Source organism: Mesitornis unicolor, unplaced genomic scaffold, assembly GCF_000695765.1.
Source record: "Mesitornis unicolor isolate BGI_N332 unplaced genomic scaffold, ASM69576v1 scaffold227, whole genome shotgun sequence".
Classification (NCBI taxonomy): domain Eukaryota; kingdom Metazoa; phylum Chordata; class Aves; order Mesitornithiformes; family Mesitornithidae; genus Mesitornis; species Mesitornis unicolor.
This window is the reverse complement of record NW_010194079.1, coordinates 1-51,296: the sequence shown is the minus strand read 5'-3', so window position 1 is coordinate 51,296 and position 51,296 is coordinate 1. Positions and strand designations below refer to the sequence as shown.

Below are 51,296 nucleotides of genomic sequence, written 5' to 3'. Positions count from 1 at the left end.
TCCCTCAGTATGCAAGTAGCGTGATGGTAAGATGGATGATGGCAAGATGGATAAAGGGTGATGGCAAGAATGACTTACCTGGACTAAAAGCTTTTAAATAGTATTTTTTCTCAGACTTGGGATTGGAAGGCTAAAAGTAAAAGTGGGAATATTGACTATAACCCAAAGCTGAAGTGTCAGTTGGGGATAGCTCCCACAGTCTGCTAAGTGGTAGCCTAGGACTTCGGTATTACTGCTCTTTTGAACGCTCTGTTCTGCCCTGAAGTGCTACCTTTCAATGATAGGGTGAATAACGGTTATTATTTGTAAGTCACTTGGAAGTGAAAGTTGCAATTTTAAGAGTAATTGGGTTTGAATTACTCTTCTCATTTCTTTAAATATCTTGCTCACATGCCCCAACCTCCGAGCAACCAAAAGAGAAAAGATATGTATCGATCACCTTTTTTCAGCAACAAAAAGCAATTTGCCAGGTGAGGCGGGTGCTATGAGATTTATAGCACTCTCTTCTTGACTTATGCAAATTCTGAAAAGCAAGAATAATTACTAAATGTCAGGGTGTAAATCAATTTCAACTGTTGCCACTAAACATGGGCGTTTTTGCAGCATCAAAAAACATCACCAGCAGAATGAGGATAAATAGCAATTTAAATGCTAAAATGAAAACCCTGCGAATGTGTAAGACAAGCGGACAAGAGAGAGGGTTAAGAAGATGGTGTGAGTAGGATAAACAGGATATGACTGGGTAGGAAACATTAGCTTTAACCAGTCTTGGCATAATGTAATGAATTGTATGTTGCTGAATTTATTTTTTTGTGAGTAGTACATGAGTATTGCCAGCAGGTGGAAGTGTAGCTTAGAGTTCAATGTTACTTCATTTAATTTCCATCCTGCTAGGCTAGCAGTTGGACCTTTTCAGTTCAGTTGCCCTCTTTGTCCCATGTAGTTGTGGCAGACCAGTGGTCTGAATTTGTTTTCCTCTTGCTTTGTGTTCCTTGGAAGCTCTGACCAAACAGAGGAGTTTTGTAGCACCAGATCACAACCAGTAATGGTGAGAGCCGAGTGTGCAGCAGCAGTATTTACATTCCCAGAGGGCTAAAATTTGGCCTTTTGAAAGCAGTTCTGTACTTGCTGTGTCAGCTGTAATGGGCAGTCCAGCTTCAGCTAAACGTGTTTTGGTGGTTCCTGGGATTTTTGGCACTTTTCTGCTGGTCTTCACAAAGTTGAAAACCTAATGTCACAACAGTGGTCTTCAGGGTTTGATTAGAAGCAAACACAAATGTGTGTTTTGTGTAAAAATGGAGATTCTCAGCACAAGTATGTCTTTGTCTTCTGTGTCTTACTGGTAACATGAGAAACAGAAGAAATAAGCCAAACTGAAATACAAATGCAAGTTTAAAGTGACTTATGTCAGCCCTTTGGTAGACTTACATGTGTGGCTTCAAGGGCCTGTTGACTCCAACCAGGTAGAAGAGAGAAGGCTAAAGGGCAGAGTGATGGAAGTGTGCTCCTTCCTGGTATTGCCTTAAGGATTCTGTGGTAATCTGTGTGAACTAGGACTGTAGTAAAAATGGGTGGTAATATCTTTCAGAGATGAAACAATGTTTTGGAACTACTAAAAAATTAGAAATGAGAGATGTTCAGAAGTTAGTTCAGTGGGATCAGTTCCCTGGATCCATTCAAGACTGGTGCTATACTGTTCTATCAGGACATTTCAGTCAGCAGCTGTAGCACTTGTATCTCAGTTTTATAATCTGGTATCTCCCAAATCAGAATATATGTGTATTTATACATCAAATCAGTTTAACCTTAAGAGTTTTTGCTTAGAAAGTAAAGCCTTTGTTTCATTCCACAGCCCTGCCCTTTCCCTGTTTGTGCTCGACTGATGATCTAGCTATGTCTCTTTTCATTTTTGTGCATACAGTGAAATTGCTGTGCTCCTTTGGGTGAGGCTGAGAATGCTGTCAGACTTGTCTCTAGTTATTCTCAGTAGTTAGTCTTAAAAATTCTTGCAGCAGATCCAAAAAAAACCAATAAAACATGGAAAACTGTCTTCATCTCAGGTCAAGATACTTGAGGCTTTTTGAGGGAGTAAAAATAACATTCCTTAATGGGTTTGCAAACCTGAAAAGGGGAGAGGCAGAGACTGTAGAGTTCTGCTGAACATAAACAAGTAAGCATCTTTTTAGACAGTTTTTTTTAATTCACTTAGACAATTGCGAATTTGTTGCAGCAAAATTCATCTTAGGCTGTTACATGACATGGAAGTGGTATAACAGTGCTGATACACTTCAATCTCTCATTCAGTTGCTAAGGTTGAGTTTTGTTTCTGGGCAGTTTTCTCTTGCTGAATCAGTAAGAGTCTCACGATCCTCATGTTGTTACCTTCTCAGTCACCTGAATGGAAGCTGAGTTTGGTTTTGGGTACGCTGTTTAATTGGGTACATGATATACCAGTCCATTATGCAGAGATCAGGCTTCAACTTGCTTTTTTAAAGTTGTTTTCCAACTTTGTTTTGGGGCCTGCTGCCCCAAAAGCTGCTTCATTTTTTTGACAAAAATCCTGTGACAGCAGAAAAGCACTTGGTCAGTCCTGCTACTGAAATAGAGGGTTACTTTTAAAAATGCTTCAAACAAGCAAATTATTGCCACTGTGCGCATTACTAGAGTGGGAGTGTAGAGAAGATAATCATCTGTACGTTCTTACTGCATGAGAAAAGTTAAATCAGCATAATAAGCGTGTTCTGCATTGGCAGTTTGCCGGTTCAGTAATGCTCAGCTCTTCTGTTGCTGGGCCTTTCCCACAGTGCCGTCCAAGCTCAGCTCTTCCTGGAGCACTGTGCTATCCTGGAAGGGAAGGGAGTTGCTGAGAAGGTATCTGTTGCAGGGATGAGACGGTCAACCTGCGTGTGCTAGGCCTTCAGTGCAGAAAATTCTCGGCACTGAGAACATTCCCTGCAATTTCTGGCAGTTTGCCCCTTAGAACATATTGCAGACTGGTACAGACTGGAGTTCTGGTTACCTATGGATCTTAAATCTCTAATTTGGGAAGAACTTTGTTTACTCTTCTCAGTTAATTCTTCCATCATGGGATGCAAAATACAAAATTTCTAATAGATACCTGTCCTAACTTTCATTTGCTCTTAGGCAGAAAATGAGGAGACAAAGGAACGTTTGTTTGAATCTTTGCTCAGTGAGTGTAGAGATGCCATTCAGGCTGTTCGGGAAGATCTGAAACCAGACCAGGTAAGCAGCAGACCTTAGTGTTTCTCCTTTCAGCAGTGTAGTGTTTCTTTGGGATGGATTTGTTATTCCTAAACTTGTGTAACAGTAAAAGTGGTTGGGATTTCTTTAACGTAAACTTGCAAAAGAGTCTATCACCTTTGATTTTATTCTCTTCAGAACTGGAGAGGATGAATAGCAGTGCAGAAACCTTCATTCTTTGGCCCAGAAGTCTGTTATAACTTCCCTGGTTTACCCAAACCTCACGTTGTTTCTGATGTTTTCCTCCCTCAGTTGCCAGTTTTAAGTAAATCATGCAATATTTTGTTCAATTTCCGCAGAAGCAGCGGGAACACTCTTTGGAAAATGATTCTGGGAAGGTGTCCAACATCCAGTACTTACACAGGTAATAGGCAGACATTGCTGCTTGTACTAGTGTGAGGAAGTCATGCTCTTATGTCAAGATTTTATTTTTGTTTGGTTTTGGTTTATGGAATTTTTGTTCTGGGCCTCTCAGATCATGACTATGGGTCTGATTTATGCAGCTTTGAAAACATTTTACTTAAGACTCTCATGTTGACCTTTCGGATGTTTTTTCCTCTACTAGTGTCAGCTTAGGCTGGAAGGGAGGAGTTCTTTTCAGAACAAAGAGTAATGTCTGAGTAGTTCTGACAGTCTGCTAATGGTATTTTATCTTTTATCTTTTTAGTTATTTAACTTACATCAAGCTGTCAACAGCCATCAAGCGCAATGAGAGCATGGCAAAGTCTCTGCAGAAGGCACTGCTGCAGCAGCAACGGTCAGAAGAGGATGGCAAGCGGACACCACGGCCTCAAGACCTGATCCGTCTTTACGATATCATTTTGCAGGTACAGCTGGGAAAACAAATGTCAGTTCTTGATGCTAACTGGAGAGCTTTGTTACAAAAAGTTACTGTGGAAAATACAGCAGTGCTAGTGAACTGCTGGTGAAGTCTGAAGAACAACTGAGTACCTACAGTTGCTCTTGCTGAAAATGTTCAACATCTGCATGAAACCAAAAAACCTTTATAACTGTGAACAGAAAATACTGCTGGAATGGATGCCCTTAGTTGTACACTCCAATGCAGTTTTAAAATAATTTTCTGACTATTTATACAGCACTCTGATAGCTGCCTTAGTTTCTGCTCACCAGAGAAAGTAGCAGCTAAAAATACTTAAAATGTACTTGTTCTTCATAAGCAGTTTCTCAATTTCTCACATAAATTTTCAGTGAACTGTGGGAGTCTGTGGCTGAAGCAGTTGTGACTGGGAAAGGAAAATGCCTTATGAAAGAATTCTCTCATGTCAAATCTGAGGATTCTTTGTCCCAATCCCTGCTTGTGTTGGGAAATCTGTCCTGAGGGCAAACTTGCACAAGTTTCAGTGAGTGTCCTTCTCAAGGTTAGCATACTGATTAGAAAACTGGAAACTATTTCCATGGGAGTGTACTGTTGACTTGTTAAAAGGGGCAGCTTTCTCTTACTCCAGCAGATTCCAGAGGAAAACAACACTTGCATTTGTTACTCTTGACTCTTTTTGCACAGAACCTTGTGGAACTGACACAGCTTCCTGGCCTGGAAGAGGACAAGAACTTCCAAAAAGAGATTGGATTGAAGACGCTTGTGTACAAAGCATACAGGTGACTGAGAAACAGCCAGGTTTTCTTTAGCATGTATTATATCTTCAGAGGTGGTTATTCCAAAGCTCTGTGTGCTGTACAGGGCTTTGATGCAGTTTCCTCTGCCCTTTCGTGAAATGACTGGATGCTAAGGGGAAACTGGCCATTGCTACCTAGTAATTATTTCCTGTTATCAGTCATTTGATTTGGGATAGGGTATGGATAACACATGTCAAGGATCCACTCTTTACTGTTGCAGGTGTTTCTTCATTGCACAGTCCTATGTCCTGGTAAAGAAATGGAGTGAAGCACTTGTTTTGTATGAAAGAGTGCTGAAATATGCTCGCGAAGTTCAGTCAGGAGCTGGAGGTTATACAAACAGCTTGAAGGTAGGAGCCCAGTCCTGTGTGTAGAAGGGAGATGAAGTTTATGAAAATGCTCCGTCCCTGTATTTTGTCACTTAGATGCCAGACCTTTACAACTTAAGACTGATCTTTAAGTAGGGAGAAGAGTAATACGAATGTGACTTCTTGACACATTACAGTAGATGCTTTCTAGTGATGTGGAAATGCTTCAGCTGGCCACTTGCTTTGAAGGAAAGTCAGACTTGCTGTAGCGACTCCTAACAATTTACCATGTTTTCTCACATCTACTGTTATGCTACTCCTATAGTGCCTGAAGGACTGTACTGTAGCTTTTCCTCTTCTGGGAAGGCTTATCAGCACTAGGAGCTGATTTCTTAGTTCTTACTTTGTTAGATTTTACCTTTGCCCTAACTCTTAAACTCTGGCAGATTTGAGGCTTTCATAATTTTCTTTAATGACCTAGGAGCTGCCTGATGTTCAGGATCTGATCACTCAAGTCAATGCAGAGAAATACTCCTTACAAGCAGCAGCGATATTGGGTGAGTTACACAATTATTCTACAGTTTGAACGTCTCTTGAGTAATGCCCCTGCAGCTATTTAATTCCTTTTATTTCATTTCTGAAGTTCCAAATGTTTTTCCACTTCACTCTGATATATGTAGGCTCTGGAAAATGTCTGTCCCGTCCCCCTCCCCCTTAGTTCTAGCTGCTTCTAGCTGTGTGTAGTGCAGCTAGGCAACCAGTGACTAGACATTTGGCATCTTGCTCCTCACCCAGAGATGTGAAACCTCTTTGTGAGGATGTGCACCTATTTTGGTAACCTGCACAGACATTCTGGTTAGTTTTTTTTTAATTGCAACCAAGTTGGCCTTATTCATCCCAATTTCACCTACCTGGGAGAACTACTGAGAACTGGGAGAGCAGGGATGTTCTGCTTTTTGTTGGTGTTGACCAGGTTAGGGGAATTCTGAGGGAATGGATGAACTTTGTGATTTCTTTGTGAACATCGTCTCCTGCTTTGTGCTTAGCTCAAAATCTCTGCTTCATTCAGGAGCTTCTTGTGACAACGTGATGAAGAAACTCTCCATCACTGGAGAGCTGTGTTGGCTGTAGATTAGTATGTGTGATCCTCTTAGTCTAGAAAGCAGGTTGATTCTACCGAAAATACTGTCTTGCATATCCCAGCAAGAAAGGTTCATAGCTAAGCTTAGAGCACAGCTGACTCCTGAGACAGTCTTAATTTATGCCAAGTTCTAGCCTGTTATTCGTACCGCTGTTTCTTAATTTTGCAGATGCGAATGATACTCATGAGACTGAGTCTCCATCTCAGGTCAAGGATGGCAAGGTAAGAGCTGAGAGCTCAGGCAAATTCCAGTAATGTTCTTAATGAATATTACTTTTAACGTGTTAGCTGAGTGTTGCTTACAACTGCATAGATGTCACGCTGACTGGAGTCTGGTCATGACTAGTGGATTTAGGATATTTTTATTAGGCTTGCTTTCCTTCTGCAAGTCTAAAGGTGGCTGACACCGTGGTGTTCCTTGGGTGGAAACTAGGCTGCTGCTTGCAGCTTCTAGTGTGGCATCTTGATTTATTTTTTTTTTCAATTTAGCTTTCTCCTTGCACTGGGGAAGGTTTTCCAGAGATTCTGCAGCAATGCTTTGACAGGGGTTCAAAAAATTTTCAAGGGCTCAAGATGTCACATAAGGGAACTTCAGCTTCTGTTGTCTCTGCTGCTGCTTAATCCTCTTTGCTTGTTTGACCCTTGACAGCTTTGGTTTGATGTGTGTTTAATTTTTGTTTCTACATTGGTCTCTTTCAGCCACTCTCGGAACGGTTTGAGACTTTTTGTCTGGATCCTTCTCTTGTCAGCAAGCAAGTCAGCCTTGTGCACTTCCCTCCGGGCTTCCAGCCCATTCCATGCAAACCCTTGTTCTTTGACCTGGCCCTTAATCATGTTGCTTTCCCACCTCTGGAGGACAAGGTGGAGCAGAAGGCCAAGAGTGGCCTCACAGGATATATAAAGGGCATCTTTGGATTCAAAAGTTAACCAGGACCCCCTGAGGAACACAGGTTTTATTCTGTATTGAAGGAGGAACTCCAAGAGGTTCTAGGACACAAATATCTGCACCTGAAAGCAACAGAGGGAGGTTTCACCATCTTCCCTTGTGTCCTGTGTATGTGTCTGTGCACTTACATTCTCTCCCTCTGTATTAAACGATCTGTTCAGAAACGTATGTACACACTATAAATAGCTGAAAATAATCTGAAGCACAGAGAATTTCCATTCTGCTTGGAGAAGTTGGAGCTTGCTTTTTGACCAGTGGCCTGTTCAGTGCCGGTACACATTTACTTGCCATGGACCTGGGCATAGGTATAACTTGATTCCTCCCTCTGCCCCCTTATTTGACACTATAATTTGGTATTTTGGTCTAGAAATCTGGGTGTGATGGGGAAACAGAGGCAAAAGTAGATGCAGAACTAAACCAGCAAGGTGAGGCTGCCTACACGAAAGCTATGAAACAGCAGCCAAGGGGCCTAACTTCTCCTTCCCTTTTGACTCCCAGAAGTGTCTGTATTTTTTAAAAATGTGACATTCAGAAGTGACAAAATGGAGCCTCTGTCCTTATTGGTAAGGATGGCACATACTTTTCCAAATGTTGATGGTTAGCCGTTACAGTGGAGTATAACCTGAATTTGTACTCTGGGCTGATAGGATCCTTCTTTATTGCTACACGTTTTAATACTTAAATACAGCATAGAACCTATTCATATGAGGCTTTTCCTGGCAATGAGCTTCATGGGTGGCTTTAGAAGCAGCTGCTTGCTCTTAATGGGAAGTTGGGTCTCTCAGTGTTCATTTTGTTTCTGATCTAAACCTTGCCTGAAAACAAGGGGATAATCTGTTGCTTTTTCCTCATCCTTGGTCACTAGATACACCTGAAATGAGAAATAAGCAACAGGAGACCAGCAGGTTCCCGACTGATAGATCCTCTCTGTCATACCAGACAGCTTTTTTTTTTTTTTTTTTTATAAAATGCCCAGGTGCTATGGTGATAGGCACTGCCAAAATTCAGGTAGTTTCATTATAGTGATAATTAAAGAGGGGGGAAAAAACCACAGCACATGGGCAAAACTGTTTCTAAATAAAGCATTTGGAAGTTTCCACCAGCAGTGTGTGGGTTTTTGCACAGTCTGTAGCTGGAAGGTGACAGTGGTTTGTTCTGGCTGCCTTAACTTCTGCACTGGCTGTCCTTGAGTTGTTTGTCCATTTTTAGGCATTGGAGTTAATAGGAGTGGAAACCAGAACTGTTTTAAATGATCCGATTGTTGTCGTGGGAATTTTCCATGCAAGGTGGGGGAGAATTAACAATTCCCATTATTTTAATATGAATGTTTACTTCTTTGTTCCAAGTTTATCCGATTCGTGAGTTCTGAAAGTACAAAGCATCTTTCAAGAGGAGTCTGTACTCAGAAAGAGGTAGGAGAAGGAAAGGGAACTTGTTTGTGTTTGATTTTTGCAATGTGGAAACAAAATGGGAATTTCTGGTGATTCCATTTGCCTCTGCATGCCCAGGGGATTTTGCAAGAGAAAGGGGAAGTGCAGAGCTGAAAGAAACATCCAACACTATTTATTTATCAGGCGACAATTTCTAGAAAAGAGAGTCTTGAATGGCAGATTTCCCCATAAAGCCTGTTCCTTTTAGACAAGGAAAGGCTATCAGCTGTGTGATCTGCTTCATGGTACCTCTTTCTGTGTACATTACTCTGAGCTTCTCCTTTTCAGCTTTTATATTGGATCACTTTGAGAACTGTTTTCCTGTTTGGTTTGCAAACCAAACTGCTTTCTGCTTTCCTACCACAAATCTGTGTGGTGCCTGGATTGATTCCAGTGAAATTTGTGCTGCGGCCACTTTCTAATTGGTTACAAAAATGTAAGAGCAATTGGCCTCTGTGTCAAACATCTTTTGACAGATAACTGGTGAGTTGAACGAAGATAAGAAATCTGAAAACAATAAAGTTTTATTCCTGACCTGTGAGGTGTGTAGTTTATGTTGAGCCTTGAGAACATCAAGCAGTCTGCCTCAGAAGCATTCAGAGGATCAAGGTCACGCCATCACCTGGGGGTACTTAACCCCTGGAGAATGGCCAGTGGGTTCTGGAGGAGGATCTGCTGCCTGAAGGTTCAGGTGACAACGTGCACCACTCAGAGGTAATGAATTATTTGTTTTGATGTCATGTTATTGGGAAGTGAGTAGGGTGGGGTTTGCAAGCAGAGTTGTGACTTAATGTGGAAGGCGCTGATGAAGCACTAGGAAAACATCTAGTGTGAAAAAAGGAAAAAAGAATACTGTTACTCAGGTCACATGTGTGATGAAAACCAGACTCACAAAGTTTGCAGGGATGAAAGCCTCAATAATAGAGCTTGGAGTGGCAAAGGTGAGGCTCAGGAACAGCGCAGACAAGTGCCGTGTCTGATGTGCCAGAACAAACTGTTCCTTGGAGCTGCCCAGTGGTGCGTTTGGAGCAGCCGGAGCGAGATGCAGAGCACTGGTTTATGGTGCTTGGAAATCTTCCCTATTGCTCTGCTCTTTCATCAGGCCGCAGTGTTTGCTTTGAAGTGTTTGCTCTCTTTCCATGGATCAATTGGCAAGTAGGCTACCTGATTGCCCTCAGACAGGAACCTCCAGCAAATGGTCAAGATTGTTGCTTTCAATCAGCTTTTCCTGTGGAGTATCTTTGGGCTTAGCACTGGAATTTTAATTATAGGCTGAGCTAGCCAGGCCTGGTACCATCACATTATTAAAGTAGGAATGAGATGTACATCATGGCCCTTGGCCCCACTGTCAGTGATACACCTGTGTCGGGTGATGTTCAGTTTTGGTTGTGCGCTCTGAGGTGACAACAGATGAGTCTGGAGGGACTAATGGGATGTGTGAAAAATTATTAGTGTGAGATAAACCAGACAGTTTAAAGAGAAATGAGAGGTGACACATGGGATAGTGACAGTCTGGTCTGGGAGCTCCTATATAACGGTCTGCCTCCTTTAAAACAAGAATTGGGGGCATTTTAAACTGAAGGTGGTGTGTTACTGGGGGAAATCATGGCTGCCTCATCTGAGCTGCCCAGGTGAGCACTGTCAGTGAGTTCTCTGTGGCTTTTGTGGCTCTGTTATCTGTGCTGGTTGCAGGTTCGGCTGGCAGCCCATGTCACATGCATCTGGCAGCAAAGGGCTGCAGTCCCTGGAATTCAGGTGTGGGAAGTCCTTGTGCAGCTGCAGAAGCAGTGAGCGGAACTAGTTACTGGAAAAAGATGCATACACATAGCTTTTGTCAACAGCCCCGTTAGAGCCACAAGCACTGATACATGTGTTGTTCAGCTGGGGATGTAACCTGGGAGTTCGCTCACTTAAAGGAGTGATTTCATGCAATTTGATTGTATGTGGATACTCCTCTTTCTCTTCAGGACTGGATTGCTGTTTTCAAGCCTAAGAACAGCAGGAGGTAGGGTTGTCTGCCAAAGAGCACTTTCTAATCCGGGTGGGAGAAATGGATGGTGGGGCACCCAGTGCGTACTGGGAAGCTCAAGAGGAAGAGCAGAGCAGGAAGCAGACAGTGATCCCAAAAGTGGCGGAGCAGAAATGGGTGAGCAGCAGCCTCTGTGCTCTGAGCTTTCCCAGGGCCGAGGCAGGAACAGCAGCTCCTAGTGGCTGCTTTGCCTTCTCCTCCCTTCCCTGCTCTGATCTGGAGGTGCTGGGCAGTGGAAACCTGGGTCTCTGCTCCCTTCTCCTTCCCAGGACCTGCCTGGGCCACCCCTTTGGCGTGGAGCAACTCTGCTCCATGAGCTGGTCTCGCTGTGGTTCGGAAGGACGCACCTACAGCAAAGGTTGGTGTCAGGCTCTCGCTTCTCGGGACTCACCCAAACTGTGCCGAGGGTGAACATGTTTGTGAAATGCAGCCGCTCCCTGACCCTCTCCCTTTGGGTGAGGTCTCCTTGGCCTGAGCTGCTGCGTTGTGTTCGAGGAAAGGCTCAGTCCCATGCTGTCCTGCGACAGTCACCTGCGCTGCTGCTCGGGGAGTGCTGCTGCTGCAAAAATCCCATCTCGTGTGGATGTGGATCGCGGTGGGATTTGGGTGGGGACAGAGCTGGGAGGTCCTTGCACTGGAGTGTCCATCTTAAATACCTGGAGTGTCCTAACTTCTTGTGTTTGCTTTGGGGATTTATTTTCTGCACTGAAGAGTAAATAATTAGCAACTTGCTGAATGCTGGGTTACAATGTTTGGGTTAGAGCTAAACCCAAGTGCAAATTCCTGTGTGGGAGGGAGGCAGCTGTGTCCGTCCTCCCATCCCCAGCCCTTCTCTGGGCTGCTGCGAGTAACCTGGGGTGAAAACCTTCCACCGCTGGCCTAAAAAGCAGTAATGTCTCAGAGGGGGAGGTCTAAAACCACTTTCAAAGGGTGCAGTTTGCATGTCTGTTGTGCACACGTGGCCTTGGGCACAGCTTTCATGTTTTCCAGTGCCATCAAATTCAAATTCGGACCCAGGTCCTAGTGTGTACTTAAGCACTTTTAGGCACTGCTGTACTATAATCTTTGCCAAACTCCTCCACTGCTGGGTACCTGTAGTGTTGGGGTTATTAAAGTTAAAATTTGTTGAGGGATGGTGGTGTCCATGCACAGACACAGCCGTTTGCCGCAGGCTCACACGCGGTGCATGAGGATTCAGTGACTCACCCCCAGCCCGTGGTCAGTCCAGGCAGCGCTGCTGTGGTGCCCGCATGACTGAAGAGCAGCATCAAAGCCTTCAAATTACCTTCAGAGCTCGCCTTTTTTCCACAGAAGTGGCAAAACATCTAATTTTCTCAGAGCGTCAAATTAAGTCAGGGAAGGTGAAGTCTGGTCATGCAGAATTGGTTGTGGCAGATGCATTCATCCCTGCTTGCGACACAAGCACTGAATCAGACAATAGCTTAAAAATGGAGCTTTGCAGGAGTCTCACCCCTGATGTTGAAAGCACTTGGGGCTCCTGAGCTGGCAGGGGGGTGTAAGCCCACCCCGGTCAGTGATGCTCCAGGCTGCTGCACCCTTTGCTGCCAGAAATGGGGTGGGCTCCAGCGCTGCCCTTCCGCGGGGAGGTGGTTTGCACGGGCTGGCACCACTCCCTGCCCTGGGCCCAGGAGGGATTTGTCTGCTCTCCCCACTAGCCTCGTGTTCAAGCAGAGCCCTTTCGTGGGGCTTGGCTTGGCTTGGTTTGGTTTGGTTTGGAGGGAGCCTGAAAGCATTAGGCTATGCGAGCACCCTCCTTGCTGACACCCTTTGGGTCTTGCCAAATGGGGTGCTCCATCCTGGACCCCTCTTCTGAACGCTGTCTCCTTCATTCAGGAGTCTTTCTCCCCCAGGTACGCCTCTGAGCTGCTCCAGGTTTACATGTTTCAGCTGGCCACCCATACAACATCCTGCAGATTGGTTCTGCACATTTTAAGGTCTTTGCATTGCACTTCAGGGTTGAGGCACAGAGAAGAGCCAACCTGTCCTCACATTTAACTTTCCATCATCCTCCCCGGGAGACGATTGCTGATGCTTAACCCAGCGTTTGTAGGGGATGGAGCCCTCTCCAGGGCATAGCAGCTTTTTTGGGAGAGGTGAAAGAAATGTAACCTCCCACCCTCATTTTGCAGGGTGGTTCTCCAGCTGAGCTGTGTGTGAAGATGGTCTTTCCAGGCAGGTGTTTAGTTACCTCTCATTGCATGGTTAATGAGCTAGGACACATCCTCTCCAAATCCAGTCACTGTTCAGGGAGCAGCTCCCCTCAGCAGTGGCACTGGATAATAAAGCCAAATTTTCAGGCTCCTGTAAGTTATAAACAAGTTTTCCAGACAAAGTGTCTTTAGAATCTGCTATTAGTGAATTTATTTAGTGCTATTACAGCCTTGCTAATCCTCTGGGGAGAGGAAAATTAGGCTAACGCATCAGCTGCTGCAGGGAATTGCCGTGATGTCCTGCTTGATAACTCGAGGGCTTCAACTGGGAAGAAGCTGTGGGATGCTGTAATGAGCATGGAGAGGCGATGGGGTGTGAAGCAGGCAGGTCCTTTTGAAGTCTGAAGGGTCCAGGGATGAGTAGTCCATAAAAACTTTGGGACAGAGCTGTTAAAGCGATGGCGTGGTGCAAACTCCTCTGTATTTAGAAAGAGACAAAGGAGCAGGACTGGGAATTCCCATTCGTGCTGTGCTGGCTTCAGCCTCCTCTGGTCGGAGGCAAGGATGTTGTCATCCAAAGAGCAAATGGTCTTAACAGGCAATAGTAAATCACTTATGGGTCATATTAAGCCATCATATCCTCTGTAAAAACTTGAGAGGCCAGCCTGATAACGAAGGCACACCATCCTCTAAACTCCTCCTCTGCCAGTTTCTTATGAAAGATTAGTCCAGGATTGTTCCTGAAATCATCTTCCCCCAAAATGTTACCTGCTCATCAAGGTCCTCTGCACAGCTGTGCCTGCAATCTGTCCCTGCAGGTGGCCTCCTCATCCGTGTGAGCAGTGAGAAACATCCACGTATGTGACTGCTCTGTAAAACCAGGGATCTGCATCCTGGCGCAGCTCCAGGCTATGGGGATGAATCTCCAGGTCCTGTTCTGGAAAGTGAATAAAATTATTATGATGTTACTTCCCATACCATCTCCTGTTGTGCCTGGAGCCCTGTCAGAGCAGCCAGTCCCAGGTCTGTACCCTCAGGAGATGTGTCTCAGCCCCCAAAAGTGAGCTGTAGCCCAGCTGGGGACCTGCCCGGGGCATGACACAACCTCCTGTTGGCTTGGCCTTGTCTGCAGATCATCATCAGTGTTTCAGGGCTGGTCCACCCGGGATGAGAGGACACCTGCCCACCCCAACTGTCCTCCCCATGGGTGATCTTGCCTGGGAAGGCAGCTCTGCCTGTGGTGTCAGTGGGAGCTCAATCCCTGTTGCAGAACAGAGTGATTCTGTTGGAAACAGCTGGGGTGGGGGTGATGGGGCGGTGGGAGCCTCCTGGTAATGCACTTTTGGGTGGTCTTCTTGGAGACCTCTGCCTGGGCTTCCCAGCTGCAGAGGAGCAAGTACGCTGTGGGGCAGTGCTGGCTGGGGTTTTTGTGTGTCAGGCACAGCTGTGTGGGAAGCTGTGGTGGGGAACTGGTTGAACTGGTCTCCTTGCCTGTTGCTTCTTGCAGGGCCTGGGTTAACCATGGTACTCTGCCCTGGCACGGCTGGGACTGGTCTGAACAAAACCCGCTGAGGATCTGGAAGTGCCCTGGACTGAAACAACCAGTGCCTGGTGCAAGTGTCAGGATTGCTGCAGTGACGTTCCCTTCACCCGCACAGGTTGTGGTGGCCATTGCAGTGTGGGGGATGCCAGGCTGGCAGTGTGCAGAGCATCCCTCCCCTGGCAGCAGGTGTTGGGCTGCAGCAGAGACTTCTCCTGGGCTGGATGTGGGAGCAGGGACACTAGGCTGGCAAGACCTGCAGCCTGGAGCTGCCTTTGGCTCTGCCTACAGCTTCTCCTTGCCACCTTCATTTCTTGGGGCTGGGATGGTGACAGATCCCTTGGGGGGTTGCTGAGGACTAAGGGAGCAGGCAGCAAAGAGCTGCCCCCTCACACAGACTCTGGCTCTTCTCCCACTGTGTCTGGCTGAGTGGGGAGAGTCAGGTCCCTTTGCCATGGTAGGGCAGGCTGGGTGCTCAGCATTGCTTCTGGAGCAGGGCTTACGACCAGGTGGGATCTGGCCTGGTGTCTGTGAGAGCCGGGTGCTTCTCTGCCAAGGATGCTGCCTCTTTTCACGTCAGCCCGGGGATCAGCCCTGTCTTTGCGTATGGCACAGAGGTTGCTGCTACCTGCCCCAGCACACATCTGTGTGTGCACAGGGCTGAGATCAAAGAGCGTTGGCTTTCAAAATGCTGTTTCCGAGGGATCCTTGCCAGGTGTGGATGATCACACCTCTGTCTCATTGAACAGCAGGGAGGAAGGTGCTGGTTTAAAGCTCTGCAGGTGAGGAGCTCCAGCCCTCGGCTGAAGGCTGCGGGTGATGGATGGCTGGGAAGCAGCTTGTCCAGGGGGTGTATGTTAGTATGTGCCTGCTTTGCTTTTTGTGTAAATTCTTAGTGCTTCCTCCACGTGCGAGCACTCTGTCTTCCAGGGGATTACAGGCTGTCAGTCTCGTCCAATTTAGCTTCCTTTGAATTCACAGGAGACTGATCCCCTCCTGGCTTTGCAAACAGCCCTGCGGAGGAGGGGTTGTCCCGTGTAGCTGTGGGCTCCTGCATGCTTTTGTTTTGCATGGGCACAATCTGAGGTCTACGTGGCCTTAAATGCTCTTGTCTCTGGCAAGGCTTCAGTTCCCTTCAAGCCTTTGGGTGCAAACACAGCAGGGTCTGGTCCTGGGGGCTGCAGGGGGTGAGCTGTGCTGGTTCCTCTTCCCTGAGGCCCTCCAGCAGCTCTGGTTGTCGCTGTCATTGGTCAACTGGATGTCGATGGCAAAGGGGTGATCTCTCAGCAACTGCTTTCCATCCTGTCTGTAGACCTCCACACAGCAAAGACAGACCCTAAAGCAGGTCTCCATTAACACCAGCCACCTTGGAGGAGAGGTCATTTCCTCAGGTTCACACCAGTTGCCTCCTCTCATCACACCTCTCAGATCCTGGTGTGAGAAGCAGGGCCCAAGCCATGATGCCACCATTTTGATGGTTGGACTCAATGATCTTAAAGGTCTTTTCCAGCCAAAACCATTATATGATTAAGTTTCTATGGGAAAACAGGGCTTTGCAGCTTGTGGAAGAGCAAATCCATAGCAGAAAGCAAGCCCCTTGCAAAGGAGCCTTGTCCCATGGGTGTCTTTCCCTGTCCCCTGAGATAAGCATGATTTGTTTTGTGCCAGTCTAAAGAGGACCAAGAGGTCACCCAGGAAGTGAAGATGGCCCTCTGGCCCTGGATTATCTTTTGGCTACAGGAAATGGGGAACAGCATCCACAAACCTGTGTCAGCATCACAGGTGGCTGGTGCTTATGAGGGGGCTGTGGTCCCCATCTGCTCCTGTCCCCTTCCTCCTCCATCCTCTGCCCTCCCTCCATGGTCCTGCACTGGATAAGGACCTCATGTTGCTGCAGGATCCGTGCTGGATCAGCCCGAAACAGGGTTCCTGGTTTGTGGAAAACTTTGAATTTTGCTTTATCTGAAACTAAGAGGACGTAGGCAGCAACCAGCCCTTGCAGAGGTTTAGGAGAGTCATTGGGCTGTCAGCCTCACTGTGCAGCATCTCCAGGAGCCACAGAGATGCTGGGGTGTTGTTGGACTGTACTGGAAACCAGCTGGGACTCTGAACCTTTGCTCCACAGGGCTGCCCAGTGGCAAAGCCTGCTCTAAGGTCTTGTGTAGACAGTGTCCAGGCAGAGCTGCAGACCCAGAGGTCTGGTACCCAGGTTTGTGCCAGAGCTTGTATCCTGCAGGCTGAGGCTCTGGTGATGCTGTGCTGGAGCTGCCATCAGCCCTCAGTGTTTTGCTGAGAGCTGGGGCCACCTTGTGCTGAGCTTGGGCCAAAAGGTTACAGAACAGCAAAATAACTTCATGTTCTGCAAATTGGTCATTCCCAAGCTGCTGCTGCTGCCTTGGAAAACCCTTGGTTGGCTTTGTATGTAGGACTTCTGCTACTTCTCTAGCATTTTAAAAAGCTAATGCAAGATGATGCTTTAAAATCCATTTCAGTAGTTGCAGTGTGCTACTTTGTCGTTGCATTTGCAGACTTTCCCACCCTGCCAAGTCTGTGGTCTCTGCCCCTCTGCTGGGAAGCTGCTGCAGGGTTGTGGCTGTGTGTGCCAAAACACCCTGCAAGCCAGGGAGACAAGCCAGGGCGAGGTCTTCCGTTCTCCCTCTGGGGCTCCGCTCTTTCCACCCCAAACTGGTTTTTCAAGTCACTTTTTTCATGTGTGCCTCCATCTCTGCTGCTGCTCACCTGTGTTTGGGGAGGAGCCTCCCAGAAGCTGCTCTTCAGCTGCTCCTGACCTCCCCTTGCTGAGTCTTGTCATTCCATCCCAACAGACCAGAGCGGAGAGCCAGTGCCCACGACGACTTCGCAGACTGCGGGAGACCAGCGAGGACCTCAGCAACATGTTCAAGGGGGTGGGCAAAGGCTCCCCGAGCAGAAGTTCCCCCAGCAGAGGTTCCCCTGCCAAGCCTAGCAAGTAAGTGCAGCTCCTCTCCTCTCTCTCAGCTGGCCCGTGGACCCTGGGGGACTATGAGGGATGAGCGCTTGGTGTCTCCTAAGCCACCCTAAGAACCATCCATCTTTGTGGAGCAGCCAGAAAATTGGGGCTCACTGGGAGCTGATGCCAACACATGCTGCCCTAGCGTTGTCCTTGTCTTTGGTGGGCTTTGTGCTCCAGCCTAGAAGTGTCCGTGCAGCCCCTGGAATGTGCAGTGTCTGCAGATGTGCTCAGAGCTGTGTTATAGCACAGGGAAGTGCAAAGCCCCTTTTGGGCAGGCAGGAGCAGGGATGATAAACACAGAGTCTTTGCTTGAGGTGGAGCAAGTTCTGCTTGATACCAGAAGCAGATACCAGCCGGGATTTAAGATCCTGAGGCTCGCTGGTTGTGTGAGGTTGGTGTGATGCTGCTCTGGGACCTGAGATCACTGGGGAAGGATGCTCAGTTTGGTCCTGCTCAAGTGGTGAAGATGGGTGAGGAGTGGGTTTGCAGGTGACTGCTCCAATCCATCCCAGTGGAGCTGGGTCTCTGCAGGTCAAACAGCTGAGGCTGCCTCTTTCAAGCCTCTCTGAGGCAGCACCAAATGATCTGACAGCCACGTCCCCGCTCTGAAGAGATTCCCTAAGCTCTGGGGTGCAGGATGTGTCATGGGACCAGCACAGATGAGAGCAGGGTGTCCTCTGGGATGGGGTGCTCCTGCAGGGAGAGTGCTTATCCTTCCTTTTAGCTGCTCATTCCGGGTGATTTTCCCCCTTCCTCAGCAGTTTTGCATTTTGCAGTGTTGTTGGACTGATTCTGCAGGGATCCCTGTCCACACCCAGTATTAGAGGCTGTGGAAGCTGCTAGGGGGTTTGCTCCAGGGAGGAGAGGACCTGCAAGGAGAAGGGGGCACTGGGCCCATCTCTTGGTGCCACCAACAGCAGCAGCCTGGGGTGGTGTGGGTACAGACGCCTGGGTGGACACGACACGGTGCTGGCTGCACCGTTTATGGCAGCCAAACCCAACGTTAGCAAAGAGGCACCCAGGAGGGTGGTGGCCCAGTGCTGCTGGGCAGGGCAGAGGGATCTGGAGAGAAGGTGACCCCCACGGAGGCTGAAGCTTCCCCGTTTGGATGTTGGGAGCTGGACCCTTGCCATAGGAAACTTCTGCCTCAGTGGAGCTGAGCACACACAAACTAATCTTCAAGACAGATTTGGGGGCTTTCTGAGCCTTTGTCAGGGCCTGACTGCAGGAGCTCCTACCCAGGAGCTCTGGAGCTATGTCAGCCTCTGTTTTTAGTCTTGCTAATGCAATCTATCCACCTTCCCAGCTGACTTCCAGACCTGGGTTGGGGGTTTCTCGGGTGGCTTCCTGGGACAGCTTGCTGCAGCCCTGCGGTGCTGCAGGAGGGCTTGGACCAGGTTCTCCCCTAGCTGAGTCTCCTGGAATAACTGGAGTCACATCCTGGAAGGACCTCACACCTCTTCCTTGTGCAGGACAGAGGCTGGAGCCAGAGTATGGCAATTACTGAGCTTGTTGTGCTTGTTTTAGGGGGCACCAACCATCAGACCATGGCTAATTCATTTGGCCATGGCCCGAGGCTTGGTCAGCGCCCATATTAGCTGAGAAAATGAGGGTGAATGAGTCATTTCAGGAGCAGCTGCCAGCACATGCTCTGCAGATGCCCCCAAGAAAGTGTTGGTGGCCTACAGCTGCTCTTGGTGGCCCCAAGGCCAGAACTTCAGCAGCAGTTGAGGTTCTCTGCCTCCAGGGCTTCCCAATTAGCAGGTGATGCTGCTGGCATAGACCCCTTGAGAGGTACCTTGTCTTGGTCCTTGGGACGGTGGTGTTGAGCATCCTGGCTCGCAGGGCCCTTTGCTGTCTCCATTTGGTGGTTGCATCCCAGGAAGGCAGTAGCGAGCACAGGTTTGCCCCTGAGGACCATCCTCGCTGTGCCCTGCTCTAGGAGGAGGCACACTGTGGGGCTGAAGTGGAAAACTCCTGAGAAGGTGGAATTGAATCAGATCTGACCGGACTGGCTGCCCAGGTGTAATCTTGACAAAGGCTGTGGGTGGTTTTGGAGGTGGATGGCAAGTCATCTCCTGATTTAATCATCTCCTGGGACTGCTGCTTCTGCACCGCCTGCCTCTGCTTCTCCCTGGTCAGTATAGAGCAGTACAGTCCCCGGGGGTACAGGCACGGGCTCAGGGGCCTGACCCAGCACTGGTGGTGGGTTGGTGGTGATCTGCTGTGAGCAGCTCGAGGACTTCTGTGTGTTGGGGAGAACAGACCCAGCTCTGGGGTCTCCCTTGTGGCCATAAAGCAAAGTCCCCTGGAAGGAAGAGACAGAGGGGGTTCAGGGACTGAAGGGGTTGGATGCTGTGGTCCTGCCCAAATGTGCTCTGGCAAGGGAGGCCAGGAGTAGGGGACCGTCCTGCACCTGCTAAGAGACACTGTCCCTTGTGTGCAGTTGGACTGTCTAGGAGGCAGAAAGTGTAATGAGAAATGACCCAAATAATAATGGTAATAACAGTGCTCTGTCTCTTTTAGGCATGAGATAGCCCTAGGGAGGAGGCCTGCCCTGGCTTGAGGAGCAGCAGCAGCAACAGGAGCTCTGCTGAGCCTTGCCCTTGCCATCTCAGCCAGGCCAGGGCTGTGTCTGTACACACCCACCTGTGGAGTCAGACCTGAGCCCCAGGAAGCTGAAGGATGCCCAACATGTGCACGGGCAAGCTTGTGGCTCCTCGTATCTCACCCAATGCCAGGATGCCTCTCTGCAGCCCAAGTGCCAGCATCTTCACCCTGAAACATGGAGCCCAGCTGTGGTCAGCTCTCAATGAGGGCTTCTGCCCAGGGGCAGCAGAGATGGAGCAGGAGGGACAGCCCTCAGGAAGGATGGTGATGCATCTGTATCACCACAGGCTGCATAGATGTGACAGGAGGGACAGGCCCGAGGAAGGACGGTGATGCATCCTGCAGGCTGCAGGAATGGGTGGTGGCATGGGCAGGAGAAGCTCGCATTCCTCTTGGCACTGTCTGTGGTTGGGATAGGAGGGTCAGGACAGTGTGTAGACACCCCTCTCCTCCCAGGACATCCCTTATCTGGATTCAGAGCTCCTCAAGCATCCAGATTACTCTTTTTGCAGACTCTGAAGTGGTTCGACTGCTTGCAGGGCTGGAGAGCCACTTTCAGCCTGGCTGCAGGGTCTCAGCCTCCTTCTCTGTCAGGCTTCCTCCTTTGGTCGGCGTGGAGACCTCCTGGCTCTCCATGAGATACAGGGGAGACTCACTCTGGTCCTGAGACCGTGTTCTCCAGGAAGCATCAGTTCTTCCCTGAAGATCAGGTTGTTTGCCACAGGATCCTCGTTTCTAACCTCCAGTGCCCCATGCAGTGAAAAGGCTGGGGGTGGGCAAGGCCAGGAGGTGGCCAGGAGGCTGCTGAGGTATTTTCAGTCCATAGTTTTGTTGTGGCTTGGCCTAAACAAAGCTGATACATGTGTCCAGCCTTGTGAACCAAGGGATGGGGTGTCCCAGTGTTTCCTTCAGCCAGGAAGGGAGTGCCATGAGGAATAAGCAGGATTTTATTTGCAATTTACCCTTTCTTGGAAGGACGGATCCTCACTTCTCCCCTCTTGAAGCTGCACAGAGGTACCTGTGGTCACATTGCAACAGACTCTTCCCAGGTGGGAGCTGGATTTAGCCAGACCTGTGGTACCGTTCCCAGTCTGTGGGGAGAGGTGTCCATCCCCTGGGATGGTGGCCAGCCTGTGACTCACCCTCCCCTCCCTGCACAGAGAGCCCGGGCGGGAAATTTGGGTGGTGCTCAAGTATTTGCTCATGGGACACCACCTCATTCCAGGCGTGTCAGGGATGAGTGGGAGATTGTGTAACCTCCTGGGGAGTGGGGACCTCCTAGGCCTTTCCCACCTGCTGCACGTTCAGGCTCATGAGGACCGAGTCCTGGCTCTGCGCTGCTCCCGTCCACCCCGTTTGCTGAGACATGGGACCACCCTTCATCTCCCTGAGCTCTACAGTTTACCCCAGGAGAGGTGTCCAAGGAGCAGAGATGGGGTGTAAAAGACAGATTGTAGCAGACAGTAATGCTTTGATGATGATGATGATCAATGCCCTCACTGGGACCTCTGGCTCTGCAATCCCTGGAACTAGACCCTGTAGCAGAAGGCACTGCCAGGGCGCAGCAGTGCCAGTCCCCTATTTTCTTTACTGACACACATTTTGCAGGCAGGAAAGTTGAGGCATGGCTGGGAGATGCTGCTGCCCCAAAGCCCCTGGGGGCTGTAATAAATAAACATCCCAGCATCTGCCCTAGCCTCTGGTGTGAACTGTGGAATAGCTGGAGCCATGATAAGGAGCTGGAGCAATGACAGAGCCATTAAGGGAACCGCTACCCTCTCTCCTTTGGTGGATTCAGGGGCTAGGAAGGAAACCACATGGCTGGAGGACAGATATGGGTGGCTTTGCTGCAGGACATCACCTTTCTCCTACCTTCATCCTTCAGCAAAGATACAGGGAAGGTCATACCAGCTGACCCTCATGCATTTGCTGCTGCTCAAACTCTTTCCTTCTGGTCTCAGACCCCAGCGCCAGCCTGTCACCAAGCTGAGTCTCTGCTAAACTTTGTCCCATCAGCAGCCATCCAAGGGCCCGAGTCCCTGGATGATGCCATCGGTCCACACCCTCCACTGCTGCTTGCCCACATCCTGGCAGCGCGGCACTCTCCCTTCCTGGAGGGTAGGGCCAGCACTGTCCCCAGGGGCAAGTGCTGTTACGAGCCACAGGACATGAGGACAAAGGTGGCGCTTCCTTGTCCACGGGGACCGCAGCTGAGCGAACCACCCCATGCCTTGCTGCAGGCTCTGCATTCAGCTGTTTTGGCAGGGCACTGGCCACTCATTCATGATAGCAGTGATGGGATAAGGGCCATGATGGTATCCGTCAGTTGTGTGATGGCACCGAGGTGAGACACCATAGGGAATGGTCTGATGGGGACCTCTGGTGAATATTCGCTGGGGTGAGGAGGGTTGTAGTTGTACTATGGCCTGGGGGAATTTGTCACCAAGCCCTGAAAGCAGCATGGCTGCAACAGCCATGGCCAGAGGGGCTCATAGTCTGCATAGCAAGTCCTTGTCCACTGCAGTCTGCTCCTGGGGTGGCATCAGGCTCTTCAGCATCTCCGTGGGCTGAACTGTGGAGCACTTTGCAGGAAACAAGACCACAGGATGGCAGTTCTGGGCCAGGCCAAGGCCCATCTTGCCCACCTCTACCAGCAGCCAAGGACAGGCACCCAGGAAAGTGCCTCCAAACAGGGGCAAGCATGTGGTGCTGCCTCTGCAGGGTGCTCTCCTGGCCTCCAGCGGTGGATCTTAGAAACTCAGATGTGGTGATGGTGCATTTGGGAACCCTACAGGGATTTAGTTATTTTTTCCTCCACTGCTTCTTGAATTCACACAAACTTTTGAGCAGTGTCTTGCAGCAAGCCTTTGTGCAGATGAGCTGCAAAAAGCCACCATCCCATCACTCTGAACACACCACCCCTTAGTTTCGCTTGGCTGAAAGCAACAGAAAGCCAGACATTGAGCACTTGTATGCATCCGTGCCCCTGGCCACAGCTTAGACTTCTCCTCTGGAGATCAGGAGGATGTGGAGGAAAGGCCTGAAGAAGCACATCTGTGTCAGGACCTGGGCAGTGATGAGGAGGCTGAGAATTGCCTTCACCCACTCACCTGCTTTGCTGCTCCCTCTCTCAGGTCCTCCACAAATGAGTTGGCCGTTCTCATCTCCCGCATGCAAACAAATGCTGACCAGGTGGAGAAGGACATCCTGGAGACACAGTCCAGGCTCAAGCAGGTGAGCTGTGGCAGAGGGTGGTGGGAAGGTGAAAGGCTTTGCCTGGAAAGGCAGTGTCTGGCATAACAGGTCTGCTCTGTGCATCAGCTTGCTGGTGCAGGTTTGGGGGCTGACTCGAGGCTGGGGAGGAGCAGAGCAACCCAGCAGAGCCTCCCAGTCCCCAGGGCTGCATACTGGGGCCTCCCAGATTTTGCCCTCGGTGCTTTCTGCTCAGTGTCTCATCCTTCCCACAGCCAGCGCTGCGTAATCTACAGCAGCACAGCCCTGTGTCCCCCAGCAAGCCCAGAAGCAGCCAGCCTGACCCACACTGATCCCTGAGGGTGAGAGATGCTGAAGCTTGGTTGGGCAGACACTCCCCAAGCTGCACGCTTGCATCAGGGTTCCTCTGCATTCGTGTGTTGAGCACCCATGTCCTCTGCGTTGGCCAAGGAGAACGTTGCAGGGTCTGTGTGGTCCAACCAGGCTTTCTTCTCTGTCACCCCTGGTCCCAGGATGCCAGCAATCACCAGAAGAACAAGGCTTTTGAGTTCCAGACAGAGAACGCCAAGAACCTGAAGGAAGCAGAGTCCCTCCTGAAGGACCTTTTTCTGGATGTGGACCGTGCCAAGCGGCTGAAACACCCTCAGGCTACTGAGATAGAAAAAGAGTGAGTAGGTGGGGCACTGGTATGATGGGGACACCAAGAAATTGGGAACTCTGCTAGAATCTAGGCTGAGCTTCAGTCATTGCCATTAGAGGTAGAGTTTCACCCTTCCTTCCATAGAATTTAGTCTGAAAATCAGGGCTTCTGTGAATATATTGTAAAGACAGCAGTGTGCACAGTGGTTGCCAGTTTGATCACCCAAGAGTCCCCACCCTTATTTGGGAGCTCTTGTAAAAGGTATCAGAAAAATGCAGAGCTAAATGTGGTCCCACTGCTAGGGCAAATCCCCTTTTCCTCTGCTTTTCGTAAAATGAATGCCTTTTGTTCAGGGAAGCAGAGTCGGGTGTTCGAATGGGAGAAGAGCTTCAGTTGATCTCTGATGCTTTGCTGGCCTTCACTCTCCAGCCCTTCTAGTTGGAAATCAGGAGGGAAGAGTTGTTTCCCAGCTGGGAAGGGACAGCCCTGATCTCCCTGCAGCTTCCTCCTGGGTTGTAATTCCCAAAACATCCCTGGAGATGGAGAGCACCAGCACAAGTATTTCCACTGCTGAAGGAGCCCAAGGGCACAGAGGGACAACAAAGTAGTTTGGGTCTTATGAGTGAAATCTGGGCTCTCCAAACCCCACCTTCGTTCTCCCCACTCCAAACTGATGCAGAGACGTGTGCCTTTTCTCCTTGGCAGCATCCAGCAGCTCCATGACCGTGTGACGCAGCTGTGCGCAGAATACCGGGCCCTCTATGAACAACTGAACATCCCTGATGTGGGGTCCAGGGTAGACTGGGCCAGGATCCTGGACCAAAAGATGGTAACAGCAGCTGGGTTTAGATGTATCCCGCAACTCCTACGAGGCCAGATAATGTCTGCTATTGCCTGCAGGGCTCAGCATTGTATAGGGACATTGGGGGTGGTCAAAGTAACTCTGGGTAGGAGAAGAACCCTCCTTCCACCTCTTAAAACCCTTTGGAGGACACTCTTGATTCACCGCTTCAGATTAAGAGCCACCAGAGGGGCATCAGGTAGAGATGCCCTTGCTGTGGGATGAAAAGATGGAGACAGTGGTATCTTCAAAGACTTCACAGGTCTACATCCAAGTGTTTCATGCTGCAAGGTCTTGGGTATGTGGAATGCCCAGTTCAGAGTCAACTTGGATTCTCTTGAAAGTTGGGTGGTAATTATGTGCACCCAGTGCATGTCACCATGGGGAGGGTGGCTGGTTCAGCCTAGGTTTGTACACCAGAGTTATATGGCCTAGTTATCTTTGCCCCTGTGTACAGCTGGGGAAATGGCAAACAACAGCAATCACAATAAACAACAACAAGGTCCCATCCCTTCCTCCTGGACTGGTATTGGACACCAGATCCTTTCATACCCTGATAGCACCCACTGGGGTTTCTCCCTGGAATAAAGTCTTTTGCTTTAGTCTCTGCTTGACTCCTTTTGCACAGAAACAAGTCAACGCAGGACAGTACGGCCCTGGCATGTCAGAGCTGGAGAAGCAAATAGCTGAGCACAACATCCTCCAGAAGGAGATTGAAGCCTATGGCCTCCAGATCAAGAACCTCCACTCTGGGGTAAGGCACCCTTCTTGTTCCTGTTGGCTTTGCTCATGACCCTGCAGGCTCTGCTTGCTGTTGGGCAGCGTGTCCCATCTGCTCCTCCTCACGGTGAATATCCAACCTTGTTCTGCAGGGCAGACCTGAGCTCAGCTAGGTCAAGCCGTGCAGGGGCCAGGGAGGTGGTTCCTGAATGGTTTCTAAAGCATCTTCCATAAATCAGCTCATCAGCATCTACCACTAATGGTGTTTTGGTGACAACTTTCTTTCTCTTTTTTTTCCTCCTTGATCTTGGCCGTGTTGTGACCCAGGATGTGGCAGATTTAAAGAGCCAGTACAAGGACTTGCTGGTAAGCTTCCTGGTGGTTTTCTAGACAGATGTGGTCATACAGTAGAGTAACATCATCCCCAATGGATGGGGAATGCCCAGTGCCAGGCAGGAGCTACCTCTGGTCTTGTGAAGTGAAGCCATGTCCCTCATTTTCTTTCCCCATTTCCTCCCCACCTTGGAATGGGTGTAAATGAGACCACACTCGCTGCCCTAAGGGGAATGATGTGGGTGAGATCTGCACCTCTCCTCTCCATGGATCATTGATCCATGTGCTTATATGTCCGTGAGCACGGAATTATGGGTGCGGCAGCAGGAAACCCTGTCCCAGCTCACGAGCTGTTCCAAATCAGGACTGCAAATGTTGAGGCTTGCACTGGTCCCTAACAAGGGCTCCAAAAAGGAAACAGGCAAAAGAGGTGGCCAGGAAAAAGGTTCCGGGTTTAGCCAGCTAGGCCCGTAAGGCTTAATGCTGAAGAGTGGCATTTGTGAGAAATACAGCAGAGCTGGGCCAGCTCTCAGATTGCCTGAGGCACCAGCCCACATCTGAGATTCTGGTTAGACAAACACATCCTGTCTGTGAAGGAGGCAAAGAGGATGGCCTCATCAGATAGGAGGAGCTGGTGTCTCACCAAGGTCTCTGGGAATCTCCGGGTGCATGCACAACGTGAGCAGGGTCCTAGGGAGGAGGAAGAAGAGGGGAAAATGGCTCCTGAGCACTGACGCTGTCTCTCGTCCATGTGCATGGGCAGAAAGCATCCATCTGGCGAGGGCAGAGCCTGGGCAGCCTGTACCACCACCTCCAGGACTGCACCAAGGAGCTGGGCTACCTGACGGACCAGCAGACCAGGATCCTGAAGCAGGACTGGAGTGATCAAATGATGGATGTCCAGAGCGTGCGTCGGGAGTATGAGGTGAGCTCTTGGGTGATGGCGGCGTGTCCTGGTTTTTGGAGGTTGGCTGAGCCCAGCGTGCAAGATTTGCAGCATGGATCCCAGCCTCCTGGATGTTCACTGCCAGCCCCAAACCTGGTGCTTTCCCAGGGCACCAGGGCTTTCCCAGTCTGATAGCACCGAGCACAGTAACGGAGGCAGAAGAGATGCTCTGGGTCCACGTTGGACTCGCTGTGTCTCCTCCTCTCCCCTGAGCTGGCACGTGGGATTATATGTTAGAGAGCTCTCAGTGAGGCTGTTGGTGGTCAGAGAGTTGGGAGGGGTTCAGTGTCATGTGAGCCTCAATGTCCAAAGTACAACACCCAGTGACTGCTATGGGACCAGGAAGAAGAGAGGGATAATTGCCTAGGAAAATGCTCTTTGAACGCATGCCCTGATGCTTTCTGAGGCCCAAGCGTGTCTAATTTGTTTTAGCTTTGCCGAGCCCCTTCCTTTTTAAACAAAAAACCAACCAAACAAATGAGGGTGTCTATGCTCTGGGAGCCTTTTCTCTGCCACATGGGGCTTGGTGCCCGAGGAAACTGCTCTGTGCTCTCTGCTTGCTCCTGCTGTCATGAAGTTTCTCTTCCCCTTCAGGACTTCAAGTCCAACGAGCTGCTCAGCCAGGAGGAGTTTGTGAACCATCTTCAGGACGATGGGGATAGGATGATTGAGCTAAAGCACCCAGCTGTCAAGCCTATCCAGGTAGGGGAAGGGGGTCTCCTCCCAAACCCTATGAAAGAATGGGAATGCTTTCCACAATTTGTGCATCAACAGCCAGGTTGGAAGAGACCTAGGAGTAGCTGGAGCCCACTGAGTCATGCTCTGTTCCCCCACAGGCTCACCAGGAAGCCCTGAAGAATGAGTGGCAGAATTTCCTGAATCTCTGCATTTGCCAGGAGAGTCAACTAAAAAGTGTGGAGACCTACAAGAAGGTAAAAAGCGAGGAGGAGAACATGGGCCACAGGGCTGCAGGGTCAGGCCGGAGTGGGCAGCCTGGGAAGAGAGGCAGCAAAAGGATGAGAATGGGAGGTCCTTTACTTGCACCTAATCAGTGTATTTTTGGGAAATGCCCCTCAAAACACTGCAGCCTTTAGTGCTGCAGTGAAGAACTAGCTCCCAGCTCATCTCATCAGCCCTGTTTGTTAGTGTGCTGGCTTGGAGAAGAGGGGCAGTGGGGGGTTTGCTTGCTGCCATTACTTGGACTTGCCCATTGAATGGGATTACTTGCCTGTGGCTCAGGCAATAGAGTATCCTTGTCCAAGCACACACTCTTGGGTCTTGTAAGCTCCAGACAGGTTGTGGGAGAGACTCTGGGAACTGAGACACTTCACTGGACCTGGTGATAGCAATGTCCTCCCATCCCTGACTACTTTCTTACCCACACTTCCAGTTCCAGGATGATGCTGAGGCTGTGAGCCACTCCCTGAAGACGATGAATTCTGACCTGGACACCAAATACAGCAAATTCAGCAAGGACAGCCCTGGAGTAGTGTCAGATCTGCTGCTTCAGCTGGAGGTGAGGTCTTCAGGGCTCCACAAGCTTCACAAGCAAGACCTAAGGGGCAGGCCAAACATTACAACCTTTTCCATAAGTAACAGCAGGGAAAGGGAAGAGGTGCGTAAATAACCCTACTGGGACAGCTCATCCTGGCTCTGTGCTAGGGAGGGGAATGGCATGGCAATGCTGTGCTCTGGATGCTGAGTCCATGTAACCCCAGAAGGTCCATGCTAGTCATGCTGTGGGGCAGTGACCTCTGGGAAAGCCCTGGTCACCATTAGTGACACACAACCCTGGGTCACCATCAGAGTCAAAGAGAAGCACAGGGAGGAGCTGTGTGTTGTCCTAAACGTGAGACACTTGGGAGGGCCTACAGAGAGCATGAGCTGCTGGCGTCCAAGCAGCAGGGAAAGATCCTCCCATCTCCTTAGCGCTCTCATGAGCCTAGGGCAAGGGAAGAATAAAGAAATCTGGCCTCAGGGGCAAGATGCAGATAGGAAAGGAACATTTGCCCAGGAGAGAGGGAGGGAACACATTCAGCATGATATCTTGCCGTGCATGCAACGTATTTTGCTCTCAGGAAGAGCTGAGATCTTGGTACTTTCTGACACTGGAATGCAGCCACCTCTTGGCAGGGGTCTGTTCCTCTTCTGAGAAGAAAGACTTTAGGAGATTTGATATGAGAGTGTGGGATCACCTGAGGTTAACTCAGGCTGTGCTGATCTGCTGTGAGAAGAGCGTTGATAATGAAAAGGGGAAGAAGGGACATGGAGGGGTCAAGAATGGAGAAACTTCTTACTCCACCCCAGCAGGGACCACACAGGGATGAACTGGCCCCAGCACAATCACTGTAGTGTGACCCTCCCCTTCGTTCTCCTCCAAGCCTGGTCACAACCACTGTCTTCTCTGTTTTGTCTAGAACGATGAGAAGATGGTGAAGCAGGCAGAGAAGAGCATCGCTGACCTGAAGAGAAGGAGCAAAGAGATCAGTCCACTGAAACTGCGCAGGACACGCCCCTCTCAGACCCTCACCCTGGACACCCTCTGTGACTGGGATGCTGGGGAGGTGAGGGCTTGACCAGCAGTACCCTCAGGAGGGGCAGGCAACTGGATTCTTCTTTGGTTGCTCCAGATCTTGGTTCCATGGTGGGAGAAACCGGCCTAGCGCTGGAAAGCCAATCCTTTCACTGCGTTTTGTGTCTTTGTCCCAGGTGCAGCTGACCAGAGGTGACAAGTACACTCTGAAGGACAACAGCAACCCGGAGATGTGGGTGGTGCAGAGCAGCACTGGTGTGGTCCAGGAGGCGCCTTCTGCTTGCTTCTTTATCCCTCCACCAGACCCCGAGTCCATAGACAAGGTCAACAGGTGAGTCTGCAGTGGAAAGCCTGACCTAGAGACAGGTTTGGGCTTGCTCTTAGGTTGTAGACCTAAGAGGACTGATGACTTCAATTGCAGAGAAATAGCAGCTGGGAACAGATCTCTTGACTGTCTTGTATTAAATCCCTCCTGAGTGCACGGCACAATCCCTCTTCAAGTGCCTCATCCAGGTTCCTGCCATTCCTTGACAGCACCGCATGCTGCACAGGCCTGGATGTCAATGAGTTTTCTGGCAGTCAGGCTTGATTTCTTCACCCAAATATGTGATTCACATAGGTTTGACTAAATTAATTGCAGCATCAGTCTGGAGTTTGGAAGCTGCCAAACAGGACAGAGTTATCTGTGGTATCTCCTCTCTGCCAGCCCCAGCTGGAGACTGAGAGATGTTCCTTGAACCATGGTGTAGTTTGCTGCTGTTTGCTCCACCAGCTTCTGTGGTTCCCACAGGATGGTGGTGGTGCAGGCAGCTCTGGTGTTACCTTTTTAGTCATGTCCCCAGGTGCTTGGATAAATCCACACTGCTCAAGCACTGTGGTGAGGCCCACAGCCCAGATTCAGGGTTACTTGGGCATGCCCATGATGCGAACATGGGTCCCTAGTTACACGAGTGTGAATACTTCATTGTGTTGCTCTTTCTGAGTGTGTACCCCTCTTTACACATCCCACATCACTGAATCCTTTGGATTTATGGGTTTCAAGTGCATTTTAAAACAGAAAAAAAATTTGCTCTGTCCTCTTGGATAACAGCTCTGCAGGTGTAGCCTGGAAAACTTCCCCTTTTTGGGCCACATCTGACAGCTTGTTTCATTTCCCAGTGTTTGCTTCCCTTCCCACACACGAAATATTTGTCTTTGTCTTATTTCCCAGCCTGTTCCACCATTCAGTCCCTCTGCATGGAGCTATGTCATGGCGCAGCAGAGGGACAGCCCTGGTCTGACAACAGCCAGGCCAGCTGGGACTTGCTGGTTTTAGCTCACAGTGTTTGGCTGAAGCAGTCCATAGCAGGGATGTGAACGAGCCTGGTCCTTCAGTTGTCTTCCACCCAGGGACTTTTTTGGTCCTTCCAGCTCCTGCTGACCCCAGCTCATTAGAAGGGAACCATCCTTACAAATGAGAGTTGGCGTTTCCAGGGCTGCAGCCATAGAAGCAGCTACCTGTACTTGCTTCCTGCGAAGTGCTGCAATGATATGAAATACATTTCCAGCTTCGTTAGCATCCAGTTGCTCGAACCGACCGGCTGCTCTTGCTGCTGTCCCCTTTCCTAAGGGACATCTCTGAGTTAAAACAGGCTGCAGGCTCCCAGCAGGGCACACCTTCCCCTGCCTTTGGGCACACCTTCCCTGGCAGAGACACCGAGTTTAGGCTGGGCTGGGCTCCGTCAAGGGTTGCCCAGCACAGCAGTTTCCCATTGCACTGTCTGATGCTGCTCCTCTCTACTCACAGGCTGGAAGGGGAACTGAACACAGTGAAGCAGAAGCGAGCGGCGGTTCAGAGCACTCTGAGACAAAGCCACAAGGAGCAGGTTCAGCCCAGTCAGCAGGGTACGTCAGCCAATTAGTCAAGCCCTCTCCAAAGCAAGCTCATGCACTCCTGCTCTATGGAAAAGAGCAGCCGATGGGATAACCTGGCTCCTGGTGCTGCCAAGAACTCACTGCGTGATCGCAGGCAATTCACTTAAACTCTCTGTTGTCTTTCTCAAACCTCTGAGATGGATCTCCAGCTCCATCAACAGTTGCGGAGTACTGAGGGTTACAGGGGAGTGTGGCTATCCAGAAGCCTTAATTAGACCTCCTTTGGGATCTGGGTCCCTCACTGTTCTCTTCCCTAACTGAGGGCTGCAGAATAAGCAGGCAGCCACAGCTAAATCCCAACCCCTGGCCAGCTGTGTTACTCCCACAGCTGTAGTTCAAAAGCTCCTGGTGAAGCTGAGCAGGGATGTGTCTACATGGCAGCACATGCCTGTCTTTTGTCCCTCCTTTGGACTTGAGCTCTGGCTGGCCAGAGCAGAGCTAAAACTATTTTCCTAAGCCTTTGCCATGGTTCGGCATACACAAATGCATGATGCTCTGTGGATTAGAAATGTTAACTGCATTGGTTTGGGTTTTTTTTGGCTTGCGTCAAACCCCCATGCTCAGGAGGAGCCTGTGTGCTTCAGAGCTGCAAAACACAAAGGACAGAGCTTTGCAGCAGGGCTGTCATGAGAGGGAGCTGGAGCTTTAGGGACCATGCTCAGGGAAAGGGCTGTGCACCAAGTTTGGGATGGCAGATGAGAAATGGGGATTAACCTATGCTGTGTTTCACTGCAGCTGTGTCCAAAAGTCCCCCTGGAGCCCAGGATGATCCCCAAGCTGACCAGCTGCTCAGTAGCCTGGATCATGTTGGCAAGGACCTGGTGCAGGTAGAGAAGGAGGTCTTGAACAGAGTGAGGTCTCCAGTGAACTACAGCGACCCCACAGATGACCTTGCCAAGAGGATCAAACACCAGCAGGTGGGTGTTGCTGCAGGTGGGGAGCAGGACAGGTTTGGTAGTGCTGTGCCCTTGGCCCAAAACAGATCGGCATAGGGATTACACAGGAGATGACAGCTGGTGCTTCAAAAGAGAAACCTGTGCTGCAGTTGCAAGGGTTTCAGGCTGGCTTGAGCCCTTGAAATGGGACAGGTTAAGCCAAACCATAGAGAAATACAGGCCTTTTCCATGGCTTAACACTGTAGCTCTGGTCCACTAGTTTCAGAGCTGTGCACCAGGCACCGGTTTTGGAGACTCCTCAGCCTTGTTGTGGGGATGCTGTCACTCTTCACTCAAATCTGTAGCATAAAAGACAACAAGATAAAGGAAATTAATTCAAGGGCCAGCTTTGGCTCACCTGATGGAGAGTACGCACTGATAGATGCGAGTGGGACAGGAAAAGAGGCAGTGTCCTGGAGCCCCCCCCCTCTTCTCTGGGATATGGTCTGGGTCTGTAGTAGGTTGTTACAGCTTCATCTGAGGGTGTTTATCTGGCCCTGGCAGAAAGATGGACTCAGGCAGGTGTGTTTCTTCCATCTCTATTTTGACCTCTTTCCCACACCCTGCCATTGCCAGACAGTCACAGTCTGGATGGGGCTGTACCCCAAGTGCCAACACTTTATGAAAGGGTACTGCACCTTTAGCCCCACAGCAAAATCTGCCCTTGGGGGAGACATGTTTTTGCAACAGCGCTGTTATGACTGTGTTGGGTGACTCTGCTCCCATCTGATGTGCCAGGAAACGACAAAGAAACTTGAGAACCTGGGGGCAGCCAAGGATGCCTTGCAGAAGGAGTGTGAGACCTTCCTTTCCAAGAAACCCACTGGCACCTCGGCTTCTCAGCTCCCTGTCACGTTGAATGCCCTCCGGAGCAAATACAACGATGTCAATATGCTCTCCAGCCTGTACAACAAGAAGTGAGTGGTGCTGGCAAGGTCTGATGTGAGGGTGAGGGGAGGAAGTCCTTATGCAGAGATGTCAATGCAAAAGCATAACAGAAAATGCACGTGGTCAACGTGGGCATTGGTTGAGGTCTGCTCCTGAGGAAACCTTCTACCCAACATCAAAGACACCTCTGAAGGAGTTCCTGTATGTAATCTGTGGTCAGATCTCCCCACTGTGGAAAGTCCGCCACAAAGGATGTGTGTCCCAGCTCTGCTCTGGTGAAACACAATATATCTGACTTCTGGGCAGCACGACAGGGTTGTAAGTGCATATTGCTTGTGCTGCAGGAGCTCTAGTGTTAAATAAGCTTAAACGTGCAAAATCAGAGAGAAAAGTCTTTTGTAGCTAACTTTGTCCTGTCATTTTTCCCTTACCCAGGGCTAAGGCTGCCCTGAACCTGGAGACTCAAATTGAGAACACAGACAAGGTTGTCAGCATGTTTGAGGCCAAGCTGGCTCAGGACAGCATCATTCCTGCATCACCCAATGCCCTGCAGGATCGGGCCAATGATCTGCAGGTGGGAGACCATCAGGGTCTTGGTTAGGGTGGGGAGATCTCTGTGCTCAGGTAGCAATGGTGGGGAGAGCTGGACTTTGCTTATTTAAACACTCAGTGGCATCAGAGGTGAAGCCTTTCTAAGGACTTGATCCTTGAAGTCTTTACATTGGTGTTGCAGGCTGACCTGTGCTCCATGGCTAGCTAAGAGCTCTGTCCCTCCCAGGCTACCTTTGGGGTCCCTAAAATATACAATGAACCTCTTGGCATCTAATTTCTGTTGCTCTTCCACAGTCCCATCCCTACTCTTTCCTGCTGTCCATCTACCTCCCCATCATTAGCTCTTACCTTTGACTCGCAGTGACCTTTTTCTGCCTTCCCAAAAACTTCTCCTTTCTGTTCCGTGCAATGTTCAACACGTCTTTACAGTTCTCTCTCTTCCACATTGCACCTCTTGGAGAACCTGACTAGCCCCGGGTGCTGCATGGTTAAGGGTGGTGTTAAGGAGGGTACTTCTGGTTGATGCATTGACTGGTGCAAACCTGGAGGTCTCTTGCTCCCCTGCAGAAGATGAAGCGAGAGCTGGTGGCCCAAGAGGACTGTGTGCTGAAGCTGAACCGGGAGCTCAAGGATGCTGAGCACAGCTGCAGCGCTGTGCAGAACAACTTCCAGGAGTACTGCCCCGACCTGCCCCGGCAGAAGCGGGAGGTGCAGCTCCTCAATGACCGCTACCATGCTGTTGCGGATGAGCTGGACCAGCGGTGAGGAACCATGGCATCATCTATGCTCCCAGAGTCATAGCTTCCCCTTAGCTAACATGGACCAGCATTAGAGTCCCAAGAATATGTTCTTCATTGCAGGACCCTGTTCCTGACCACTCTTCTGTAATACTAAGGGCCAGGTCTGTCCTGCTATGTAGCTGCCACCTTGCTATGCAAGCACAGGTTTTGACCTTCCAGAGAGCTGTGAGAAGGCAGTTTTAAGTAAAGTAGCTGACTGATGGCCTCTGCCTGATTCAGTGACCCAGATAACCTGGTGCTTAACAGTTCTGACAGGCATTGCTGCTGATTGCCTGCCTTTTTCCTTCTCTCATCTCCCAAGTTGTGTTCATGCTGCAGTAGAAAACCTGATGTGCACAGAGCTGTGCTCCTCACTCAGGGACCAGTTGTCACCCCCTTGTTTTTGTTATCTTAGTGTTTGTTGTGGTAACATTCTCACCATAGTGTCTTTTTAGGAACTTGTATGTGAATCTTGCCCTTCCCCTTAATGTTCCTGTTGACCTTTGTGCTGTGCAGAGAGAAGACCCTCAGAAACGTCAGCCTCACCTACCAGCAGTTCCAAAACTCCAACGAGAACCTGATGTTCTGGATGAACAACCTACCCAAACACCACGTGAAGACCACCGATGGGCCAAGCCAGATCAATTACAAGCTGCAGGCACAGAAGGTGTGTTCCAGGGCAAGCATTGTAACCTGTGAAGTTACAAGGATGGGGGAATTTGCTTGTGAATAGTATGTGAAATAGTACCAACTAGCTCCTAGTTGCATGCTCCACCCGTCAGGGTGAATGAACTAGGACAAGGAGACAAAGGATTGCAGCCCACAGATGATGTATCTTGCCCTGCTCCACTCATCCACAGTGGTGGTGTCCTCATCTGTGCCAGTCACCTCTGGGCTGATGTCCTCTCCATGGATCCTGAAAGATTGTGCCTTGGGCTGAGATGTTGCAGCGGGGCCCTGAGTCTTTCTCTCCTTGAGCAGATCCTAAGCTGACTATCTCAGATGATGACATGTGGAGGTCTCTGTGTTGGCTGGTATTTATCTCATACGTGATAAACTAGCCAGGCAGTTCCTGGGCCAGTAAGAGTGCTGCTGAGATAATCTAAAGCCCAAGAGGCTCCTCCCAAATGTTCTCCTGTTTCTAGCATTCTCTCTGGTACTGAGCTGAGCTATTGCTTTTGCCTATAAGAGTATTACTGGGTTGCTGTATTTCAACCTGTCCTTAACATCATGTGTGTCTCCTGCAGAGGCTGGTGGAGGAGATCGAAAGCAAGGAGCCCGAGAAGAACTCAGTGGTCAGACTATCCCGGAGCTTGCAGTCCACCCTCAATGTATGGCTGGATTTTCCCACATAGCACTTCCTTAGCGTCTCACCCAAGAGAACCAAGCTGATTCTTCTGTTTCTGCTCTGAACAGGACTATGAACTCCAAGCAGGCAAATACAGCTCTTCTCTGGACCCTACGCTGACTGACTTCGCTGCAAAGAGGCTGCGTGTGACCCCCCTACAAGAAAGCATCCAGGCCCAGGTAAAATGTTAAGATGAAGGCATGGAAACTGTCATTTAGCTCCTTAGCCATGTGCTCTGCAAGGCTTTAATCCACTCTTACAGCCACAGCTGATCATGGTCCTAATCCCAAGGACAAATGTCATCAGGGATCTCTTTGTTTGTGAGGCAAAGTGGCACATAAGATGCAGAATTTGGGGTCTGTCTGGTACCTTTGGTTGAGATTGCTGATGATGCCTCCTTACCATATTGTGTGTGAAGACAAAACTTACTGGTATGTGTGCAGTCTTGCACAGGCATCCCTTGGTGTAGGTGAATTTGATGTTCTCCAAACTCTTTTTTATTTATGCATTTTCTGTATTCAGAAAAATGTAGATTTTTTGCCAGATCTCCCTTTTACCAGATCTCCCTTGAGATTTGAGTATGACTTGGTATTTAAACATAAAACAGGTCTTTGTGTGGAAACAACTCTATTTCCAAAAGAACCTAATCCTTTTTCTAGGAGTGGGTTTAGAGGAGACCTTCAAACCTTTCCCCCATCCCTGCAGAAGCATGACAAAGAGTGGGTCATTTCCCACTTTTCTGACTGTTATTGCTGAATGATGTTTGTTGTGCCACATTTTCTCCAAATCTGGAGACATGTTCTAGTAGCGCATTAAAGACCTGACTTCCATCTATCTAGGTAGCAGGTACTGGGGACAAGATTGAGCCAGAGCTCCTGTGTGCTCTTCCCAAATTCACCTCAGTTCTCCTGTATCACCTTGGGCTATTTGCCAGCTGCCATCCATGTGTGGCCCAAGGTGAATTTGGACATCTGAACCCTGTGTATAGGCTGGCAGGCATTCAAACAAAGGGGACAGGATCTCCTAGATGAGTCCTTAGACTCTGTGTCTCTCTAGAAAGTCAGATATGAAGACGCTAATCCCTGGAATAGTGCAGCACACAAAGTGCATCCAGGTGAAAGGAGAGGTGAGAGTGTGACACTGAACAGAGCTCTGTCAGGGTGATGGGGACAAGGTTCTTACCACTGTTTCTTTTTCAGGAGAATGATGTAACCAAGCTCTACATGGAGCTGACAGCAGAAAACAGACAGCAGCTCAGCCGGCTGGAGTTTGCCAAGAAGATTGTTGAGAAGGTACCGGCTAACAGCTCATGGCAAGATTGGGATACTCTAGGCTGGGGCTTGAAATGATCTTTCCAATGCTGTTAGCAACCTGCTAAGCCTGTGATCCCCCCAGAGGGGGAAACCAATGTGAGAAAAAGACCGCAAGCAACCACAGCTTCACTGACACTGGTCTTAGGTGATGAATGACACAACCTATGTGGGCCCTCAATTGTCTACTGAAGCTGTAGCTTATGCTAGGAAAAGATGTTTGAATTAGGGTTCTTAAGTCCTGTTCTCAGCTACATCGAATCAATGTTCACAGATAGAATTTCAGATTCGTCTGGATGTGTCTGGAATTTAGTGCTTACAACCTTTTGGAAACACTTCAAAGCAATAGGACTTCTATGCCTTTCTAGGGCTTGATTCACCTGTAGGAAAGGTCTCTGGTCTGGATGACTTTCAGTGTGGTCTGGAAGGACAAAAGATTAAACTGGGGTGCTCTGTGATGTGACCATGAATAAGCTGTGCAGTGGGGACTGGCCACATTACCCTCCCTCAGTGCAGATAAAACCAGGAAGCATCAAACACCTTTGTGGGTGCTGCAGCACCTCCCTGACAAGGGGAAGACACCAAGGCAGTTCCTTCAGATGGCGTGCATGTGTCCTCATTTGCCATTTACAAGCAGCCTTATTTGGAGGCTCCCCTTATTTGGGGTTTCTTTATCAGTTCTGACTCCTACCGTGTCATGGAAAAGACCCCTGTGTCAGATTCAAAAAGTGACTATGTTTTCTGCCTTTAAAAAAAAATATATTATTTTATTTTAATTATTCTCTTTTGGTTTTGCCTTGCAGAAGGAAGCGCATGAGGACATTGAAGCTGTCCATGAGCAAACCCAGCAATCTGAAAACAAAGCCATGGCGAGGAGGGAATCTGAGGGGCTGAAATCTCAGCTGGAAGAGGAAAGGAGGAAAGTGGCCAAGACTGAAGAGGATCTGGAAGAGCACAGAAACAAGCTGCTAATGTTGAAGACTCAGAAGCCCATTGAAAGAGTGGAAGAAAAGGAGGTGATAGAATATTACAGAGACCCACAGGTGGAGAGCAACCTGTCTAAGGTGGCACAGCAGATTGAAGAGGAAGGCAAAAAGAGGCAGAGCCTGCAAGAAGACATTGAAATGATGAGCCAGAAGCTTGCCCAGATGGAAAGTGAGAAGAAGGTTTCTCCTGTCCAGCTCCTCACCAAAGAGATCACAAAAATTGAGAAAGATCCAAGCTTGGATAGCGAAGCAGCCACTCTTCGTCAGGAGATCAAACGTCTCCAGGAGGAAAGCTTGGCTGCCACTTCTGAACTCGAGCAGTGTAAGAGAGAACTACACATGCTGGAGCGAAAGCAGCCCAATATCCGAGAGAAAGTGGTGGTGAAGGAGCTGATTAAACTGGAGAAAAACCCAGAAATGCTGAAATCCGTCAGGACCTTGCAGCTACAAATTGATGAAGAATCCTTCAAGAGGAAGTCTGTGGAAGAAGCAATAGTGAAGGTGAAGAACAAGATTGAGGAGGTGGAAAGACTAATTGAAACAGCAGAACCCAAAATTATTGTTAAGGAGGTGAAGCAGGTAGAGCAGGACCCAGAGTTATTGCGAGAGTCTTCCAAGTTTAAAACCCTGATTGAAGAAGAGAGGAGCAAGAACTTGATGCTTACAGGTGAGCTGGGAGAACTGCAGAGCCAGTACAGTATTGCAGAGAAGCAAAAACCAAGGATAGAGGTTAAAGAGAGGGTCAATGAGATTTTCCTGGTGGATCCTGAAACGGAGCGGCAAATTGCGCACCTGAAAAGGGAGCTGCAGGAAGTTACTCTGAAAAGGACAAAGATTGACAGTGAAGTGGGAGAGGCCTTGGCAGAGCTCAATGCCCTCAGGTCACAGAAACCAGTGGTGGAACTCAAGGAGGTTATCGAGGAGGTGGTGAAACATGAGAAGAGTCCGGAGATTCTTAGAGAAATCGACAGGCTGAAACAACAGCTCAATGAACTAGTGAACATCAACGGCAGGACCCAAGAGCAGCTCATTAGGCTGCAGGGTGAACGGGATGAGTGGAAGAGGGAGAGATCCAAGGTGGAAACCAAGCTGGTCAACAAGGAAGTCATTCGATATGAGAATGATCCACTTTTGGAAAAAGAAGCTGATCGCCTCCGTCAAGAGGTGCGTAACATGTCGCAAAAGAGGAGAGCTGCAGAGGATGCAATCTATGACTTGCAGAATAAATACATGCTACTGGAGAGACGAAAGCCAGAGGAGAAGGTAGTTGTTCAAGAGGTGATACTAACTCAGAAGGATCCAAAGCTCCGGGATGAGCACACCAGGCTGAGCCGGAGTCTGGATGAGGAAGTGAGCAACAGGCGTCGTCTGGAGTGTGACGTGCAGCAGGTTCGTGCACTGGTGGAAGAGCAAGAGAAGTTGCTCAACTTTCAGGAGGATCGAAGCAAGAGGCTTGCACTGGAGAAGGAGATGAGACAAATTACATTGAGAATAAAGGAGCTGGAGGAGAGTCCAGCCCCAGTGCAAGAAAAGATCATTATGGAAGAAGTGGTCAAGTTGGAGAAGGATCCAGTTCTCGAACAGTCTGCCAGCAACCTCCGCTTAGAGCTGGACCGTGAGAAGATGGAGGTGCTGAACTTGCAGAGAGAATGCAAGAACCTGCAGATGCAAGTTGATGTCATGCAGAAAACAAAATCCCAGGAGAAGACCATCTACAAGGAAGTGATTCGAGTGGAAAAGGACAGAGCACTGGAGAGTGAACGTGCACGCATCTGGGAGCTGCTGAGCAGGGAGAGAGGAGCCAAGCAGAAGGCAGAAGAAGAGGTACGACGGCTCAGGGAGAAGATTGAGAGAGCCGAAGGCATGAAGAGGACCTGGGCTCGCGAAGAGACAGAGCTGCAGAAAGCCAGGAACCTGGCCATCCAGGAGAGAGCCAACCTGGAGAGTGAACTGCGGGAGCTGGAGAGGCAGAAGCAGCAGAAGGTCCTCTTCCTGCGAGAGGAGTCCAAACTGCTCAACCAACGAACTGAGAATGACAGGCAAAAGAAGAAGCAGCTGGAACATGAGTTTTCCCTGCTGGAGGCAGACATCCTTAGGGAGAAAGACCAGATCTACAACAAGGAGAGGTTCATTCGAGATCTCCAGTCAAGGGTCAACCGGGAAGAAATCAATCATGAGACCCAAATGAGAGAGACGAACCTTTCCACCAAGATCTCTATACTGGACCCTGAGACAGGGAAGGATATGTCCCCTTATGAGGCCTATAAGAGAGGAATCATAGACAGAGGCCAGTACATCCAGCTGCAAGAGCTGGAGTGTGACTGGGAGGAAGTCACCACCCTGGGCCCAAACGGGGAAGTCTCACTTCTCCTTGACAAGAAAAGTGGGAAGCAGTACTCCATCGATGATGCGCTAAGGCTGAGGAGGATCACGAAGGAGGAGTACCAGCTGTATCGGGATGGCAAGATTCCCATCTCTGAATTCGCCTTGCTGGTAGCTGGGGAATCCAAGCCTTCCGCATCCCTCTCTATTGGCTCCATAATCTCCAAATCCCCGCTCTCATCACCCACCACCCACCAAACCCAAAGCTTTTTCCCTCCAACCTCGCAGAAGGGCTTCTGTGATGACACATCCCCCATCGCTGGGGTGTATGACACCACCACCGACACAAAGTACAACATCAAGACTGCTGTAGCGAAGAAGCTGCTTGATCCCATGACGGCTCAGAAGCTCCTGGAAGCCCAGGCTGCCACGGGGGGCATCATAGACCTCATTTCTCGGGACCGGTTCTCAGTCCATAAAGCGATCGAGAGGGGGCTGATTGACAGGACCTACATGCAGAGACTGCTCAATGCCCAGAAAGCCTTCACAGGCATTGAGGATCCAGTGACCAAGCGAAGGCTGTCTGTGGGGGAAGCTGTTCAGAGGGGATGGATGACCAAAGAGAGTGCTTTCCCCTACCTGGAAGTCCAGCATCTAACTGGAGGGCTCATCGATCCTAAGAAAACTGGTCGCATCCCTGTGCTGGAAGCTGCCCAGACAGGGATGATAACGGGTGACCTGGCCAAGAGGCTCCAGGATGACTCCAACTATGAGAAAGACCTCATTGACCCTGCTACTAAGGAGAAGATAAATTACAAGGAGGCCATGGCTCTCTGCCAGAAGGATTCGCTAAGCAGCTTCCTGCTGCTCCCAGTCACGTTGGAGGTATATCAGCGGTACCACCAGGCGAGCCGCTCCCCCAGGCTCTCACGGTTCAGGCATTGAGTGGATTTCAGCACGTACTGGATCTGGTTCCTTCAGGAGTTCATCCCTTCAAAACACTTCTCCCCACAGAGGCAGCAGCAATCACAGGAATGGAGCATCTAGCATTTAGGGCTGCATACTCTTCTACCTTAGCTATTTCTGCTTCCCGACGCAGCTTGGTTGTGCGAGGAAGAAAACGTGATCGTGAGCATGTAAGGACCTGACTCATGGAGGTCCCTGCAGTCCCCTGGCTGCTGCTGTGACAGCAAAGGGGGGTTGATCGCGAGAACTCCGCTGGGAGTAGGTTAAACGTGGTTATGCACAGAAAGTGGGAGAGAGCCAGTGTGTTTTCAAGTTGGGTTATTCTTCTTCTGCATGCAATAAACATAGAAAGTGCATCTCTGTGGCTGTGTTGTCTCTGCAGGCTGAGGCTGCAAAGTGACTGAAGGCATGGGTAGTCCTCCCCCTGTGCAATCCTATGTCCTGCAGCCAAATCTACAGAGGGTTTTCAAACTCTCCCCCTGATCTCACAGCACTGAACCCCATAAATTTATTTCTGCATGTGAGTCCCTATTTTTAAAGATTTTCTAATATTTGTCTTTAAAACTGAAAACCAAGGGTACTTTGCTCCCTCATCATTTGGATGCTTCTGAAAAAGGGACTTGGTCACCAAAGGGTGCAGTTCCATGTCAGGTTTGATCCAGTCTAAGTGCAGACAACTACCAAACGGAGCCGCCCCCTGCCCCCTCCAGCTGCCGGCCCATGGCATCTCTCTGGCTGCAGACCAGTGATGGTAGTGGCTGTACAATGACTTGGGTCACTTCACTGAGCTGCTGGCAGTGGAAGCCAAGGCCAAAGTAAAACCAAACCAAACTCAGACCTGGTGAAGTAGATGATTTTGAAGGCTTGACCTGTACCTGTACAGAAGCAGATCTGTTGCAGGGGAAGGGATGACCTTCAGTAGAAGATGGATGATGTTTACAGTCAACAGTCATGTGAAACTGCTTTCTACAGCCTTTGGCCTTAGCTGCAGGATCCACCCAGCAGTACCTGAAAATCCGCACTTGCTATTTGTTTAGGCAAGGTTTCACTCCTTTGTTTCACTTCCAGTGCTCAGTCCTTGCTGAAATAAGCAAGTCCTAACTCCCACATGTCCCTGTTGAGATATGAGATGAAATGCTCTTCCCTAGTCTCTACCCCATTCTGGAGAGGCCCCTGGATTTGTGGGTGAGAAAAAAATTACTTTCTATTGACATGAGCTGCTCTTCCCCTTCTCTTAAGGGCTCTTCTAGCTGCTGCTGCTTAGGAGATCCAGCAACCCAAAAATAATCCGTAAGGGATTTTCTCCCTGTCTCCCCATCAATAGAGGGAAACTTGTTGGTTTACAATGGTAAAAGTTTCACACACCCTAGAGCATCCGTTCCCAGTCTGTTTCCTCTTGCCCACTGCTGGTACATGGGGCACTGTGCATCTCCCTCCTTCTTCCCCAGCTGATGTGGACCAGGAGACACATGAGGAGAGAAACTCCCTGCCTCCTGCCAGGGCAAACCCAAAGGCCCTTGGAGCACAGGAGCCCAGCCAGGTGAGAATCGCATCCCAGTGCCGTCAAGGAGCCCTGGACCAGCTGCAGTTCCCAGCAGTTCTTGGATCCCAGGTCTTCAAAACTGCTGGGAGCAGCCTTGCTGAGCTTGGCTTTGCCCCTCTTGGCTGGCTGAAGGCAGGAAGCATCCATCAGCAGTGGGGCCATTGCCCTTTCTGCAGCTTGGTTCTGCAGGACGGGTGAGTTTGCTGTCAGCCTTCTCTGTGGGGCAGGGTGTGGGGCTGCCTTCCTCAAGGCTGCTCCCCTTATGAATTAGATAAAACCGAGAATGTTTTTAAAGGAGTATCATGGTCATGTGGTGACTCTTTTCTGAAGTGCTGCTTAAGTAGTTTTGGGGAATGCTGTGTGCCTAAGGGATTTGGAGTTCTGGTAATTAGGCAGTCAGCTAATCATTTTGGATTAAGTGCTCCTAACTGCATGGGTGAAGGTGTTAAGAGATGATTAGGCATCTAGCATTCTAGCTGGCTCAGCAGTGTCCCTTGAAGGCTGGCCTGCCTTTTGTTTCTGAAAAAAAAACCACCACCAAACCACTAAAAATCCTTTGCTGCCAAGTGGTCCTCATCTGCAGAAAACAGCTCACATCATGTCCTCCTGATGTGTCCACAGGAAGCACCATGCAGCTGTAGGGCTTCCCTAGGGCACAGATGGCTGACAGGGCGGTGAGTTGCTCAGGAGGAGCCAGGCAGTGCTTTCCTCCCTTCTCAGGCATGGAGCAATAGGGCTGCATTGTGGCTTCCCCAGAGCAGTTGTTTTGACACAGCTGTTGTCAGTTCCCTTTGGAGGCAGTGGGGTTGGGTCATAAATTTTTGAAATTCAGACTGTTTCTTCATTTTGTCAGGCTCGATGCAGTATTTTTATTTATGTTTCTGGACTGGATGAATGTCCTTGGTATTTATTTCTTAGTGCAGATCTTCAGGAAAAACAAACCAAAACAAAACCCCAACAACAAACTCTTCTGCAAACAGCTTGGTACAACACGAGCATTTATTTGCAAGGAGCAAACAAAGGAGCATTGTCTGTACAAACTGAATTGACTTTAAAACATGTATGCAAACACAGGGAAATTATTCCCATAGCAGAATTCATCCACATCTCACAAGCGTGCCCTTGCAAGCTGGGTGTTGTCATACAAAGGACATGAGGTGCTGCAGGAGCACAGCAGGACTTCAATTTTGCAGCCACGCAGCTGCCTGCTCTGCCCTGCTCAATCAGAAAATCCTCCCCAGCATGAGCAAGTCAGCTTTTTCCAGGCAGCTTCAACAGCTTTCAACAGCTTCAACAGCAAAGCAACTCCCACTCACCCCAAAAACCCTAATTTGTGCAAATTGCAAAGGTGAGTGAGCCTTTCGGGCCCTGGCAGCTTCTAACACCTGCAGGGGAAGCACAGCCAGGTGGTGTGGCAGGGCCCAGAGGGAGCCAAGCAACAGGTCCCAGGGTTTCACTGTCACTGCTGCTGTTGCATCAAAAAGTCTTTTTGATGTCAGGAATTAAGAAGAGCCATTTACTACCTTTCATTGTGTGGGGAGAAGGAATGAGTGATGGAGGAAGCCAAAGGGCAACAGAGCTTGGCTTTAGACAGGCAGGTCTTGGGCTAAGCAGGTCTTTTTTCATGGAAATTCTAAAGATTTCTCTCTGCTGTGCATGTTCTCTGGTGTCTAGAAGGTGGAGAGGGAGGTTTGTGCTACATTTGCATGTGCAGCCGCCTCTCACCTCTACTGCATTGCTTATCTGTTGTGAGACTCCAGGAATGTGATAGCTTTGGAGAGTTGTCAGGTTGTGCTGAAATCAGGCCTTAGGATTGCAGCTATTAGGAGGGCACATGTGTGCGCATGCCTGAAAAATGCAAGTGTGGAAATTTGGCTTCCCTAAGTTAAAAATCTGTCTTTTGAGCATTTATATAAGTAGAACATAACTCTGAACTGGTTTGTGGCAACCTCTAATGGAAGGCAAGACCACCCTACCATACCGAGACTGCACTGGGCCGCATAACCACCAACCCCTCATTCCACAACAGAATCGAGAGCACACCTCTGCATCTGCCAAGGATTTGGGCTGGAACGGACAACAGAGAGAGTGCAGGAGATGATGAAGGGAGAAGAGCTTTATGGAAAAAAAGGACCAGCCAGACCATCCTGCTGCACTAGCTCAATGGGCCATGCCAAACAATAAACACTGAGGTTTCTGAACAAATTACAAGCCTTTATTTTTTTCTGTACTGAAAGGAAAAAAAATGAAGACGTCAAAACCACTCCGAAAGTTAGTGACAATTCTTCAAACATTTGGACAGCAAAAACATTTCCAAGCCAATGAAGAGAAGGAAACAGCAGTACCTCTGCACTGATGATGGAAAGCCAGTGTTTTAGCTGTAACTGTTTCCAGTCATATGCACAAGTGCTTTATGCTAACTGCATCTTTTGGCTCCTTGGTCTCAGCTAAGGTACAAACTAATACATCCGATAGTGCTCTTCAGCTTGTGAAACAGCAGGATGTCAGCTCTGTCAAACAGCTTAGGTTAAACAACTTGTCTAGTGATGACAACCCCAGTCTTTGGGAACAGCAACAAAAAGCTGAGTGGAGGAGTTCTCCCCTAGCTGATGTGGAGCTCCAGCATGCCCTGGCATCAGAAACTGCCACCCAAAGACTTATGCATGCTCCAGTGCTGGAGAGACAGAAATCACTGTATGTCACCTTAGCTTGCTGACTAATGCAAGGACAAAGCTCTGAAAGATGCTTCCTCACCTACATTTCAGTGTTTTATTATGCTGATAAATATTCCCCACCCTTTTGTACATGAACTCTTCAAAACAGCTCTACTGGCAGTAACCAAGCCAAAACCTTCCCCCAGCAACAGGCTGAGAGTCTCGCAATGCAAGAATGTCCCCCTTCAGGCTTCTCAGGAGAGGTGAGACCCTGGGTCCCAGCCAGCCCCCTGCTAAGTACCCAAAACTAGATCTGCACTGCCACCAGGAGGTGCAAGTGTATGGGGAGAGCTGTGTCTTCTCATTTGCACTGTCTCTGCGGCGCAAGGTGCTGTTCAGGGTTTCGAGAGCTTCTCCGGAAGTACTGGTGGTCGAGGGCTGCCTTGGCAGAGATGTGCCTGCTGGGGTCATACAGGAGCAATTGCTGCCAAGAGAAAAACCCAGCAGATTCAGGATTTTAGAAACTAAATGATTGATTGCACCTGCATGTGGCTAGGCCCTGCCTTTTCCCCTCTCTGGGCTTCAGGAGTAATCCACAGCTAAAGTTACTATGAGGATTATGCTACAGGGGTTTTTTGACCCTCAGTGCAGTGGTTTCTTAGAAGAATCCACAATGACAGCCATGCTCCAGAGCCAAGGCTGAGTCCTATTCGATGATTCAGTGTTTCTACAATGGCAGAGATGAGCATTAGAGTCAGATGAACTAACACACTTCCAGGTAGATCAGTCCCAAATATTCCTATTCTTTGCCCAGTTTGAGAAGGTCCTGTGTGTCTCTGGGTCTTGTTGTGAGCCCTCACTCACCACCAGTAAGTCTCTACCATCTTGATCTAAGTTGGGAACAATTTCCTTCATCTCCTTCCTTGCCCACTGGGGAAAGTCTTCCTTGTAATCACGCAGCTGGGTCACCCCAGGCCAGGTCACCTCAGTGGGTGTGCCCAGGATACGAAAGATCCGGAAGAGCTGATCAATCTCAGAGTCCCCTGGAAACAGGGCCTTCTTGGTCACCTGGGGAAAAAAAAGGTCAGTTCCCACCTTCCCATCACCTGTGTGCCTTATTTCCCTCTGCAATCCACCCTTCGTCCCAGCAGATGCAAACAGCACAGACCAGGGCAGTTCCAATGCAGTGATTCTGCCAGGCAGTGGTTGAGAAATTCACAGATATCTGCTTGTGTTTAGCTTCTCTCCATGGATCCATGTTCCCCTGAGGCTGTCCTCCTTCAGTCCCTTATCCCTTATCCCTTTTTGTCTCCAGTTTCCTACCATAGTTGCAGGATAGCTCCCTGCCTGTCTACATTCCCAGGCTCTGCTGATCTGCAGCTCGGGGGCTTTGGGAGCTGGGGATAGTGCTGTTACACTGCAGGGTTAACAAGAGCTCTTCAAAATGGCGTATGGACCCCTAGGCGCTCCACTCTGCCATGCTATGAGAGTGCTAGTTCTCTGCAGCCACTGAGGGGGCATCTGCAAGAGAGTCATCTTCTCCCAGCATAAAAATGCTGCAGCAATAAGATTGAAGTTACCCCTTTCACAAGGAGAGGCATCACATTCCCGTACACTGGGAACTGCTGCGGGTCTACTGAGGCTTCTTTGCCTTCTGCCAGGCCCCAGAGGGTGGTAGATTTTCTTTTGAGCCCACAGCTAAGGATCAGCTAACACTCAGGGTGGGCTTCTCATCATACACACCCCAGCACAGGGTGGGACTACAGTATCAGATATTCTGTGTCCTGGTCCTCCTTCCCCACTTCCCACTGCAGTGGTGTCCTCCTAGCTCATTAAAGAGACTATTTAAACCCATTCTACCATTTCTGCAAAAATGCAGCCAATGCTCCAGATATCCACAGCAGTTGAATAGTGTTTACACCCCAGCAGTATTTCAGGAGCTCGATACCACAGAGTCACCACCTGGTAAAGAAGAAACAAACAAGCTTTGTTTGTGAAAAGAGAGGCATGGGCTTCTCTCCTCTCAGCTGTAATGCAGTGATGGTACAAATCATACAGAATCACAGAAGCATTAAGGTTGGAAGACACCTCTAAGGTCACTAAGTCCAACCGTCAACCTAACACCGCCGTGCCCACAAAACCATGTCCTGAAGTGCCATGTCCACAGGCTTCTTGAACACCTCCAGGGATGGTGACTCCAATCAGGGTGTGACACGGCCATGCTCAGTTAACAGCCACCTTAGTGACAGCAAGATTGGGATTAACAGATCATCTTCAATGGGATACTCTGCAACAAATAAATATACCCTAAGTGGAGAACATGGGAACCCAGCTTGCAGGCAGGCTAGGGTAAAAACAGTGAACTTTATGGGGGCATGAGGTAACCCCTTAGCTGTGGATTAGGTTAAGGGCACATGCCTGGGTGCAGTTGTGCCTCAGCTATGGATGAGTAACTTGCGCTGCTGCTGCTGTTGTTCACCCACTACGGATTGTGTATCCCACTCTCAGGTAGCAGGGAGCCTCAACAATACCTCATGAGTGTATGCACGCAGGGGGATACCAAAAGCTCTTGCCAGTCCAAAATCAGCAAGCTTGATTGCTCCTGCTTCATTAATGAGCAAATTCTGTGGTTTCAAGTCCCTGTGGATGACTCTGTGCAAGTGGCAAAAGTTCACACTCTGCAGCAGCTGGAAAAGGTAGTTCTAAGGAGAGAAGAGATTTCAGACAAGGCCATCATGAAACCACTTTGAAGGCCAGATTGTGTGAACCAACACACTTTGGCTCATTTAACCCAATGGGAAAAAAGACCTTGCAAAAATGCAGCAGATCTGAGAGGCTGAACGACTCCAGCCCAGAATGAATCTTTTCTAGATGTGCTCAGTAAGAGCAGTTCAGTGCTGGCTCTGCCCAGCAGAAGGCAGCAAGGACACACACTCTCTGCCCTCTCTATCAGCACTCCTTCCACACTGTACCTTCACCAAGCTTGGAGGAAGCAATCCAGTTCCAAATGAGTCTATGTATTTCTTCAGGTCTTGATTCAGATACTCAAACACCAGACAGAGCTTCTTCTGGCTGTGTACAACATCCAGGAGTCTGCAAAAGAAGTGTAAGTGCTCCCTTCAGTACCTTTGTATGGGAATCCCTGCTATGCAGGGGTGTTAGCCTCTTACCAGAGTGTGGGAGAAGACCTTCTCCAGACTTTTGCCCAAACATACCCAAAGGTTCCTCCTTCCACAGATACCTCTGCTCTGTGAGTCTTTGGAGCAGAGAGAGGCAGGTATAAAAGCAGCATCTCGTATGGGGCAGCACAAGCTTGGACCAGCCTGTGTGGCTGGAGTAAAGCAGCAGCACTGTGGACTATTGCTGCAAACCAGGGAAGTTCAAGTGATATTCCTGTTGATTTTACTCCTTCCAGGAAAGGACTGGAAGGTCCCGCTTGCTGCCTGTGCCCAGAGCTCCTTGTGGGGATGAGCAGGAGCTCATCAATGTGGTGGTGAGGAGGGTTCATCCAGGTCTTACCTGACTATGTTGGGGTGCTTCAGCTCCTTCAGCAGTGAGATTTCTCGGATTGCGGTGCTGGGGACACCCTCTGTCTCCCTGCAGCAAAGACAGGCTGTACAGCACCCTGTCCCCTAGTGGGGTCCCACAGCCCATCAGGGTCCTGTGTCCCTTCTCCCTTCCAGTGTACCCCATTGCCTGCCTGGGGAGGGTCTCTCACACTAGGCACCCTGAATTTGGGATGGTGCTGTGCATGGGGTGGCCTGGGATGAGGCAGAGGGAAATGGAGCTGCGGGGAAGGAGAGAGAGGGGGTGACCTAGACAATGCAGGCTGTGGGGTAGATCTTGTTTGGGAGCATCTTGGGGCACACTAGGAGAAGCAATGGTTTAAATGTCCAAGCCTCACATTTTGGAAGCAGGGAGGGGCGTGAAAGCTCTTTGCCCTTCAGGCAGCTGTCTCCACCATCCCGAGGGACTGCCATGGGGTGCAGTCCCACCACCATGGCCCCTGGTCCACACTGACACCCCTCATCGTGGAGACATCCCAGGGTCAACCCAGGGAAACAGTAGTAAGCTTTTATCTGCTCAGTCCCCACCCTGGGCAGGTTTAAATTGGCTGTAATGGGAAGCTGAGCCTCACCAGGCCCTAGCACCACACCCCTGAGGAAGAGGCCATCTCCTAAAATGGCGGCTAATTCCCCCTGTCCTGGGCCATGGTGCCAAGGCCAAGCAGCCAGGTCAGGCCCTAGCTGTTTGCATGAGACAATAAAGACATTGTTTTCCCTTATGCCAGGATTTTTTGAGACTCTTGTGCCATTTTGGACAGTGGGCTGGGCTCAGAGCCCTCCTGCTTACTCTCATGATGAAGCTGGGGCATTGCTGGGCTCAGCTTGTGGCCATCTCCCCCCTGATGGCACTGCCAGCCCCAAAGGAGCCATTCGCCTTCCTCACCCCCCTCTCGCCTTGGCACCCTATTACCACTGTGCTGAGGAGGCAGCCGGCCTGGCGCCATGGCGGGGTTTTAGGTTGGCACTGTGAGGGGCTGGGCCATGGCAGCTGCAGGGCTGGCGCTTTGCCCCACTCACACATGCAAGCGGATCTTCTTAAGGGCCACCAGCTGCCCCGTGCACTTGTTGCGAGCCTTGTACACCACGCCGTAGGTGCCCTCCCCAATCTTCTCCATTTTCTGAAATGCCTCCTGAAAGGGGTCCATGGTGCTGCCTCAGCTTTGCAATGGCAGCAGATGTGGCTGGTGCTGCTTTCTGAGGGAAAAAGAAAAAAACGAAGGGGAAAAAAACCCCAAATGTGTAAAAGGTGTTTGCCCTCCCCGTGTGCCCTCTGAGCTGCTTTTGGGACCTAGGTCCCTCCTTGCTGCTCCCACAGCACAGAGACCCACCTTGAACTGGGGCAGCTGAGGGAAGGACAGGGCTGCCTGGGCACGCTCACAGGTGTCTGGGGGTGTATCTGGGGTGTCTGGGAAGACCTAAAGAGCCAAAAACACTGTGGACTGCCCAGGACAGGCTTTACTTGTGACCAAGGTTGTGGAGTGTGTTGGCTAAAGCAAAAATTGAAGAAAAATAGATTTGAAGAGGCACTTTGGGCCTGTGGGACAGGCAGCAGAGACTGCACAGGGCCAGGGGAAGCTCTGCAGATCCATTTGTACAGTGTCTGGCATCAAGGGGATGCAGTGTGTAATTAGGGTGGACATGTGTCCCTGGGACACACTCAGGTCAAACACATGACAGAAATGTCTTTTTTTTCTTTCTTTCCTTTTTTTTTTTTTTTTTTTTGCACAATTGTTCCTTGAAACTCCCCACCGTGCGCTGTGTTGCTTGGTCAGCCTTTTGGAAAATGTCCTTGGCAAGGGGCATAATCATTGACTTGACAGCTGACAGAGGACAAGATTAAAAAAATATGCATCACAGTACCAGGAAAGGTAGAGCCACAGGCATTGTCCTTTGGAGGGCACACTGGCTCCATGTCCCTGGCTGAGCATAGCGAGACATGACAGCCCACAGTGCAGACTCCAAATTTTAGGTGACATAAAAAGGAATAATTTAGACCATTACTGAGCCACCAGCTCAAAATCCTTTTAAAAGTGGTCCTGATTTTGCCAGTTTGAAAGAACCAAAGTGTGGTTGCTCTGTGGCTGAAGAGGGATCCGCATTACCACAGCAAACGCTCTCTGGCAAACTTGGCCATTTGGATAAAATTTCAGCACAGGGAGGAAGGTAGGAGAACAGACAGGCAATGGGGTGTAAACATAAACGCATTGTGACAGACTCATTGCTGTCTCTTACAAAACCAGGTGA

General features: G+C 49.7%; 3 protein-coding genes across 3 annotated transcripts in view; 2 read left to right on the top strand and 1 right to left on the bottom strand.

The window, feature by feature from the left end:
* SRP68 (signal recognition particle 68kDa) overlaps nt 1-7,784 on the top strand; it is an 11,736-nt gene extending 3,952 nt beyond the window's left edge. Inside the window, exons 8-15 of the mRNA XM_010187656.1 lie at nt 3,145-3,243; nt 3,561-3,625; nt 3,929-4,088; nt 4,784-4,878; nt 5,117-5,246; nt 5,686-5,761; nt 6,515-6,567; nt 7,045-7,784. Of these exons, the coding sequence (XP_010185958.1) occupies nt 3,145-3,243; nt 3,561-3,625; nt 3,929-4,088; nt 4,784-4,878; nt 5,117-5,246; nt 5,686-5,761; nt 6,515-6,567; nt 7,045-7,272 (906 nt within the window). The 3' untranslated portion in view covers nt 7,273-7,784. The remainder of the gene's footprint in view (nt 1-3,144; nt 3,244-3,560; nt 3,626-3,928; nt 4,089-4,783; nt 4,879-5,116; nt 5,247-5,685; nt 5,762-6,514; nt 6,568-7,044) is intronic.
* A 9,571-nt stretch (nt 7,785-17,355) lies between these two features.
* EVPL (envoplakin) lies at nt 17,356-41,268 on the top strand. The gene is made up of 22 exons (XM_010187655.1): nt 17,356-17,429; nt 23,198-23,297; nt 23,789-23,943; nt 24,622-24,745; nt 25,386-25,511; nt 25,805-25,843; nt 26,574-26,735; nt 27,351-27,458; nt 27,593-27,688; nt 28,147-28,272; nt 29,174-29,320; nt 29,466-29,620; nt 31,076-31,173; nt 31,939-32,120; nt 32,877-33,055; nt 33,462-33,600; nt 34,146-34,339; nt 34,874-35,024; nt 35,605-35,688; nt 35,774-35,884; nt 36,905-36,997; nt 37,819-41,268. Exons 1-22 carry the CDS (start codon nt 17,356-17,358, stop codon nt 41,266-41,268), a joined length of 6,093 nt encoding a protein of 2,030 aa, XP_010185957.1.
* Nucleotides 41,269-45,847: 4,579 nt separating this feature from the next.
* On the bottom strand, nt 45,848-50,197 carry CDK3 (cyclin-dependent kinase 3). Its single transcript, XM_010187657.1, has 7 exons — nt 50,070-50,197; nt 49,006-49,083; nt 48,459-48,579; nt 48,018-48,188; nt 47,347-47,448; nt 46,351-46,554; nt 45,848-45,970 (listed from the first exon to the last, which is right to left on the bottom strand). The coding sequence occupies exons 1-7, from the start codon at nt 50,195-50,197 to the stop codon at nt 45,848-45,850; spliced, it is 927 nt and encodes a 308-aa protein (XP_010185959.1).
* Between the last annotated feature and the right edge of the window lie 1,099 nt (nt 50,198-51,296).

What these genes read in the sequence shown, in the direction of transcription:
- CDK3 (XM_010187657.1), bottom strand. Translation starts at nt 50,197, where the DNA reads ATGGACCCCTTTCAGGAGGCATTTCAGAAAATGGAGAAGATTGGGGAG. An exon ending in AAGAAGATCCGCTTGCATGT is followed by an intron (nt 49,084 to 50,069) that starts GTGAGTGGGGCA and finishes TCTTTGCTGCAG; the next exon opens with GGAGACAGAGGGTGTCCCCA. An exon ending in AAGCACCCCAACATAGTCAG is followed by an intron (nt 48,580 to 49,005) that starts GTAAGACCTGGA and finishes CTTCTTTTGCAG; the next exon opens with ACTCCTGGATGTTGTACACA.
- EVPL (XM_010187655.1), top strand. Translation starts at nt 17,356, where the DNA reads ATGTTCAAGGGGGTGGGCAAAGGCTCCCCGAGCAGAAGTTCCCCCAGC. An exon ending in GCCAGTACAAGGACTTGCTG is followed by an intron (nt 25,844 to 26,573) that starts GTAAGCTTCCTG and finishes GTGCATGGGCAG; the next exon opens with AAAGCATCCATCTGGCGAGG. An exon ending in GCTTGCAGTCCACCCTCAAT is followed by an intron (nt 35,689 to 35,773) that starts GTATGGCTGGAT and finishes TGCTCTGAACAG; the next exon opens with GACTATGAACTCCAAGCAGG.